Genomic DNA, 72,089 nt, shown 5'->3' on the forward strand with positions numbered 1-72,089 from the left:
ATTGTTATTGGCGTTCAGGAAGGAAGTGTTTGAAAGACCTAAATACTCACACATTACAAATAGGAAATACTTCTGTTTTGTAATACCTAAGAAATAATGTGTGATAGAAATATTTTTTGGATAAACAGATACACAGATGGACAAATAAATGCATTTGTTTGTGGGTACCATTTTTCATGGATTTAGGAAATTGATGTTCACTTGGTTTTGTCGAAGTCTGCATACATGATAGGTAGCAATACACAGTTAGAAGTTTAGTTTCGCATTATGGCCCCTGTGAATTTTTTAAATATGAAAGTTTTTGTACAATAAAATTGAAGAATAATATAGCCTTCTTAGTGGGTTTATATGAACATTTAGATTGTTTTTAACATGTTTTATAGGCCATTTATATGATTGACAGTCCGTATTTTCCTATCCGTACCGTTCATAGGTCCATACATTATTGTAGTGTTTATCAACAAAGATTTTGCGCTCGATCTTTTCAATTCAATTTTAGGGAAAAACGAGCAGATAAGCATATGATTTTTTTTGGGACCACTTGATAGATATAAACCTATGGATTCAGGAAAGGTATTCCTGTAATTGATTGAAATTTTCCTTTAGACCAAATTTTGGAGACTTTTGTGACATGTTCACCCCCCTTTTTTACTATATTTTGTATCTAAGAAATGCAGATTGTTGCCATGGTTACATCCAAGAGGGATTATATTTCACCCTTATGACCATTAGAAATCAAATCTATGGAGGATTCTCTTTCTATAAGTATATACATGCATAACAGACATATAAAGCCTTCTTTGTTAGACAGGAGGGGAAAGAGGGTGTTTAAAAATTATGAGTGTCAATTTTAAGTTTTTTTCCTAACTGTGTATTGCTACTTTATGGCATTTGACAAAGCAAAGAATTGCTTTTTTTTAGACAAATCATACCACAAATCTATTGATAACTAGGTTATAGATACAATTCTGAGGGAGAAACAACCTTTAGAATGACAATATATGTTAGTTTTGTTGTTTATTGTCCTTAGCAACCAATATAGACATTTTGACACAAAGACTTGGTTCCGTCATAAATTGAAACTTTATTGGCTACCCCTTGGAAAAGAAGATTGCGCGTTATGTAGAAACCTTAGAAGGGAACGCTTTATATTTTTTCATGCGACTAAATCAAATTTATTATTTTAGCAAGTATAAAGTCACAATTTAGCATGAATTAAGCCTAAAATTTTTCCCGCTATTATAAATGAATTCAGTATTAATTTTACTAAATTTTAACCAAGGCTTTGGTATGGTAATACACAACAAAATTGACATTCTAGAGCTTTAAAATAGCTTTAACTTGCAAAATTTGTCTACTGTTAAGGTTAATTTAAGTTTTTAAACAAGAAAAGACAGGCTTAGAAGGTATAGTTTTAGAAATTTGACTAAAAAAGGAGAAAATGCACTTTGACATGGCATGTTTCATAAAATCACATTTTTGTTGCATTTCAGTGTCAACTGCTAACCTTCATAAAATATTTATTTCTGAACCGATTTTCAAAACTAGCAGGCCAATTTGCTCGTTTTAGCTAGTAGAAAACAGAAATCCATTTAAAGTGGAATTGGGGAAAAAAATGTTAATCCTTAAGGTAGCAATACACAGTTAGAAGTTTAGTTTCGCATTATGGCCCCTGTGAATTTTTTAAATATGAAAGTTTTTGTACAATAAAAATGATTTTTAGATAATTGAAGAATAATATAGCCTTCTTAGTGGGTTTATATGAACATTAAGATTGTTTTTAACATGTTTTATAGGCCATTTATATGATTGACAGTCCGTATTTTCCTATCCGTACCGTTCATAGGTCCATACATTATTGTAGTGTTTATCAAACAAAGATTTTGCGCTCGATCTTTTCAATTCAATTTTATGGAAAAACGAGCAGATAAGCATATGATTTTTTTGGGACCACTTGATAGATATAAACCTATGGATTCAGGAAAGGTATTCCTGTAATTGATTGAAATTTTCCTTTAGACCAAATTTTGGAGACTTTTGTGACATGTTCACCCCCCCTTTTTTGCTATATTTTGTATCTAAGAAATGCAGATTGTTGCCATGGTTACATCCAAGAGGGATTATATTTCACCCGTATGACCATTAGAAATCAAATCTATGGAGGATTCTCTTTCTATAAGTATATACATGCATAACAGACATATAAAGCCTTCTTTGTTAGACAGGAGGGGAAAGAGGGTGTTTAAAAATTATGAGTGTCAATTTTAAGTTTTTTTCCTAACTGTGTATTGCTACTTTATGGCATTTGACAAAGCAAAGAATTGCTTTTTTTTAGACAAATCATACCACAAATCTATTGATAACTAGGTTATAGATACAATTCTGAGGGAGAAACAACCTTTAGAATGACAATATATGTTAGTTTTGTTGTTTATTGTCCTTAGCAACCAATATAGACATTTTGACACAAAGACTTGGTTCCGTCATAAATTGAAACTTTATTGGCTACCCCTTGGAAAAGAAGATTGCGCGTTATGTAGAAACCTTAGAAGGGAAGTTCGCTTTATATTTTTTCATGCGACTAAATCAAATTTATTATTTTAGCAAGTATAAAGTCACAATTTAGCATGAATTAAGCCTAAAATTTTTCCCGCTATTATAAATGAATTCAGTATTAATTTTACTAAATTTTAACCAAGGCTTTGGTATGGTAATACACAACAAAATTGACATTCTACAGCTTTAAAATAGCTTTAACTTGTAAAATTTGTCTACTCTTAAGGTTAATTTAAGTTTTTAAACAAGAAAAGACAGGCTTAGAAGGTATAGTTTTAGAAATTTGACTAAAAAAGGAGAAAATGCACTTTGACATGGCATGTTTCATAAAATCACATTTTTGTTGCATTTCAGTGTCAACTGCTAACCTTCATAAAATATTTATTTCTGAACCGATTTTCAAAACTAGCAGGCCAATTTGCTCGTTTTAGCTAGTAGAAAACAGAAATCCATTTAAAGTGGAATTGGGGAAAAAAATGTTAATCCTTAAGGTAGCAATACACAGTTAGAAGTTTAGTTTCGCATTATGGCCCCTGTGAATTTTTTAAATATGAAAGTTTTTGTACAATAAAAATGATTTTTAGATAATTGAAGAATAATATAGCCTTCTTAGTGGGTTTATATGAACATTAAGATTGTTTTAACATGTTTTATAGGCCATTTATATGATTGACAGTCCGTATTTTCCTATCCGTACCGTTCATAGGTCCATACATTATTGTAGTGTTTATCAACAAAGATTTTGCGCTCGATCTTTTCAATTCAATTTTATGGAAAAACGAGCAGATAAGCATATGATTTTTTTGGGACCACTTGATAGATATAAACCTATGGATTCAGGAAAGGTATTCCTGTAATTGATTGAAATTTTCCTTTAGACCAAATTTTGGAGACTTTTGTGACATGTTCACCCCCCTTTTTTGCTATATTTTGTATCTAAGAAATGCAGATTGTTGCCATGGTTACATCCAAGAGGGATTATATTTCACCCTTATGACTATTAGAAATTAAATCTATGGAGGATTCTCTTTCTATAAGTATATACATGCATAACACACATATAAAGCCTTCTTTGTTAGACAGGAGGGGAAAGAGGGTGTTTAAAAATTATGAGTGTCAATCTTAAGTTTTTTTCCTAACTGTGTATTACTACCATAGCCTATAGGAAATTTGTGATTCTTTGAAAATTTCATTTCTTGGTTTGACTATACTTGTTTACCAAAGAAATCGAAAAAATATTGTATTTAAAGAATAAGAATGAATCTACAGTACATAAGTTTAGTATGATTCATTACCTGATATGACAATTTCAACAGCATAATCAAAATCTGCTACTTCAATTGACTTCTGCTTTTCTCTGGCTGTAGGTAAAGCTGCTTCGTTACAGATGTTAGCAATGTCAGCACCTAAAAATGATTATTATATCGAAAATAAAGATATACAGATGTGTTTTATAATTTGAAGAAAAACAGGAAATATCTTGGCCAAAAGGAAAATTGAGGAAATCCCTCCCCTCTCCATTAAAAAAAATCCATTCAACAACATCACAGCAATGTAACATTATCATTCCAGGTTTATTGTAGACTTGAAAATCATGATCAGTAATGATATCGTACATTTGTTTTTTTTTATTTCTTTAAATGAAAGATTGAAATCAGCCCGGTCTATTCTCCTTTACACATTAATAGGGAACAAAGATTTCTATGGAAATAACACTGACTTTAGAATGTGAATATAAATTTTTCATCAAGTACATTGTTTTTTTGGTGATCTATTATTCTAATTTCTTACATGTTCAAAAACAATTGCTCAAGTTATACGTAAGGTTAGAACACATGATTAACATATTTCTAGTTAACTCACCAGTCATTCTAGGGGTCAATTGAGCAAGTTTGTATGCCATAGATTCTTCTGAGGTCTCGGACAGTTTAAGATTCTTTAAGTATATATCAAACATTTCCTTCCTTTCAATTAGAGTAGGGAAATCTATTAAAATCTGTCTATCAAAACTACCTTACTTAACTTAACTCTCAAAATTGAGAATTTAAATGTAGAATATGTCAAAGAGACAACAAGCAGACCAAAGAGCGGAAACCAGTCTTGTTTTTGTCCTGTTTTTGTTACATAAGTTTGCAGGCTTTTTATACAATGTCACCTAGGGTTGTTCCAGAAATACTATCTACATACATCCCCCCAGGACAGCACATTTTTTTTTACCCCAAACTCCCACAAAAGTAAAATCAATCTGAAAAACACTCTCTATGCATTATGGTATTTCAAATACAACCACCCACGTGAAATGTAGGTGGGGGACATAGTATTTTTTGGAACAGCCCTTAGCTTGAGATCTAGAGTTGTCTTATTGGTACTCATACCACATCTTCTTACTTATATTGATAAAACTAGCAGAAAAAGCCTACATTGTCTAATACATCTGATATGTTTGTTGATGCCAACATAATAACTCCCTCAACTGTTCCAATGCCATCCATTTCTACTAACAGCTGATTCAGTGTATGCTTTTCCTCAGAGTCACCTCCTTCAGATGATCTGTAAAGGCAGATAATAGTGTCTGTAAATTATATTGTACTACATTGAAAATAGTCCCACATTGTAAATCAAAACTATTTATATAGTAGTGCAATTCTGTTCTTGTTACAAGCATTCAATTTATATCAATTGGAAGGAAATTAACTCCCCACTTATTTTAGAGCCAAGTTGAGGCTTTTGGAAATGACAACTTTTAAGGGCTTCTGCATTCAATTTTATTTTACATTTATCAAAAACAAACATGAAATAATGAATCAATATATAGTTGGTGGTTTACAACACATTGTTGTAACTAATTTCCACCAGAATGGACAACATTTTTTGTAAAAAAAGCATATTCCAATACCATATATAGTACAGTGTTCTAGGATTTTAATACATTTGTAACTTTCCATGGGAAAGTTGTTTTAAAAATTGACTTTCCCACAAGTTTAATGAACTTTCCCTTAATTTTATACTGTTATAAAAATGTTTTCATAATTTTGTAAGTACTTTTATTGCATGTTTATACATGTAGTTCAATTTGAAAATATGAACTCTTTTACTTCATTTGAAATTAATTAGTTTGTCTACAAGCTTGTGATATTTCAATTTCATGTTCATCTAGATATATACAAAACATTTGATGGAATATATTAATTTTAGTTTGACATATGTCTATTTGTGACATAAGATCAGTAATTAAAATGTATTGGCACAAAAAAAGTGATAATTACAAGCAGAAAATCAACAATTTGAGATCCGGATATTAAATCATTTACTGTTTGCATTCTTTGCATCTACATAGACTTGAAATTGCAGATTTCTTTTGCTTAACAATCAAGAGTATTTATGACTGTGATTGCAAAACATGTGTGCATGTTTCTCTCCCCTAGACTTTAAAACCCCTGCATTTTTTACACCAACAAAAACGATCCTGCTTTGAGGCTTTGATCTGGGAACAGTATATCCAAATTAGTTCCTGATTTGATTGAAATAAAAGAATACAATTGTTTCATTGACCGTTTGATCTGCATGAATAGGGAGTTTCTGTAATTTAATTTTACTTGCCCACGGACAACAAAGGTTTGAATTTCCACTTTCCCTTGACGAAAATCAACTTGCCACGGATGACGGGAAATGGGAAATAGCTCTTCCCTATTTACTCAAAAATAAGGTCAATGTCAAAGGTCAATTTGACGTTCTAGATTTTGACCTTTGCTAAAAATTCATACTGGTTCTTTATTAAACAGTCAAGACTTTTGCGTTTGGTTGTATACATTTCATCATTTATCAGGTCAATGGAAATGACGGTATGTTAACCGAAAGCAGGCTATTTCAGACTTCTCCTATGAAAAAATACCTATAAATCTTATTTTCTTTATATCAGTTTGAAGTAATAGTACTGCAACTGACATCGAAAAAGACGCTTAGTTAACGAGTTTAATGGTCCGGAATAACACACGGCTGCAAATTGTTTTAAATGATAGAATAATATCTATATTTTAATTTCCGTCGGGTCGTAAAAAGTTTCTATGGTCACATTTTTGTATTTTATCCCTTTAATGGGGGTACCCCTCAATTTACGGTTTTGGGTAGTTACCTTAAAATCCAAAAATATATTTTTTGGTTAAATTTCCCGCTATTTTCGTAAATATTTTCTATGCACATATCATCAAGGATCATCGGAATGATGAAGACATAAATATTATACCATCTCCAAGTAAAACTTTCAAACTTAAAGTTGGCTGTTTTTTAGATAGAAATTTAACGCGTTTTTCTTTGAAAACGAGAAAACATATGATTCAAAAACAGTATTTGACATTTGAGAGGACACAAAATATTATTGCGATACTGCATGCAAATTTTGTTGGGTAAATTCTAAACAATTTTGTCAAAAACTCAAAAATAAAAACATCATTTGTACCTTTTTTAATTACGGAAATTTCCTATCCGTCAATCAGCTCCACCATTTATTTTTTCATTCACAATCAATTTGATAGTTTCGATGTGATTATGTAGATTTTGTAGGAGAAGTTAATTCATTTTTGAGTGATTTGAATATATATAGTAGTTCTTTCGTGTATTTTCTGTAAATAAGTTATATTTTTGTTAATAAAATTTTGACTTTATATAAAAGTTAACCAAATCCTTCGGATAAGAGGTTTTTCCGGATAATGACTATAGTTGACATTGTGTGAAAATACATTGTATGTCAATGTTTAACCTCAGAGCAATTAATATGCATGCAAGTGGTCGGGGGAAAAGTACTATTGAAGTTTTGCAGAGATTTGGTGTGTGACAAGGTAATACTAAAACCAACTTCTCTTGATATTCTGCTTTCCGTGGGCGAATCATCAGACTTGCACCAGAAGGCAAAATTGGTGCGTCTTTAAATTAAATTGATTGATTGATTGTTGGTTGCTTAAAGTCCAGTGGCAAATATTTCATGCATGTTCAGGACGAGAACAAGCTAACAATAAAAACAATAGGTAGGTTTTGTCATTATAGAGGCCATTCGGGATGATGATCGGGAAAATTTAGACTGCCACTGGAAAATGATGGGATATTGGATTGGGACAGAAATTTTCCATTGTAACATGCCATATACGGACCCCTTAAAGAGTTGATGCAAAGGTTTTTAACGTGCAAAGAACGTGACACTCCCTTTACACGAGGCAGCGGATTTAACGTCCCCATTCTGACCGGACGTGACTGCGAACTTGATACATCACGCACAGCCAAACGGACGCCCAACTTCGTTTTACTGCCGGTCGGGGAAAGACCAAGTGACCATATTTCGTTTCCCCAGTCACCCTTGGGGAACTTTAAATTAGAAACAACAGAAATCCATATATGTGATCAAACTGATCGACATGTAACCTCACAACCTGACACTTTTATACGATCTCGCGCTCAGTTTCTTCCTTGTAGTTTGGATATGAAAACAGGGTTTTTGTGTAAAAGAAAAACCTTTAAAAAAACCCAGAAAACTACGCAAAACTGAGTCCTCTAAACGTGTTAACAGTCTTTTAAGTTGTGCTTATTAATGTGAGTAATCATTTATCCATGCATAACCAAGTACTTATTGAAGTCAACACCTGTGCAATTAAGTAAAATAGTCACTGAAAAAATAGAATTTGAACTTGCTGTAAGTTTATTAATAACGATTGTTAGTGATGTGATTTGTTTTTCCATAAGAAAAAGCCTTTCTCATGTAGCACATCCTCTATATATACCGATCAATTTTACCCAAGATTGTCTCTGATGCTTACCAAACTGCCAAACTCCAGAACTAACTAGATATTGTGACACCTTACAATTCAGACACAGTGGGGCCAAGGGATATGAATTATAGAGTTTAGCTCTGAACTCAATTTAGGGGATGCCATATCTGCTGCAGGAAAATTGAAGTCTATGTTAAGATTTTCAGAATTACACCAAGGTGTGTCTGAAAATATCAAGGATACATGAAAAGAAGAACAATTACTTCATCCTGCCACCAGTGGTCTTATGAGCTATGTCCTCGTTTTGGTATTTCTATGGAAATGATGCCCGCATAGCTTGTTAATAGATATAGGAAGATGTGGTATGAGTGCCAATGATACAACACACCATCCAAGTCACAATTTATAAAAGTAAACCATTATAGGTCACGGTCCGGTCTTCAACACAGAGCCTAGGCTCAAAAGTTCATTTGATAGTTAATCGATGAAAAATAACACAAAGGCGCTTCTGAACCGTATATTGTCCCTAAAGATAACAAAAATTCGTAAATGTATGGCTATTACAAAATCAATCGTTTCTGTAGCAACATTCGCCCCTTTACATTTGGGACTGGCAGTGCAGATACATCATGCATATGCATATGGGAATATGGGTCACGAACATTGATCGAAACTTTGTACTCACATTTCTTTTGTGTTTCCTATGCAAAGGGAAGACTATATCTGACGAGTTTGACCAAATCATGACGGTATTTACGCTCCAGATAGCATTTGTACTAAAAAAAACTTTGTTTGCTTTGAACAAACTCTGTCCTGCGCCGAACTTGTTCTTACAAAAAAGGGAAGTGTCTTGTAATGCTAATACGCGTACTGAATCCGCATATGATGACTAAGAGATTGATTCATGTCCTTATTTTATGAATACTTGAGCTATTGTGTGTCGCTTTTAAAAGTTATATAAGGATCATGACTGAATTTGAATTATAACATTAGAAAATTGGCATTGCATTGTATAATTTTTCATCCTTCCCTTAAAAAATCAATGAATTAACTTTTTTACCACGATTATCCTACTAAAAAAATGTTCATGCACCAAACTGACTTTGTTTTACACTCAATTTTTTTTAAACCTCGCATTCGCCTCGGGTGACTTTAGTATATTTTGTGTTATTACTGCTCTGTCCAGACTTTACAAATACACAATATGTATTTATCTATAACTAGATACTAATTTTCACAAAAGACAAAACCTTTAAGATGCAAAATTAAAAACACTGTTTCAGCGCTTGAATTTTGTTTTTTTCAAAGATAGAAAAAATATTGAAATAATTTGATAAACTGGCGTTTTATACTTTAGAAAATAATTCTGTAATATACTATAGTGAAATACTATACACAATATTAAAGTTTATGGATGTGAAAAGGTCAAGGCCACTTCTCCTTTTGCTATGTCTTAAATGGAAAAAAATCAGAAGGTTCCAAATCAACGCCATTTTGTAATGGCAGCTCTTCATATAATTAGTAAAATTTGTCGTTTTAACATCGTTTATAGCATATGCTCATGATTGAATCGTTTTTGTAGCATTTTATTGAATAAATATCAGAATATTTCTCCTTTTTGTTCTTGTGTTTGAAATATTGATATTTTTAGGTCTGACCTTTGACCTCAATTTCACAAAATTGTGACCACTCTGGATTTTTACGACCCAACTTTTCTTATTGTACACGTTGTCCTCTTTCCATCGATATATAATTTAGGTGTGTGTTCTTCCGGACCATTAAAGTTTTAAAAAATGAACTCTGGTTGCAGTACTATAACAAATTACAATGTACATCAACCAGGAGGGACATTTTCCAACACCGTTTTTTTTTTAAATTTCATTCTTATTATCGAGGTGGAAAGACCTTCAATTGTTCTCTGAAGAATTGTTTTTTTAATCATTATAATTATTATTCAATTATTATTATTATTAATTTCTATTTTTTTTTGGTTACACATACAGACAACAATTGAAAAGAGTACTTGTGTAATTTGTTGTTGTCTGTATTATACTCTGTTTCCACATATTTCAATCGTATTTTCATTTATAACAAGGAGGCCATTATACATCCATAAAGCAATGTTAAGAAGAACGTCGGCATTGTTTTTTGCTTCTTGATTTTCTAGAAAATAGTTTTCTTGTACAACCTGATTTAGGTTTTGTAAGGAGTTCTGACATTGTATGTCATTTTTCATACGATATTTACAAAGAAAATTCAGGAAATGTGCATATGCCGGAAATGAAAACCGACCTGATATGTGCTTCACTTTCCTTTGTAGTTCATCTGGTACTAAATTAGAATTATGAACAAAAGGCACATCATCTAGAAACATTATTTTAAACAGTTGAACAAGGACTAAGTATTCAGCGACTTGGAATGAACATCTTATATATTCATGACGCGGGAGAGTTTTTCGGGTGTAAATTTTGATATAGAATATCTGATGATGTGTAAAGCTTTACTGTATTGTTTTGTCTTATAGAAAAATGAAGCTAATATTAACCATCCGAATAAAGCGTCATGATAGATGCTCTGCAGCAGAGTACTTAGACAGGAATTGTATTGCTTGTATCGGTATTGATTACCACTTATTGCAAATGTCAGCGGAATGGACTGGCCATATCCTGTACCACACATGGACATGTAATATATATAGAAGTACTTTATTGACGGTTTTTTCCAACTAACTATCTGCTGTATTTCTTTATTAAACATTTTCCAGTATAATGCTCCAAAAATATAAGGAGACATGTTAACATTTGCTATAGCCAATGAAGAGGAATTAAGGGTTTTTTCAACTGCATTTACATAGTTTATTACATGGTACCCCGTTCCATATGAAGATTCCACATTGATTTCTGAAAGTTATATGTCTGATTTGAAAAAGATGCATCGCCAACCACTTCTATATAATGTATACAGTCTCTCTAGGAGTATTTCACGAGCGCGTCCCTCTATTTTATTCTCAAACATGTTGTTCTCTGGAATGAAGTAATGCAAGCAAACTTAATACTCAACACAATAAATCAGTCTGCTAAAACAATGTATGAAACAAGGTATAAGATTATCCGGTGTCCATTCGGATTTTGGTAGTTCTTCTGATATCCAGAAGATAATTGTTTTTAGGAAATATGAACATAACAAATCTTTACATTCAGGGTAATTAGCTATTACATGTTTCAACCGAATTTTTAAGAGTACATAACATAAAATTTGAGTGTGTTTTAATGAATATATAACCGGGAGTTTTCCGTGTTATAGTTATTCAAAGACGGAATACCAATACTTTAAACTTTATTAGCAAGGTCCGGACAGTACCAGACCTAAGACCTAAACTGACTACAAAATAACATACAAAAGCATATATAAAAAACAGTTACTATAGAAAAGGATTAGTGTCCAACGGATTAACTTGTCATGGACTGGTCAGAGTGATTTCCATCACGACAAACATATATTTAACAATAGAATTAATTAGACACAAAGAAATGTAAAAGGTTTGATAAAAGGATTAATAAATTGTCACTATAGCACTTAAAATATATTGTCTGAACTTGATTTATATCTAAGTCCTAATTGTCCAAATCTTCCTGGTTATATTCGCCACTACTCCACCTAAACTCGGTCTCCGAGTTGGCCGAATGAATTTTGTTATCGTCGTGGGTATCCTCCTCCACGCCGATGATGTTGCTGCGAATTGCCACGCGAGCAAATTGCAAGGGTCGAACGCACACCTCGGTTTGAATGTTTTATATCTAGATGTTGAATCTCGTGTCTACTGTTTACGTTCTCTTCCCTCAGTCTCTGAAATTCGCCTTCCATATCATTTAAGATGCGATTGTAGTGCATGTCAGTATTTTTAAACTCCATTGTTAAGCGTTGTCTGGCGTTGGTTAAATTTAGGTTTTCCTCTTTCAAACGCACTATTTCCTTCTCAAAATTTTCAGTTCTACTTGCATGTTCGGCTAACTCATGTTCGATCTTTTGAATTGTCCGGCCATGTTCTAAACGTTCCAAATTTACTTTGTCCAAATTGTTCCTTAATATCACATTATCTTTCACTACGGTATCCAATTTTGAATTTTCACACTTGAGTATACTGATTTCTTTGATGAAGTTTCGGTTAGACTCTTCCAACTTGTTTAGGTGTTGTTTCACGGATTCGTCCTGTACGGAGCACGCAAATGAAGAGATTTCCTTGTCCTCAAGTCCTTGAAACGGAAATTGAGACATTTGTTTCTTCTCAATAAACGTTCTCATTCGATCGCTGTCTCTTTGGATTTTGGATTTCGACTTTTTCTTCGGTTTTCGGATTTCACATGACTTAACGTGAAAATTGCACATACGGGCAAAATGTCCATGATGTCTGCACTTGTAACAATAAGCGTTAACTGCATAACACTGATGGTAGGTGAAAACGTTCAATGTCTTACCGCAATATTTGCACAGAAAGTCCAAACAGGTATCTGCTTTTCTCAACGGAAACGGATGTCCATTTCTGCAAGGCTGGAAATTCCAGGATCCTTCCATATTGTTGCTTCTGAAGTTATTTATTTGCTAGTTTGGGGGAACTAGCTCGGATCGTGCCGCGGGTACCTCAACCAATATATAACCGGGCGTTTTCCGTGTTATAGTGATGCAAAGACGGAATACCAATACTTTAAACTTTATTAGCAAGGTCCGGACAGTACCAGACCTAAGACCTAAACTGACTACAAAATAACATACAAAAGCATATATAAAAAACAGTTACTATAGAAAAGGATTAGTGTCCAACGGATTAACTTGTCATGGACTGGTCAGAGTGATTTCCATCACGACAAACATATATTTAACAATAGAATTAATTAGACACAAAGAAATGTAAAAGGTTTGATAAAAGGATTAATAAATTGTCACTATAGCACTTAAAATATATTGTCTGAACTTGATTTATATCTAAGTCCTAATTGTCCAAATCTTCCTGGTTATAAATATATTAAAAGTTTTTCTCCAACCGAAAAAGATATTCGTCATTCTATATTTTCTTTTAGTGATCCCTTAACCCCGACTGGGACAAAAGGAACCCCATGTTTTATAATACTTTGTTTCAGATCATTTCCCGGCCACTCTTTATTTGATCGTCTTGTCCACTCCATTGCCGGTTATATTCAAAATTTTACAGTGAAAGCATAATGCTAAGTCAACTGTTCCATCCTTGTCAGATACACATGGCCCATGAATTTTAGTACATTTACCAAACAAGAAGTTTCGTTTGAAAAATTCACTCGATAAATAATAGTTACCATTTATTTCGCAACATGCACGATTAAAGCACCGACCGCAATGAAATAGTTGCAACTTAGTAAAACCAGGCTTAACATCGTCTGTTTCCATTGTAAAATATTTTTGATCGAATTTAAATCGGGTGTAACATTTCCAAACACCTCAGTAAAATGTAGTACATACATCATATCTAAATCGCTACCTTTCATCTCAATCCCTTCTCCATAACTTCCACTGGTGATATCGGTCGAAAACTCGGTACATTTGTACTTGATACATTGTCCCGGATAGTATTCAGCAATCTTATTATTTTCAGATGATTTTCTGTTCCAACTATGTTATGACACAAATAACGATACAGTGCCATTGAAGACTTTTTTGTAATTATTTGGTCTAAAACCAAAAGATAGAATTTAATGATTAAACTATCTTGGCAATAACATGCCGGTGACACAACGTTAGAATAGTCTATTTATCATGATTATTCAATAGGTGTTATTTTCTCTTGAAATATGTGAAATAACTAGAGAAAAAAAACGGCGGGAGCACTGCTAGAAGACTATTTGGTTTTTTTATTGTGATACACAGCGTGCGTTCGTGTTTAGTTTGACATTTCCTCCTCCATAGGAGTTCGAATGTTCAATTAGTAGCCTCTGTCTCTGTGTTTCACAAGTGGTTGTAGAAAAGAAGAAATAACTCAGAGAAGAAAAAAACAACCTAGAACACTGATGACTAAAACATTTTTCAGCTAATCTGTCGTATTGTTTTATTTTCGAAAGGTGCTAGTCAAGTTCTGTCTCTGTGTCTTACGGGTGCTCCAATAACAGAGGAAATAACTAAGAAAAGACAATCTTCAGTGGTGCGAGTTTGGTGCGAGTTTGTAGTATTTAATTTCGAGTGGTACGAGAACTCAGTCTGTCTCTGTGTAACACGAAGCGAAGAAAAACAGTAAAAGTAAGTAGAAAATTTTCTTTTTTTAGAATTCTTAGTACTATGTAATGTATTGCACGGAAGGAACTGAAACATAATCTATATCCTGCAAGAAGAAGCAGTCGTTTTCCGTGTTCTGTTTCCTCAAACACCCCGCCCCAGTTTTCCGTTTTGCAGATTTTTAGGCTTCATATGCACATTTCTGGATGACAAACTACTTTAGACGACTACGTATCATTTATATAGAAATGAATTCCTATTATGGAATTTAACCAAATATCAGCTTCTTACTTAAAATTCATTTGTTTTAAAATAAGTTTTTCATCAAAATATAAATTGTCGCTCGGGGTTTCCGATTTTGCATCTCAAGGGGTAGAGGCTTTTGATAAAAATCGAATATTTTTGCATATAGATCGGTCTTTATCTGATAAATTTAAGTTCAAACACATCTACTATATTTGATAATATATAACTAATTTGAAAAATTCACTCGATAAATAATAGTTACCATTTATTTCGCAACATGCACGATTAAAGCACCGACCGCAATGAAATATTTGCAACTTAGTAAAACCAGGCTTAAAATCGTCTGTTTCCATTGTAAAATATTTTTGATCGAATTTAAATCGGGTGTAACATTTCCAAACACCTCAGTAAAATGTAGTACATACATCATATCTAAATCGCTACCTTTCATCTCAATCCCTTCTCCATAACTTCCACTGGTGATATCGGTCGAAAACTCGGTACATTTGTACTTGATACATTGTCCCGGATAGTATTCAGCAATCTTATTATTTTCAGATGATTTTCTGTTCCAACTATGTTATGACACAAATAACGATACAGTGCCATTGAAGACTTTTTTGTAATTATTTGGTCTAAAACCAAAAGATAGAATTTAATGATTAAACTATCTTGGCAATAACATGCCGGTGACACAACGTTAGAATAGTCTATTTATCATGATTATTCAATAGGTGTTATTTTCTCTTGAAATATGTGAAATAACTAGAGAAAAAAAAAAACGGCGGGAGCACTGCTAGAAGACTATTTGGTTTTTTTATTGTGATACACAGCGTGCGTTCGTGTTTAGTTTGACATTTCCTCCTCCATAGGAGTTCGAATGTTCAATTAGTAGCCTCTGTCTCTGTGTTTCACAAGTGGTTGTAGAAAAGAAGAAATAACTCAGAGAAGAAAAAAACAACCTAGAACACTGATGACTAAAACATTTTTCAGCTAATCTGTCGTATTGTTTTATTTTCGAAAGGTGCTAGTCAAGTTCTGTCTCTGTGTCTTACGGGTGCTCCAATAACAGAGGAAATAACTAAGAAAAGACAATCTTCAGTGGTGCGAGTTTGGTGCGAGTTTGTAGTATTTAATTTCGAGTGGTACGAGAACTCAGTCTGTCTCTGTGTAACACGAAGCGAAGAAAAACAGTAAAAGTAAGTAGAAAATTTTCTTTTTTTAGAATTCTTAGTACTATGTAATGTATTGCACGGAAGGAACTGAAACATAATCTATATCCTGCAAGAAGAAGCAGTCGTTTTCCGTGTTCTGTTTCCTCAAACACCCCGCCCCAGTTTTCCGTTTTGCAGATTTTTAGGCTTCATATGCACATTTCTGGATGACAAACTACTTTAGACGACTACGTATCATTTATATAGAAATGAATTCCTATTATGGAATTTAACCAAATATCAGCTTCTTACTTAAAATTCATTTGTTTTAAAATAAGTTTTTCATCAAAATATAAATTGTCGCTCGGGGTTTCCGATTTTGCATCTCAAGGGGTAGAGGCTTTTGATAAAAATAGAATATTTTTACATATAAATCGATCTTTATCTAATACCTTTTCGTTCAAACACATCTTCTATACTATGATTACACATTACAAACTGAAGGTACTTTATTTTGCCTGTTTTAGTCTTATAAAACATGTGTTTTTTATTTCATAAAAAGTAAAAAATGACTCAAAATATTTGTAAAGCTGGAAAATGATTTCTTTTCCTTTTCAGTTACTATCATTGTTAGAAAAAAGTCACGACTGTGGCTCAATTCAAGACACATGTAGGAAAATTACAGAGCAGACATCCATAATAGATTTGCCCGAAGCCACCAACAGTCAAAGTTTATAACCAGCTTCCTTTCAAAACTCGTGAACGCCACTAAAAGCACTCACTCCAAAACGAGCTCGATTACTCTCTCAAATGGAACACTCACCGGCATCTTTAACATAAAATGATAATACAGCTTCAAGGAGACCTGAAGACGATGACACTACTATTCTTAACAATTTCAAAACAGAGATCCAAAATCTTAAAAAACTTAATCTGGCTGCTGATTCCTATCTTTTATCCAAATGGTAAAAAAAAAATTTCCTTTAGACAATATTTCTCTCACAATAATTCTTTTCTGTGAGACGGTCAGATTTTTATTAAAAAGAATAACATCAGAAATGTGGTTTCTAGAAACAACAAAGAGGTTTTGGAAAACTAACTACAGACTTTTTCACGGTAAATTTTCATATTTTATGAAGAACAAAAAATATCATTTGATGTAAAGGATGCCGGTAAGTGTTTCATTTGAGAGCGTTATCGAGTTCGTTTTTGAGTGAGTGCTTTTTGTGGTGTGTACGAGTGCTTTTGAAAGGAAACTGGTGATGACTGACTTCGATGAAGTTTGACTGTTGCCTGATGGCTCCGAGCAAATCTTTTATGGATGTCTGCTTTGAGAATTTCCTCCATGTTTCTGTGCATTGAGCCATAGCCGTGACTTTTTCTGACCATGATAGTAACTGAAAAGGAAAAGAAATCATATTCCGGCTTGAAAACAAAATATTTTGAGTATTTTTTTTTTTTACTTTTCATGAAATCAAAATCACATGTTTTATAAGACTACAAAACAGGCTAAACGAAGTACCTTTAGTTAGTTATATATTATCAAATATAGTAGATGTGTTTGAACTTAAATTTATCAGATAAAGACCGATCTATATGCAAAAATATTCTATTTTTATCAAAAGCCTCTACCCCTTCACATTTTTTTTATTATTTTGCCCATTATATTCGGACATAAGACAAGAACTGATAAAATCATTTGGAAGCCTTAAACTAACGCTGCCAATGGACACCGAATTTCAGATCTATTAAATAGCTCCAATACGATTTCAAATGAAGATAATATTTTTAAGTTTCTCATGGTACAAAGGTTAAATGTTAAATCTAAAAGGTTTACTAATTCACACAATAAACCTGTTAAAGCATTTCGTCTTATCAGTTGCATTTTTCTTTACTTTTCAGTTCATTATGTAACACAACTGACATTATCAATATTTTTATTATTTAGCAGAGCATGTAGTTTTGATTTATTTGTGTATAATGTATTTTATTTATCAAGGAGACGGCTTAATATAAGCACTTGTTGCTTGTTTTTGAATCGTATTAGTGTATGTGTTCATAATTATACTTGAATTATTCATGATAAAATATTGTTTACACCAAATTCAAGGAGATTCGAGATTTTTTTTTGACGATTTGAGACCAAAATAATGTAAATGCTGAATAAGAGGTAAAAAAAGCGAGTCAGCCTTTTCCCGCCATTTGAAAAAAAATCAACTATCTCAAAAAGGAGTTAAATACCCTATTAATATATTTAACTTAATTTGTTTCTTAACTAAATCAATTCTCTTCTGACTTACTCAATTTAAAATCTTGAGGTTTTTTTAATGCACCTGAGTACATCCGTTCAATTTGGGAAATCAAAAACATTTCAAATCCGCTATTTTAGTATTTATTACATACATATACATGTAAGACAACTCATTGAGACTTTTTTTGCTTCTTTTTATTGTGAATATGTCCTTTTTTTCTTGAATCGGTGCATTAAATGTCTATGTTTTTTTAATAATTGTGTTTGCCATAACCAATAAAAGAACAAAACTGTTTTATATTTATTTTTTTCAGTGGTCATAATAAATTCCAAATGAAAAAAAATATAGAAAGTATCTAAAGATTATCAAGTTGAACCAATATAAAAAAAAAAAAAAAAAAAAAAAAATATATTCACAATTTGTTATAATCATATCAGTGTTTTCGTGACAGAAAGATCACATTGAGTAGTGCGGGAGGTTGTGTGTTTAATCAATGAAACTGTATTGTCCTGCTTCCTCGCTAAGTATGTAAAGTCAAAAGCAATGGCTGATCGGCTTTTAGTCAGAATAATATGTTCCGACCAGATGACACAAGTATTATTTTGTATTGATTGTCACCTTGTGAATTTGCAAATAAAAAACACAACTCTGTGTATATAAGTAGGGTTTGTTTTTATAACTCTTTAACGTCTTCTATTCGTGAATATACATGCAATATTTGCCGCTGGACATTAACCATAGCTAATCGAGAATTCGGTTAAATTGTATAAATGAGCCAGTTTAGTTGCCAAATATTAAAACCAGTTTATTAATATAGTTTTATTGTATAATTTGTTGTTATTGAATAAATGTAGATCAGGAAAGGTTATATACATGTACAATGTGTGTGTGTGAAAACAAAATTATTTTTTAAATTAGCGCAAATGTCATACGCCCCTTCCATAACGGTGAAGCAAATTACGATATTGTCTGTAAAGTTTTCTGAGGGAAGACTTCAACTTTAATACCTCCAATAACTTCTAAAAGTACAACTTTGTTTTCTTTTTCTCAAATATATCTTTTCTTTGGAAAAAAAAAGACCAGGAATCCAGTATTATTTGAATTGTGTGGCACTTCAGTATTTTTTCTTATCATAATTATGATAGTCTAAATCTTATAAAAGGCCGCAAGATTTCATATCAATCTGAGACTATAGCTAGTATCAAGTGCACTGATGTTGCGGGGAAATATCACCCCTTCCTTCATAGTCGTTCAAATAAATTATCATTTTCAACTTTATTTCAGAATTTTTTTTTTGTAAATTCCGCTCTAAAACACAACCATTAACGGATATGGTTTAACCTTTACACAATACCTCTCCCCCTTTTTTCAGAAAAAAAAACTGTATAATTTTGTCAAGAATTCGGAACAAGGCTTGCACATTTTTTTCTGCATCTCACCAATACACTCTCCTCATTGTGATGTCAATTTCATTCAAAAGTGAGAAGAGCCTCTGAAAATAAATGAAATTTATAAAATTGTAGAATTTTCAATAAAAAATACCAATGAAATTTAAATTGAATAATAGTCAAAACATAGAATGACCTACTCCAGAATTGTAATTAACACACCTGTTAGATCAATTAACAAGACTAAAACAACATTCAAATTGCTTATGTCTGCTCTAAACAATACCAATTACTTGCTAAGTAAAATACTTAAAAACTCGTTAAGTACTTGTCTTTCGTTTTCTCACCTTTTATAATTTGACATTTGAAATATTATAAATACTGCAGAATTTTTAAATATTTTATCATTCGTTCTTATTGAATTGAAATAGAAAAAAATTAAGGATATACACTAAAGTTAGTTTAAAAAAAAATAATTTCGCAAAGAATTTTAATTCTTTTACCATGTAAGTACTAGACTTAGTTTAATTTATTTTATGACAAATAATTATTTCACATGAATATTTCAAATTGAATGCATCATAGAGTCTAAGACTTGGCTGAATATTTTAAAAGACGTAATCAGAACTGCAACCCCATCCATTTTCAGCAAACACTTGTCTAGTTATTTCTTCGACGTGCTGAACCTTGGCAAATTCCAAAGTGTTAATTCAAAGTTACTGCACATTGCCGTTTATTTAAATCGTCCACATTTCTCCGATAAAAAGGTTTTTTTTTTTTTACAACGGTCACTTTCCGTTAGACAGTTAAAATGGTTACGCGCAGTAATTTTTTTTAAAGTGTTAATTATAATAATAAAGTAAAACAATAAGCTTTGCTGATTAATGTACAATAGACATTAAGTCTCGATCATATTTGTGCATCAAAGTTTGTTTAAATTAAAATTAAGGATTTGTATAGTAAGAATACAAATCCTTGATACAATAGTGACTATCTTGATCATTTTCTTGGGATGATTTTTTTTTATTAGCAGTTCAATATTCAAATTCTGATGTCCCTCTTTCCCTCTAAAAAAATACCCCAGAATAATATCATCTGTAGATTTCGGAGATCCAATCACTAAATTCATTTTTTAATTTATTATAATCGAAACCGATTATTGCAGATAACTGTCTTTTATGATATATCTTGTATATACAAATTTCCAAACCCTATGGTTAAAATATTTAAAAGATTAGATTTACAGCCATCTTTGATGAATCATCTTTGAATGTACAGCCTGTAGACGTCAATTAAGCGATTTACCGTTCGTTTACAATATTTTACAATATAATCCGCCTGTACGACAATGGAATATACAATATAATTAGTCATAATTACATCTAATAAAGGTATTACAAATGTGAAGATGTAATTGGGATTTGTTTTCCGCTGAGAATATAAATAGTTGGCAATTACAACATTGGTTATTTTCTGTCTGACATCTGCCAATACTACATGTACTAATACTGTCTGGTCACAATCAAAATGTTCGAAAAAAGTAAGTTTATTTATCAAAATGGATAAGCCTTGCAAAATTATTTTTTTCGGATATGCATAGTTGTTTGTACTATATCATTCATACACCTAATCATGAACAGACCATACAGCATGGGTTTTCGTTCATTTTTGGAAGTTGTTCGTAACCTGAATATAATATGCACTCTGATGGTTAGTTGTCTCGTTTGCAATCATACCACATTTCCTTTTTTAACTGCTTTGAAGTAATCATATATGGTTAAACAAGTTTAATTTTTATACATGTACATTTTGTGATTTTGTCCACCTACAGCGTTTCTTAAATTTAAAATGTGTGTGCACATTTCTGCACTTTCCGGACACACGCTCGTAACTTACTCAGTATAGAAAACCAAAGATATGTCAAAGGGTTTGAGAGCGAAAAAAAAATCCTTATTAGTGTCCAAGGCTAGAAACATGGGGGGAAAGCTCGGCATGTATAGAAATTCCATTTGCATCTCGTGCTAACATGTTTAACATAGTATTTTTATCTTCATACAATTATTTGTCAATCATTCCAGGAAATGTACAAATGAACAAACATCCGTAAATATAACAAAACTTATTTCATTGCTTTTTCTTTTTTTTTCAGTAACAAACTTGAAGATGGATTGTTCAACCGGAGATAACTGCCATAAAGTTCTCAAAACTCCAGACTTTATAAAAAGTTTGTTCGACGAAGATTCAGGACTTGGTATGGACTTTGCTGACTTTGACGACTCACCAACACTTAGTTTTCTCAAACTGGATTTATGCTCAAAGAGAAAGAGAGCCGATAAATTAAACACTTGTAGTGACTATAACACCCCTGTATCTTACAGTAAGAGAAGGGTCATCAGATCCAAAAAACTTTTATTGAAAAAATCTTTGTCGTTTGATGCACAAGTTCTCGGTAGTAAAGACTTGTCTGCTGACGACATCAAGCGCCACGCCTTCAAAACAGAAGACGTCTTAGTTCAAGCTGCCGTACTCACTGGAGATGGAAAGAAAGAATGTTGTTTACAAACTGTTCAAGGACACTGTCATGACCTAAGATACATAACTCCAGCCACCATCAATGATGTTTTAAACGGGAAATACAACGATACAATTGGAAGCTTTCGTATAATAGACAGTAGATATTCCTATGAGTTTGAAGGTGGTCACATACCAGGCGCTGAAAATATACATAATAAAGACGATATTTTAGAACTGTTAAAACATCCTAATACTTCCCGTTCAGATGGAAAGCGTGACATAATTATTTTCCATTGTGAGTTTTCTTCCGAGAGAGGACCAAAAATGTGCCGCTTTCTTCGTAATAATGACAGAGAACTTAACGCTGAAAATTATCCTTCCTTGTATTTTCCTGAACTTTATATTCTAAAGGGAGGATACAAAGAGTTTTATGAAAGTTATAAGACACTGTGCACTCCTATGGATTACGTTCCAATGTTAAGCAAAGATCATAAAGATGATTTACGTCATTTCCGGTCCAAATCTAAATCATGGTATGCTGGCCAAAAACGAGTGAGATCATCTTCCGGTCGTCTGTTTTATTGATATAAAATCAAAAGTGCTAAAACTGTATTTATTTGTACTAATTGTATATACAATGTACCATTAAATTATATCATATTTTATTATTGTACGTGATCATATTATGTATTCGTTATTAAGTCGATAGTAGATTAATTGGGATAGAAAAACATTTTTGATTGAAAGAGCACATTGATTATGATAGGATTTTTCTTTCAATTCAATTTTACATTTGGTTTATGATTTTTTATTTCTCCTGTTGCCGTTCTTCTTTTTTTTAAATTTAAGTCAGAATTGTTGTCTATAGTGTATCCATCCGACTCATGGAAATTTAGGTAAAATGATACAACACGTATTCAATTTAAACATACCAAAAGTTAAATGTTCAAGTTTGAACTGTCTTGCATACATTTCTGCATGATTTACTGACTTGAATGTTTATATACATGTTTTTCTCAAGAAAATCAATGAAATATTTGCAACTGATTTATTGTTGAGTGATTAAAAAAGAAAAGCGAAATTTCATCTATGAATGGAAATCAGTTCATTATTTTTTCAAGATTTCTGAAAAAGGAGTAGGTCCAGTAAGACCCCTTTTTGGCCCCAAAATATAGCAGTTTTACAAAATTGTTAAAATGTAAACTTTAAGTTATTTATTGAACATAGATATGGGCTGTTTTTGGCAATACAATGCACATATATCGGGTACTAGCACCATTAAGTCATGCTAAATTACTGAAATCTTCACAATTCTAGCAATTTAGTTAAATTTTAGACAGTTTCCGTGTTAAACGAAAGTGGTCGCATTCGTGTTCATCCTAAATATAGAAATGTCAGTTGTATTTGATGATACATTTGTAATACATAATTTCGTCAGATGAACCTGAAATTTGAGGCCAAAATCGGTCCTTACCAGACCTACTCCTTTGATTAAAACTGTCAAAACAAAACCAACCATGATAGTTTACTCAGAAAATATTTTAAGTAGATACAATGTATAAAGATAAAATGTCAATTATTGATAAAATTGAAATCTGAGTAATTTTCTAGATAGTTTAAACATATCTAATTTAACCTAATAGGTAAATATCGGTTATTCTTCCTAAACATTGCTGATGATATCGTAATTAATATATTTTATACAGTACTACCGTAATACGAAACCGTCATAATATAAAAAAAAAAAAAAACCCACAGAAAACTAAAAACGAGAATGTTGCTATTATTCTAAATATAAAAACTAAACAAAAAATGCTGCGTTTTTTTTTTCACGATCGAATTCATTCTTTAACCCTTTTCTATATTTCCTTACTATAGCAAATCGAATCCTCTTATACATTATAGATTGACGATATACTTAAAAAAAAACGATAAGATTTCGATTATCTATTCTATGAATAAAGAAAGAGACCGATTTCATTGATTTGCAACTCCGCAGGAACAATACAAGTAACATATTTGTGATATTACGTACATGTTTATGTAATGTTTTGTACAACCTTTTTTTCAACAGAAAAAGCAATATTTTAAAGAAAATGTCACAATTCGGACACCGTTAATGATCCTTGTCTTATAGGCTTTCGCGCATGTTTAGTGTCCGAACTGCCCACTAAATTAAAAACAACTTCCTGCTTCAACACAAACCAATTTGTACCGCGATTTCGCGGGCATCTTTTCCTTGAAGTATCTGTATCATTTTTTGTGGAAAACGAATATTAGAAGCATGCAGTTTTGCTGTGTGTTTGTTATTTTATATTGACAAGATGTGTAGGAGAAGGTTGAGATATCACAAAACAAGTTTAACCTCGCAGCATTTTCGAGTATGTAGCAGGTCCAAATCCTCTGGACTTTGTCAGTGTTGTTAGTCTTATTTTTTTCTTCTTCTTCTTCAATTGTAAGTCATTGCTATGTTATGGAGTTTCGTGTGACTATAAAGACGTGATGTGATTGCCAATGAGACAACTCTTCACATAAGGCCAAAATAACACTAAATTAACAACCATAGGTTGCTATACGGCCTTCAACAAATAGCAAACCCCTACCGTGTGGTCAGCTATTAAAGGTCCCGAAATTGAACCACTGAATAACAGGCTCCTTGCTTTGGACAGGGTTTAAACAAGTTAGAGGGATCTCAGTCCTCCTCTAACCTGGGAAGTTGTGTAAGAGAAAACTCTTTAGTGGCCTTTGGCTGTTTTCCGAACTTTGGTCTGGTTGTTGTCTCTTTGACACATTCCACATTTCCTTTCTCAATTTTAATAAACCCACAAACAAGCCACACTATAGCCTGGATTGTGTTAAAAATTAAGAAAAAACATGACTTTTTGTGGTCATTTATTGCAAATAATATTTACGCCTCAAATTATTTTAAGTTTGGATTTTTAGTGATGTCTGAGGCTGAATACACTGACTATAATTAAGAAGATATGATATGAATACCAACTAGACAACTGTCCATCCAAGTAACAAAAAATAAAAAATAAACAACTATTTTATATATGGTGCACGCATTATGTAGCTAAAGAACCCAAAAGGTATGCCGGAAAAAATAACAACTGTCATGCAAGTTATATCTTATGTCTCACAGTTCAATACTTAATCGACCTCCTATTTAGTTCTTTTGCAGATACATTTGTATGCCTTTTTATTTTTAAAAAAGTATTTGAAAAATGATATGAGATTTCCGGTAACATACATCGAATGATTTAATGACAAAAGAGTAGCAAGTATGTTAAAATGGTATATAAAAACGTCGAAATTCTTTTTTTTTTTTTTTACAGCGGATGGCCGTGAGGGCATTCCGGTGTATTGCTATCGCATAGATTTCCATTTAAGGAATGACTGTAATATTTTTTCTGTCTATGAAGAAATAACATAAAAAATTTGGTGCACACTGAATAACACACATCCGCTGTAAAAAAAGAATTTTGACGTTTGTATATACCATTTTAACATACTTTCTACTCTTTTGTCATTAAATCATTCGATGTATATTTTCGAAAAAACGTTGATGACGTCACGGTCACATGACTAAATTATGTCTATAGGCTGATAACAAAAATAATGTCAGCCAATCAGAAGACGCGTTACATCCAAAATTAGATTATTATGTAATATTCGTTTTGGTTTTTTTACTGATCTATAAACATGATAACTATGCGGATATTAACGAGTGCTAAATATCATTCCTTATCGTTTGTTACAAATACATCTCTTCAAGTAATACTGATAAAAATATGTTTGTTTAGAACATAAATTAATAATATGAAAATGTTTTGTCGTTAGATATATACTATAGTGATATTTTTAATTAATTAAAAATATATAATTGGCGACTAGAGATAAAAGAAATAGACTTTATACTGTTCGAATTATTTCGGTTCTTTACATACAGCTAATGATACAACTTGTTATGAATTTTGTAACATAACAATGCATTCTGATTGGTTCCTTTATATACTTGTGATTTAAAGAATTTTAAGTTTTTCATTCTGCCGTCGATAGCCGAAAACAGGAATTTTTGCCTAGTTATAATGGGATTTCTATGATTTTATTTGATGAATTCTCAAACCCTGATCAATTGTTTTCGGTTGATGCATGTTTGACAGGATGTGGCGGATGGATGGACGGAAGATACTTTCACTGTTCATTTCCGGAGTTTATTTTAGATCAAAACTTGCATATAAATTTATTAGAGATGTTGACGATTGTAGTAGCCTTGAAATTATGGGGAAAACATTTCACAAATTTAAAGGTGATTATTTATTGCGATAATATGGTATCAGTACGTGTTTTGAATACAGGCGCCACCAGAAATGAGTTCCTGCAGTCGTGTTTGAGGGAAGTTTGTTGGATTGCAGCTGTAAATAATTTTGAGTTAAAAGCTAAACATATTTCAGGGTGCGATAACCGTTTACCAGATCTTTTGTCTAGATGGTATTTAGATTATAAATTTCAGTTAGACTTTTACGAGAGGACAAAAGGCATGTCCCTATTTAGAGATTTGATTTCTAAAGAATTGTTTCAGTTTGAACATATTTGGTAATTGTTTATTCGTGTATTTGTAGATTTGCAAGTACTAAGACGAGATATGTTTGTGACTAGGATTTCGGCTTTCGCGAAAGGTACTTTGGTTAATTTTAAAACGCAGTGGAGAGCTTATTTATTGTTTTGTAATTACTTTCATTTAGAACCGTTTGAAATTGATTCTGAATTATTATGCACTTATTCCGAGTTTCTCAGTAGAAGTTTCAGATCAGCTCAATCTATTCGCAATTATTTAAACGGAGTTAAAGTTCTTTTCCTGTTGTTAGGATTACATGTGGATGTTTTTTCGTCTTACGAATTGAAGTTGACTATGAAAGGGTTAGATAGGAAATTAAAACATTTACCTAAACAGGCATTTCCTATTACTTTAGAAATTTTAGGAAAAATTTGTGAACATTTGAATTTGAATACGCCGCTAGATGCGACATATTGGTGTTTATTTCTTTTTGCTTTATTACTTTTAAGCAGGAAGTCTAATTTAGTTCCAGTATCAACCAAGAAATTTGACAAAAATAAACAGCTGTGCAGAGGTGATGTTACAGTCTTTCCGTCTCTTATAATAATTGCATTCAAATGGACAAAAACAATTCAGTTGGGTAATCGTATTTTAAGGATACCTTTGCTTGCATATCCTCTATCTAAATTTTGCCCAGTAAATGCATATAAAAGGATGTGTTCTTTAAATCCTTGCACGTCAGATGATGCCGCTTTTTCTTATAAAAAAAAGGGGAAATGCATACCAATTACTTATAACCAGTTTCAGAATAAACTGAGAGAATTACTTTGTAAAATTGGGTTAAATCCAAATTTATTTTCTTCCCATAGTTTCCGAAGAGGTGGAGCAACGTTGGCATCGAAAGCAGGGGTTTCTCCTAGTTCTATCCAATTGATGGGTGATTGGAAAACCAATAATTATTGCTATACTAAATATATTGTCAGTTCTTTGTCTGATAAAATCAATGTAGCGGAACAAATTAAAGACTTTGTTTTAAAATAAATGTTGCTCTTTATAGATTTTAGGTCTACTCTGGTGTGCGATTCCATAGCCAAGCATGTTAAAACTATTAGAAGGTGTCACTTGCAAGCCTTTCCTGGAGCAAATATTTGGGACATGATCAATTTGCTTAATTGTGGAACAATTCAGGTAAATTATGATATAATTCTGATGCATGTAGGAACCAACAATGTTGGTACCTATGAGATTGCTGATTTTGATATAGGCTATAATGTGCTTATCTCTACAATTGAGAAATTAGTTAAGCCACATACTGTCATAGTTATGTCAGCAATTATTCCACGCTTACTTGATTTTCAGAATACAAGTTATTTTGTCACTACTATTAATTTTAGATTAAGAAGTTTATGCTTTAAACGTGGTGTTCAGTTTGTAGCTACTTATAAACCTTTTTTTAAAGTTTGGGATGCCAGTTTGTGAACTTTATTCACCCATCTGTAAGTTACATTTGAATTATTTTGGTAATTTAAAATTGACAAATTTTTTTGTTCAAGTATTGTCTCATTGTTAAACAAGAGGATGTTAAGTCTCATCTTGTTACTGTTAAACAGAAGGAGCAATCTTATTCTGTGCCGTTTTTGTCTAATTGTGCTTACAGTAGTGGGTGATTGTATATATCCTTAAGGGAACATTTTGTTTTCTGGCCAATCTTGTCAGAAAGATCTGACCATTCATGTCAGTGGTATTGTTTGATATCTAACCATTCATGTCGGTATTATTATATGTATTTGTTAGAAATATCTGACCAATCATGTCAGTGATATTTTTTGATTTCTGACCATTCATGTCAGTGATATTTTGTGATTTCTGACCATTCATGTCAGTATTTTCATTATTTTTGCTTGTAACTTAAATAGCTTTTTAATTTTGTTTAATATCAATCAATGTGCTTCAGTTACAGTAACTGTTTGGCCGTTGGGGTTTTGGTGCTGAACATTGATTGGATTAACTTTAACGTCTATTATTGTTTTTTCATATGAAATTGTAATAATTTGCCAAAATTAAATGTTTTATTTTAATTCGTTTTAATTCCTACTGAGCATTTATTTAGTATTGCTTTGCATCCAGTCGTCTCATATCTTTAATATATCTGCGTCTATTTACTTCGAAAGAGCAAATTGTGCTATTTTTAATTAATTAAAAATATATAATTGGCGACTAGAGATAAAAGAAATAGACTTTATACTGTTCGAATTATTTCGGTTCTTTACATACAGCTAATGATACAACTTGTTATGAATTTTATAACATAACAATGCATTCTGATTGGTTCCTTTATATACTTGTGATTTAAAGAATTTTAAGTTTTTCATTCTGCCGTCGATAGCCGAAAACTAACCCTCCCATTATTTATCCCACCCAATATTTATAATCAGTAGTTTCAGTCTCATTTTCTGTGGAAGTTTTATTTTTCAGTGTATGTTCCTTGCCGGTGTTACAGTGGATATACGAATTTACAATATAATCGACTGATTAAAGGACAATAAAGGAGCAATAGAGTTTATAACCGATAATTTGGATACGGATTAATTCACAATGGTGTAGATGTCAGATTTATCGTTGCCCGCTGAATACAGACGTGCGGTCAAAGTGTTGTTGATGAATGGTGGTGCTGAACATTGATTGGATTAACTTTAACGTCTATTTTTGTTTTTTCATATGAAATTGTAATAATTTGCCAAAATTAAATGTTTTATTTTAATTCGTTTTAATTCCTACTGAGCATTTATTTAGTATTGCTTTGCATCCAGTCGTCTCATATCTTTAATATTATCTGCGTCTATTTACTTCGAAAGAGCAAATTTAAGTAAAATTCGTTGATAATATATATGCACACGTACCGAAAAATTGTCAAATCATACGAACGAATGTGTCAAAGAACGTTTTGCGACACTCACGGTAAGGACAGGTAATTATGCATGGAAGATCGTCTTTTTGCGGGAAATATGAATGTCTACTCATATCCAATCTTTTAGAAAAATTGAATTTCTAAAGAAGAGTGTCCACTATGCACTTGCACTGCACTATTATTACAAAAGTAGAATAAAATGATATACAAATGGATAAAAAAAATATGTATACATGTAACTGTTATATGAATAATATACATGTATAACAACAATCCAGTGTATACTGATTTGTATCACTACAATATATAATAGCTATTACGGAGAGGTTGAAATTACTGTCATTTATTCATCATCCAGGCAAGAACTTGTCTCATAAAAAAGTCTGTACATTAACCTTAGTTTCAGTTATAGAGGTGATATATTTTTCTGTGACAAGTGCATTTGGGCATCTACAAGAGCTTGCGGTCATCCGATGTTCAGTACTTCAGTATTTTGATTATATTACTAATTTCAGTGAATCTTCTATGAAATTTGGACTTGTTTTTTGTGTGTGTGTTTTTCTTTATTTTAAGTTTTGCCTTCCAGCAAAAAATTACTGGAATACACTGATTGATACTCGTCTTTATGAAACTAGTTGATTCAGAAGTAGCTTCGTTCAATTTGTCTTAATTGCTGAGACAGCAAAATTTAAACACAGTTCACATATGTATGATACAACATTTGGGAAACTGAACTTTTACTGATCCATGATATTAACTGGTATTCAAAACGGATTGCAATCTCCCTTAGAGTACACGAAGTTACCCTGAGATTGTGTATACAATCATAGTTACTTAACTTATATATAATCCTTGCTACATCAAGCACAAAACCCAACAAATTCATGAACAAATTTATAACTTTGTGTCTAATAAAGAGAAGGCGATTTTATAAAAGAGAATGAATATTGGTAGTTGTCTTGCAGATCGTTTCTTTCTTTTCCTAAGTCAACAATATCACGGAAGACCTCGTGGAACAGTTTGTGAAAATTATTGCATAGGTACACGTTTGCAACTATACAGTTTTCCCTATGACAAGACAACACTTGTCTGAAGTGTTTTAACACGCCCCTAATAACGACTTGAGTAATATCTAGACTTATTGACTTATTGACTTGTTAATGTCTGTGTCATTTGGTCTTTTGTGGATAGTTGTCTCATTGACAATCATACCACATCTTCTTTTTTATATTATCAAATTGATTGTCCAAAAGAACATCAGTGGGAGTTATCAATAACAAACAACATTTGTAAAATGTTTTCATAAAAGGAAATAGTGACTGTCGTTTATTCGTTGCCCAAGTCTTCTCTGAAATTTTAACTGCAGAATCAGGTATAAAGTGTATCAAAACCATTATCAAAACATTACCTTCAATAACTGCTTATCTTTTAAATTGATTACTATGTTTTCCAGCTTGGAGGTTTCGTCTTTTGAGTTACGTTAATCATATTGATTGCCGGGCAAATAAGTGAGACTAAGTAACCAGTCGATGTCTTTTTTCTTTCTAGTAAGCAACTTTATTCTAGTACTTTATAGTTTTTATTTATAAATTTGGCAGTACTTTTATCCAGTTTTTCCTGTCAGGGGCTTTTTATAGCCGACTAGACAATATGGATGTTTCTCATTATCGAAGGCCATAATTAAGGTTGCCTATAAATCAATTTGCTTACATCCACTTCATTCGAACCTTGTTGAATAGTCTTCTCATTGTAAATCATAGCACATCTCCTTAATTTTAATATTACTATAAGATACTTAAGAAAAACTATTAATTTTTCAATTTTTATTTTTTTTGTTTTTATATATTGCAATGCCGTTTCTATTTCATCTTGTCAAGGTTTCATCAGTTTTGAGTCAAGAAAACATCGGGATCACTGTAATAAAAAAAAAAATAAGATCAGTTTTTCATGAATTTAATACTGTCTCAATAGAGAATACTATTTTGGGTCTGAAAAACATTAATTTCTTTTTTTAATTTAATTAAAAAGATAACAACGAATAAAAAAAAAAAAAAAAAAAAAAATATATCCCTTTGTCTATGATGACCAAGACAATCAAATATATATAAATAGCATAAATAATTCAAATTCACAAATGGACAAAATCAGCAACTGTTAAATTTTGATTTAAAAAACAATCTTACATCACACTTTAAAAGTGTAAGTTAGTAATCATTATGTTTTATTACAGCTATTTTTCTTACCTTCGTTTTTTCACAAATGTAGCCCATACCATTACTATTATAGCATGGAGCATCGTTCCATCTAAAATTTGCATATTTCCAAAAGTGAGCACAATGCTCTACACCTCCACTATTGCTTGGTTCATAACCATTCCAATGGGAATATCGCAGTTTAGACGAGTCATTGGTCCATCTCCATTTCCCGTCTTTAAAGTCTTGCGCACCCATCCAATAGCCAGCGGGATGCTGAACCGCTTCTGTTAAAATATTGTTGTCAATTAAACAAAATGATGGTGTTTTGTTTGTGTTATAAATTGTAAAATACAGAAATATCTTATTTTGCATTTCATCATTGTTAATTTCTATGTAATAAATATTATATATGTTATGTAATTTTAAAAACAAGTCAATAAGGGACAGCTAAATTGGTCACAAGTCCATACAGACCGCACCACAGCGAAAAGAAAGACGACGAAATGACAAACCTAACTAAGTTACTTTCTGGCGCAATAAATAATGCAATTACTTACTTCTCAGCACGTTTACAACCCATGTATCTTCAGCAGAATCTGTTATCTGTGCTAGATACCCACCCAGCTGCATGTATGCATATTTTCTAGAAGGCATGACAAGCAAAATATTAACAAATAAAAGTGATAACAGGCACAAATGAATTGTTGTTAAAAACTAATGTGATATTATTTTTAATATTCACAATGACAAAAATTCACGACAAAGTTAATAAAAAAAAATGAAAACTTTGTTTTATAGATGATTCAAAATATAAAATGATGTAATTCACATGCAGTATGTACTTTCATATTTTGCTTTAACACAATACGAATTTCATTTTCTGTTGTTTTGACAAAAATCCAAAAGTTATCATCGAACAATTATAACATTGGCAAAAAAAAGTTTTAAACGATTTATTTTGAACTTCAGTACAAGACAGCACAGAATAAAACGGGAAAAGAGAGTACTTGACAGGAATTAAACAGTATACACTTGCTGTTTTTAATAATAATAATAACAAAAAAACAACCTCAGCTCTATTCCACGTTTTGGTGTCAGGTGAAGTATAATAGCAATGATTCTTGTACTCCTTCCATCCCGATGGACACCCAGCAGATTTCCCTGTGGAAATATCAATTGCTTTAGTATAAATTTGTAATTATTAAATCAATTATATAGAAACACTGCTGTATAAAAGCACAAATTACAGTCTGACTAGATGAAGTGTTCTAATAGTCTGACTGTAATTTGTGCTTTTATACAGCAGTGTTTCTATATATATTGATTGATAAGAATACGTTAATCCGTGCAAATCTAAATGTTAAAAAAAATCATGTTTCATTGGAGATAAATGACACATTAAAATGATACAATAAATATACCCTTGAAAATATAGTAGTTATCAAAACTCTTAGCAGTAGTACTAACAGCTTTTTTGCAGATTTTTTAATCATTCGATTTCAAGGAAGATCTATCTCATTTCGTAATTGCAATTGTCTTTACTACAGCTACTGAACTAACACTAGGTCACATTTTCATTCTTTCCTACCCAATAGAAAATCAAGAAGTCTGAGAAATAATGTTAGGTATAATGCATAACAGAGTAAGTTATTTAGGACCTTACCTTTCAAACTGTTTTTCAAAGTATTTAAAGTTGACTCTATACTTGATATAAGTGAAATTTCCTTCTGTCCATAACAAGTTTCTGATCTAATCACAGAAACGCATCCAAAAAGGACAAATAAGGCAAACATAACCATCCTGTTAATTACTAGGAGACTACAGAAAGGGAAAAAAAGTTATAATTATTCACCTTTTTCAGATTTTGTCTTCTTGTTTATATCACATTATAGAGCTATAATTTTGTTTTCACAAGATTGTGTGGGCATATCAAATCTATATGTACATACAAATGTATGTATATATACCTAATGTGCTACATGTTAAAAAAAAACCATTATCATTAACAGCTCACATGAAACATAAAATTAAATTATTACATGGTTTCAAAAATATTATTAATAGCAAAAGGCACTTAATGATAGGAAAACACACATACCTTGTTCTTGTTGATTTTTTTTTTGTGTTTGCTGAAGCGAGGTTGGTGCATCATTGCGTAGCAACTTAATTTATATCATTAAAAGGTAATACGAGAAATATAATCTGTACATGTTTTCCTCAAACCTTTTGATATGTTTCAGTATCATATTACGGAAGAAATACAATATGCTGCAATTGAGATCTTGCGCAATATTGTTGAAAAAAACCACTTTATATTATTGAAATTAAGCGTAATAACATTTAAGGAATGACTGTAATATTTTTTCTGTCTATGAAGAAATAACATAAAAAATTTGGTGCACACTGAATAACGCGGGTAGCGGGTTATTTAACAGTGTGCACCACATTTTTTTTAATGTTATTTCGAATAGACAAAACAAATGTTACAGTCATTTCTTATAATTTAATTCTAAATTCCATTTTAAACCGTAGAAAACCATGAAAAACGTTGATGACGTCACGATCACATGACTAAATTGTATCTATGGGCTGATAACAAAATAACGTCAGCCAATCAGAAGACGTGTTACATCCAAAATTAAATTATTTTACTCAAACGTTGTTTTCACGTTGTTATATTTGATATTGTACGATACCCACTACTCCGTCTAGGAAATAACAATTTCCCCCAAAACAACATGTATGGAAAAAAGTAGCCAAAGCCTTAATATAAGACATTTACTTTATGGGTCTCAAAGTGTATATTTCCCCTGATTAAAAGCATGTGTCTTATTAGTTATCGCACATACTGGACGGGTGCTAATACATGCATGGGCGTCAGCTCACTATATACATTGTGAATGTTGTTGTCAAATGCCTGAAATCAAAGACAAAATAATATACGTATATATCTACACGTATATTCTATTACAATTGCATATACATGCATACTAGTGTTGTAAAGTCACATAGAGAATGATGTATGTTTTAAATTGTTTTTCTATATAAATCAACAATAAATTATGCGCATATAAAAAATATCAACAATAAATGTGTAAATATATGAATTAGACATATCCACCACTGGCACTCGTCTCAGAATATTTCCCCCTGAATACCGGTTTATAAATGTATATAGGAATTTCTTTCTGAGACGAGTGCCTGTGATATCCACAATATACTCAAATACATCAGCAATGTGCGCGTAGACATAAATAAATTAACACAAAACCAGGAAACACTACACACGTTGATATTACATATACGTGTATGTTTCCCGCCAATTACGTAAAGGCCGCTCAAAGACGATTCACTCTTTTCGGTCCTCATTTGTTTAACTAGTTTATTTTGAATTTTCAACATAAACTATTATCCTGCATTTTTGTTTAGGCAAAGTTGATCATCCTGCATTTTGTATACTCCTATACTTAGGACGGCGGTTAGGACATACTAGCTAAGATAATCCTAAGATAGCTTCGATGTCGGTCCTAACTTCATCCTAAATTCTGTCCTAAGAAATTCTTAGGACCGATCTTAGGACAGTTTCGAAAAACTGGCCCCGGGTTTGTAACAACATGAGCAACACGACGGATGCCAAATGTGGAGCAGGATATGCTTACCCTTCCGGAGCATCTGAGATCACTCAAACTGGGATTCGTGTTGCCTAGTCTTTAGTTTTCTATGTTTTGTCATGTGCACTAATATTTGTCTGTTTGTCTTTTTCATTTTAGCCATGGCGTTGTCAGTTTATTTCCGATCTTTGAGTTTGACTGTCCCTCTGGTATCTTTTGCCCCTCTTTTAAACTTGGAATTGATAATAAATAGCAAATACATTTTATTTATTGTAAATGGATGTTCATAGTAAACATAAAAATAATTGAAATTAATAATAAAAAATAAAACGGTTTTTGAAAATAAGGGGAGGGTAAAACAAAATGCAATGTCCTCAAGTACTTATGACTGCTGATACCTTTCTTGAAATTATCCAGTGAAATTATTTAGTCAAAGTCGTTTTTCAAACATTTATCCTACAGCAATTTACAGCATACGTTCGACCACGCTCTAAATGCCCGCAATTTCGCAGGTGTTCTAGAATTGCGAGATTACGAAAGCAAGATGGAGACGGATAAAAATCGATCCTGAGATAAGTTGTATTTTTGGAATGAATTTCTTGAGATAATTTAATAACTTCAGAATATAACATTTGTGATTGTGATGCGGGACTGTCCGCCCAAAGTAAGCTTTGCCTAGCTTAAGGATTTATTAGTGTTTTTTTTAAACTTTGAAACTTATTAGATCATTAGGTAAAACCCCGAGAGACTTTTTACTTTTCCAACTATTTACCAGCGCCCGGGTCTTTTGTTATGGCAGATGAATTATACTCAAACTTCAACGGTTTAATTTTTGAGGCTCTACACGAGTGGTTAAAATGGAATCTCAAAATACATCTGATATACTCAATCAGAGTAGAGATGTTCTATACGGTGAACAAAATAAAACTGTTTCATTAGAAAATTTATACAAATTAATGCTTGATATGACAATAGACTGACATCAGTTGAAAAAGGAATGAGCGGGACAAGTCAATCAAATAAATCGAACATTAAAAACAGAGTAGATTACCGTGAAGAGGAACACTGTGGGGATTATGAAATTAGTTTAGTGTTAAAGGAAAATATTCACTGAATCGATTCATATAAGGTAGGGATTTTTAGCATTAAGTTGAAGGGTAGAAAAAGCGTCCGAAGCGGAGACTGTCGTGACCTAAAAAAAATTTCGTTAGCCACCTTCTTCTATATATATGGATAGTCGAACTTCCTATGGATAGAAACAAGTGCCTGTGATAAAAAGTATATAAAACGACAAAAATACTAAAAAAGTTACAAGTAAATAAAAGTATCAAAAATTATCTAGGATAACAGATATCCTTTATCAGTATCGTGTAAGATGAATCTGATCAATATAGTCTGATTCCAATAAGAGTTAGTATTCTGATTACGTATATACATATACATATACGTATATATATATAACTCGTCTATATATATATATATATATATATATATATAGATTCTTACATTGATACCAGTGGATTATCGGATTTATCCAATCGAGATAGTTAAATTATCAATTTTAAAGTTCGAGCCGCCTCGGCGAGTACTTTAAAATTTATAATTTAACTATCGAGATTGGATAAACCCGATAATCCACGAGTAACTATGTAAGAATCTGTTTCTCTAATGATTAAAAAGACATTTTCTTTTTTTGTTTACCGAAAATCCCCTTCGAGTGCCTTTCACATTGCACGAAGTTGTCAATTTCATTAACACCTGTTATCATATTTTGGTTCATCCAGTCAGCCAAAAAGGTCATGACCCTTAAAATCAACCAATGATCTTCTGAGATCACCAGCAACCACACGTTGATTAACTTTTTTTATACAATGGGTTCGAAAAGGGATAAATTTCCATAGAATTAAAGAAATATATATATATATATATATATATATATATAAATATACGTATGTTTGTGACTATCTATTTCAATTTGAAGATCATAGACACTGTTTCTAGTTTTTCATTGGGCAATTTTGACCCGAATATTGTTAATAGATAGGTAAACACATGATTTGTTTGTTTGAAAAAGTATATACTTTGTCATATTGTTGTTATGCAGTTTCATGCCTCAAGATGTGATAAGTTTTTCTTAATGATATTACTCCACCAAATAAATGATAGAGGCATGTGAAATTAACTAAATTCTTAAATTTTAAATTGCTTATTTTAAAAGATTTGATAGACTCAGATTCTTTATAAAACCAAGTTTTTGGTACAAAGAAAGACATTTGTATATATATTTACATATATATCAAATTATGCGCATGAAATGTTTGTACAAAACTAGCAATTTTTCTTTATATATCTTTGTTATTTCCAAATCATACATAATTATATTAATTCATACATCATTCATTTTCCGTATCACTTAATCAATGTCTAAAAATTTCTTTCTAAGTGTGATAACTGCAAGCCACCATCTTTTAGGATGTTGTCTCTCAAACATTTATTCACGCGATTGTTGTGGTCAAAAATGGCAAAAGGAGAACATTTGACTAATAGTTTTTCAACTGAACTCTTGCTTTGTTGACATCCTTTCTTTTAGAAACTCTCTTGTAAATATTTGTTACTACGACAAAAAATTTTGGCGCGTCAAAACTAATAATAATAACCAATGGAATCAAAAATAGAGCGACACCTACATAACCTACGGATACAGCAGACGGCCTGTCATCACGTGCACATATGCGTTTTCTGATAGTAGAAGATATGTTTTTCGAGTCGATGGTTAAGTTGTTTTTCAGTTCATCCAACACTTCCTTCATAAGTTCTTTAAGATCAGCCCTTGTTAGATTCAGCTCTTTCAAATGTCCCCATTTATAAGCTAAATAAAAATAGAAATCTTGTTAATTAATAAATTGATTTTGGGATAGTTGGAATAATAGTTAACAATCGTAGGTCATGCATTCGATCAAATGTACACTATTATAATCTTCTTTCATTCATTCAAGCATCTGCTATAACATAAATTTATCAGGTAGAAATTTTCGTAACGTTTTGGTGCACCAATACGAAAGCTGTATGGTTATTTTCCCGTGAATTTTGTTTCGAAGGAACAAATAATGACAATATAAGTTACAATTAGCTTTTCAACGGTTTCGGTACTTATACAACTTCGGATTTCAAATGTTTGGCTTTGAGCGTTCCTGATGAAGGTAAATCCAGAAAAAGCGCTTCGGACACAAGAAATTATTAAACGTCTTGTTTTCAATTTTTTACGTCACTAGGTCGATATCTCTGCTGGTGGACTATCAGTCCCCGAGGGTATCATCAGCTCAGTAGTCAGTACTTTGGTACTGACATGATTTAACAAACTTTATTAAATTTGCCCGTTTATAAATTTTGAAATTATCTAGAAACTAAGGTTTCAAGTTAACAAACTTTACTAAATTTGCCCATTTATAAATTTTGAAATAATCTAGAAACTAAGGTTTCAAGTCCCTCATGCAAAGTTGGCTTTAGATGAATTTGGCTATTTGTTTTAGGTAATTTTGACACAAAGCTCTTCAACGGTTTCGGTACTTATACATCTTCGGATTTCAAATGTTTTGCTTTGAGCGTTCCTAATGAAGGTAAATCCAGAAAAGCGCATCGGACGCAAACAATTATTAAACGTGTTATTTTCAATTTTTTACACAGTTTACAAATGCCGTAATACAAGAATGCATTGGGTCAATGTAGTTCATATCGGGTGAGGCGAAATAAAATCCAATATGAATTTTATTCAACTGATAAATTCCGTACAACACTTGTTATATAATCAGTTTGTAATGTCCCCTTGTTTTCTTCGACCTTTTGTATAAGAGCTTTAAATCTCTTTACTTGTCATATTTAAAGCTATAGAAGAGTAGAAATAGAAAACAGTACTACAATATATAAAGTTGACGTAAGAAATTACAGATTGAGTTTCAGCTCCGTTACACATGAAAAATTGCAACATATGTTTTCATATGTTTTTCATGTGTTTTTCATATGTTCAAAAACATATGTCAAACGTATGTTGAGAACCACTCATGAAAAACATATGTTTTTTACTACATGAGAAACATATGTTTAACATATGATAAACACATGTTTTTAAAAAATCATATGATAAACATATGTTAAACATATGTTTTTCATGCCATCAAATCATATGATTTCATATGAGGATCTCAACATATGTTTTTCATATGTTGTTTTTTTTTTCTAATTTGATACTCATAATGATAGAAATATGAATTTCATGTGAGAGTAAATATGAAATTACATATCTATTCAATAGAAAGCATACTTTTAAAGTACAAGTTAAGTTTTAGACACTGTATATAGCATGCCATGTACTTGAACAACACATGGAAAATATGAGATATAATTTCTAAAGCACTGACAATCATTTTAACTGTCAGACATTATGGCGACCTTGAAATTTCTTGAAAGCTGACTTTCATTTGACTTACTCATAGCCATGTCCAAGCAACTTTTGAGAAGCAAAATTTCTCACAAAATCATTATCAACAGAATTATAATCAAGCATGCAAGAAATACATCTAGCTGTCTATGTACCTTGAACTTGTAAGTCGAATAACAAAACGATTAATAAGGTTGAAAGAAATTATAAATTCTATAAACTGGTCCATCATAGCTTGCTAATAAGTTGGTTTTTACTCCCATTTCAAGGCCATAGAATTACTAATAATCACTTGAGTTGTATCATTGGCAATCATCTGTACCAGTTATCTTATATAACTCTACACTTCGTATTGAGGACTGTATCTTGAACTATATTGTGACTTGGATAGAGAGTTGTCTCATTGACACTCATAGCACATCTTCTTATATGTCCTAAATGTGAATATCTAATATCACTATCAAATGTCAATTCTAATTAAAAACATACAAATTTATGTATTAACAAATGTATTTATTTATTTTTATTTCAGTATCTTTTTGGCTATGTTCCTTCTTTCATCATGTTCATTCTTTATAATTCATTCCTGAACTCCATCTCATTGTTTCTTCTTTACTACATCTCATTACCTATAATGTAAAATAGAAAATGTAAAAAAATATACTTATGTGAATGCTTTTAATTAAATGAATGAAAAACTCTGTTTATTTTTGTATCTTTAGTTGCTAACATTCAGTCGTTTTGACCTGATGAATAGTTGTCTCATTGGCAATGATACTACATATTTTCCTCTTTTTTTAAATAATGAAAACTAACTCTATTCATGCATGTGTACTACACATTACCTGTGTATATAATATGTATTGCATTTGGACCTAAATGGCGACCAATTTAACCAGATACTCCACAGGGTGCAGCTTTATACGACTGCAGAGGTCGAACCCTGAAGGTTGAGGCAAGTATGGACACAACATTCAAGCTGAATACAGCTCTGAATTTGGATTGTGATTAAACAGTTGACACATCATAGGTTTCTGACACAGAATAAATGTGGTCTAATGAACTTTTTTTTTTTTTTTTTGCTTTTGAGCAATTTACTTTGCTGTTGAATATTAATCCTCTCAAAGAAAAAATATTTGAAGAAATTTTCTTTTTAAATTCTGAAATCTAAAATGACCCCCACCCCAATTTTTTTTCCACGTCCCCCTTTCTCTTATTCCAAAAATGATCTCAATTCAAAATTCTAATGGAGTTTGCAACAATAACTACTCATTTAAATACATCATAAAATATTAAAATATAAAATGTCATTTAATGAATGGCTATTATTTATTTTGAATTTATTGAACCATAAAACTAATTTTTGACTCTTCACATTGAATAATCCGCGAAGCGGATTATGTAAAATGTCAAGAGTCAAAAATTAGTTTTATGGTTCAATAAAATCAAAATAAGTTATTGCCATTCATTATAAATAAATTTCTATCAAAAATAAGGCTCAACGAACTTTTTATATTATATATATTAACAATAACAACGTACACACATATGTTGGCGTATGAATACACAACGCCAGAGTGGGCGTGTCTCCATCAAAATTGACAACATTGAAAATAAAACTAATAATTTTAACCAATCCGAAGACAGTAAATACACCAAATTTATTTATACAGTCATGGTTAGAATTAATAGTAACTTCTAAAAAAATAAATAGGGAATGTGTCCAAAAGGACACAGATGATGCCCCTGCTAGCATATAACGTTATAAAGGGACATAACTCAAGAACTGTAAAAGTGAAGTTGCCAAAAATTAAACTTAAACTGAGTTTAGAGGTAATAAGCACACATTTCATTAAATTTAGTTGAGACAAACTTAAGTTAAGAGAACAGAAACTTAAAAATTCTTCCATTTTTCCACTTGTAAAGGGGCATAACCCTAGAATGGTAATCAGAGTGCTTGTAATCACTGAATGGTGAAGATTGCTTTTATTTATCAGTTGGTAGTTAAGTGAATATTGCATTGTATATATTGTACATTTTATATAGCCGACAATGTGATACCAATATAAGAACGCAAATATTTATAAATACGGGGACCAAATTAAAAAAAAATTAATACAGGGTTTGATTCAGCATATTAAAGAACCCCAAGAATTCAAGAATAAAACCCCATTGAAATTGGTCTAGAAATAAGCAACTTATACAAAGTATTTGAGAAGTATTGTTTTTGGCCCCTAATTCATAAACAGTTTGTGCCATAACCATGATAACCCCCAAAATCAATCCCAACCTTCTTTTTTTTTTGGTATGGAACCTTCAAGTCCTTGTGGTACAATTTCAGAAAGATCCATACACTTATACACAAGTAATTGTCTGGAACCTAGGAAAATACTTATTTTGACCCCTTTTGGGCTCCTTGTTCCTAAACTGTTGGTACCATAACCCCAAAATCAATACCAATCTTCCTTTTGTGGGTTCAAACCTTGTATTTAAATTTCATAGAGATAGAGATCCATTTACTTAAACTAAAGTTATTGTACGGAAACTATGTCCAGTGGCATATATTTTATGTATTCAAAACAAGAACAAAAAATTTGTCAATTCATAATATATACATTGTATAGGCCAGTCTGACTAGGTAGGTTTGTAATATACAATGTAAATGCTGATTAATTGAACTTCTGAGTGTGTGTGTATGGAGCAGGAGGGGATCAGGGTAAGGATGCCTTGAAGCATACTTGCAGGGGTTTAAAAATCCACTAGTCCGACGCCCAGGACTACAGCGTTTGGGCCTCGGGCAACCAAAACTTGTAACTTAATATGCCCGACGGAATAGAAACAAAAAATTCTTGGCGTTTTCAAAATAGAAAGTGGAAAATCCCCTCATCACCATTCTACATGTTCTATCTTAGCGATTATCTTCATTGATATTCAAATGAATTCGATTTTAAAGAAATAAAATTTCTAACAAATACTATTTCAGTTTAGAGACTCATGCCCAGTTTGTAGTCAATTTATAGCCCACAATTAGCTTACCCGTGATGTATACGTTTTATATATAAATATTACTGTACTTCCTTTATAAAACAATTATAAAAGACACAAACTATGGATGGTGATATTTATTCACATAAATATTTGAGGTCATTTGATTTATTTTAATAAAGAGAATTTTTAAAACTGAAAACAAATATGAGCATTTCATAATTCTTTTTAATACACAAACGTAATGATGTATTTGATAAAAATCACCCCAATCCTTTTATATACCAATATACTATAGCAGTGGTCAAGAGTTGTACCATATCGGGATTTGGTCAACTCATTATTACAGAATAGTCAAGGAATATTCAATTATCACATGTATCAACGAATTGAATATATTTGCTAATGGGATATTTTTTTGCTGACATAGTTTTGATTATCCAATTAGCTAAAACTTACTGTACAACGGATAAAAATTGTAAAGTTTATAGAATTCATTGTATTTTGCAGCAAACTTTGAATTTGTAAGTCATACTCGGGCCAGCAGGTCAGTTTTGTTGGGCTAGCAGCTCTTCCAACAGGGCTAGTAAAATCCTGCTACCAATAAGCCCTGGTCTAGTGAGCTATAACAAAATTTCTTAACCCCCGACTTGACATTGGAAAGAGAGAAAAATAAGCAAGTGTACATGTACAATTATACTTTAGAACAGAGTGCATCAAATTATTTATATTTACTGCAATTCTGGAGATGAACATACTTTGATATCAGTTCTTTTTGCAGGACATTCACACCTACATGTACAGTACATGTTCACCAGTGGTTTTAATACTGTACTTTCCATTCTTTTGGTAACAAGCTAAAATTGAATAAAATCTAAATTATTTAATCAAGAAGTCCATGAAGTCCAGACAAAAACTAGATGTAGTAATTAGTATGAACATATTGAACTGATGCTCACTATTTTATACCTTTACAGAACTATATGTACTTTTACTTTTGAGTGAATGCAAAGAACATGTAAGCAAACAACAGAAAGAAGATCAACAGCTTAGCTAATAAATATATGCACAGTATGAACTTTCTGGTTTTAATTTATCTATTCTACTGTATACAGTTAAAAAAATCATTCTAGGCATTAATTACTGTCAGATGTTTATTAGATTTTGTTTCGCTGTTTTAAGTTAATAGGCCAACATGTTAAAATACACCATTTTGATATAGGAAAGACTAAACTCGTGAACATTAGAGCTGGTAGAAGTTTCTATAATTTTGATATTATTTGTCTCACTGGTAGTACACTACACTGTAAAAATCTTTTTGAGAAAAGGCAGGTGCGATTTTTTTAATTTGAATTTAATGCACTACGAAAGAACTGTGTTCTCGGGCCTGTTGTCATTTGTGTTATAATTTGTACTTCAGGCATTTAACAAACAGAACAACCTTTCAATGTACATGTATCTTGCCAATGTCAATGTGTGAATAAATTCACTGTCAAAAAACATGTCTTGTGTGAGTTTTTGTTAGATGCATTTCTTTTTTGTATACTGTATATAGATCTGGTGAGTTAAGCCCTTTTCACATCAATATACATGTACCAGGTTAAGTGGGTTTGGCACCACAAACTGCTAGCTATATAGTCTAGCCCCCAATAGCCCCATCACATCCTTCAATTAGTATGTGCCTGTCCCATGTCAGAAGCCTGTAATTCAGTTTGAATTGTTTTACAAATTTTTCGTTTTCATTTAGGGTCTTTTTATATACCAGACTACTGTAAATTCAGAAATTGTTGTGAGGTTTTTATTAGCATGATTATTGCTAAAAATTTGTAAGGATTCCGTGGAACCCAGTGTCTCGCCTACTTTTGCTGTAAATTGCAAGATCAACAAAAATGAGGGAAAAAATCAATAAAAATATTCTGCTTGATACCATATTTGGATTGTAGGAAGCTTCTGTCCAAGTTTGGTAAAAAATCCGGAATAGTTTATGAATCTAATAAATGTTTTAAAAACTTTAACTGCAGACTGGATGTAATGTTAACTGGAAGAAAAACTAAGTCCATTTATAAGTAAAATACAGATACACAGGTACAAAATATTAACAAAATTTCCTTCTAGATACTAGCTTTTGATCATAAACAAGCTTCTGTCTTAGTTTGGTACAAATAAAAAATAGTATAAGAAAGTTATTAAAATTTTTAAAAATTTAACCAGAGTGAATGTGTTGTTTCCTGGCAGAAAAAAAGTCCATTTAAAGTAAAATATGGAAAAAATGGATTTGTCATTTTACAAAATTTACTTCTGGATACTATCTTATGATCATAAACAAGCTTCTGTCCAAGTTTCGTACAAACCATGGATAGTTTAAGAGAGTTATTAAAATTTAAAAAACTACAACCACAGAGTGATGTAATATTTTCCCGCAGAAAAACTAAGTGCATTTATAAGTAAAATACGGAAAAAATTGAATTTTATTTTCACAAAATTTACTTCTGGATACTATCTTATGATGATAAATAAGCTTCTGTCCAAGTTTGATAGAAATCCAGGATAGTTTAAGAAAGTTATTTAAATTTTAAAAACATTAACCACAGAGTGTATGTAATGTTTTCCCGCAGAAAAACTAAGTCCATTTATCATGTTTATAGGTAAAATACGGAAAAAAATGGAATTTTATTTTCACAAAATTTACTTCTGGATACTATCTTATGATCATAAACAAGCTTCTGTCAAGTTTGGTAGAAATCCAGTATGGTTTAAGAAAGTTAATAAAATTTCAAAAACTTTAACCACAAGAGTGAATGTTGACGCCGCCGCTGACGACACCGACGGAATGTAGGATTGCTTAGTCTTGCCTTTTTCGAAAGGCTTGACAAAAATGGGACAGAGTTTAGTTGTAAAGGCAATAATTTAAACTCGCATTTTGAAAATTTTTTTATGAATTTAACAGGATTTTTCTCAAAATCCTAAAAATTAAACTTGCATTTAAGTCTTAAATGATAAAATCAGAGGCGGATTTAGGTGGGGGCCAGGGCCCCCTTTTTCTGGGAAAAATTTGGTTGGCTATATAGGGATCAGTGAATCATGGCTGGAGCAGGCCCCCTCTTAGGCAGTCAGTGGGCCCTCACTTATGAAAATTTCTGGATCTGCCACTGAAAATGGCAATGGTGGCAATAATAAATCCACACAATATTTCAGAATTTACAGTATATATGGTATAATGTACATGTATGGGCTTTGCTCATTGTTGAAGGATGTATGGTGACCTATAGTTGTTAACTTTGAAGTCATTTGATCTCTGATGGAGAGTTGTCTTTTCTCATTAGTGTAAACAATTTTTTTTTTTAAATAATTAGGTAATTTAAACATTACAATATAAGACACTTTTATTAGTATTAGGATTGGAAAACAAGTGAATTTTCACTTTTACAAATTCCTCTCTTTTCTTATTGGCAATCATACTACATTTTCTTATTTTAATATTTACATTACCTTTCATCTTCTTGAGCGGTCCACTTCCTCAGTACAACAAGGGGGTCCTAAAAGCATGATTTTGAGTTGGCTAAAAAACCTATAAGATATATTATGATACAATTAACAGTTTTCTTTGCAATTATCTGGCAAATCACTAAAAATATTAAGCATATACGAGTAGTTAAATAAATGTATTCTCTAATAAATACATACATTTCCCCAGTTGACAAGGCAAAACTAAGGAGGGGGCCGCAATATTGAATTGATTGGATCAACAAAGGTTCGATTTACTACAATGTTGTCATTAATAGAACAACACCTTCTCCAATTCACTGTTTTACAGTGATTTTATCCAAATTTGAATCGAAGAGGCAACTTATTAACCTCCAATTTGTCAGTTTTCATTTGCATGAAGTCATATTTAGCCATGACGTCTTTGCGCGAAAATCATTCATGAAGTTTCGCAGATTTTTTTTGTATGTTAAATTTATACATTTTTTCAAACTCCATCGTATTATATCTTTTTGTTATGAATTAGAATCGGAATACCAGTACTGTAGTTGAAGAGTTGTCACCGTCAATTGTGGATTTGACGGTTGCAAATGCAGTTTTACTGGTGACAGTCACATTTTTTTAAAAATCTGGGTAGATAAGTTTTCATTTTTTAAAGTAGGGCAGGGCAAGTTGGCAGACCTTTATAACATATATATATAATTTTTAAAATCCCACCTGCGCTTTCTCAATGAAATTTTTACAGTGTGCTGTACTACTTTTGGGACAAATTATATCAAAATTATAGAAAACTTCATCATCTCTAACTCAAAATATGGACAATTTTATATATAGGGCGTCTTGAAATCTTTTGACAGCTTCCGAGGTGCTAATTTTTAACCTTTTTCAGCTGGACCAAACTCTACTTTCCTAAAAAACAATTAGCGACCCAAATTTTTTTACACTATAATTTCACCCCCTTTCTTGCAATTTGAGGCATTAAACATGGAGAAATAGTTTTGGAAGGGGAATAAAAATTAATGGCAAGTAACCCACTGTCAACACTAGGGACTATATTCGTGAATAACGAAAATCAAGGGACGACAATTGCGGTCTCGGACCTTATGCATCTTTATTGACAACATATACCATGTATACAGTAAAAAAAAAGAATATGAACTTGTGATACACACAGAAACGTTAACGAAAGAAATTAGCAGTGCCTTTTCCTATCATAAAAAAGTGCCCTGCCCTCCACTGGCACCCTGCCCCTTTTGATTTCTAGCTGGAGCACTGTATATTGATGTTGTATTCATTTAGATTTTTCCGTAGTAAGGTGAGTTGCCACTGTCATGACTGTTGGCAGGAGTATAATTAGGGATTGAAGTATGAGCATAAAAGCATAAAAGATTTATTTAAAGTCAGTTATACATATAACAATACAACATAGTTAAGCTATGTAGAGCCATAGGCGGATCCAGGGGGGGGGGGCCCTGGGGGGCCCGGGCCCCCCCTTTCATGGGAAAAATTTGGTTGATTATATAGGAAATCACTGAAGCATGACTGGAGCGGGCCCCCCCTTAGGTCAACCACAGGGCCCCCCCTTATGAAAAGTTCTGGATCCGCCACTGAGAGCTTTTATCCGACATATAAGCTGTCGGATAAAAGCTGAAGTTCAAATTATATTTATTTCAAGGGTTTAGGGGGGGGGGGGGCTATGATGGAAATGTTATCCTGCATTGTCGTTACTTTTTTTTTAGGGGGGGGGGGGGGGGTCCTGGCTTTTAGATTTTTACTCAAAACTCGTCCTCGATATTTCAATTTCATCCAACCACTCCCTTTTCTCCCATACAATTCAAATGGTAGATGAATGAGACTGAGCTCCCTAAAAAAGAGTGGAGCAATTTAAAAAACAGGCCGTGTTGTTAAAAAAAGTGAGGCGTTTGGCGTTTTACCAGTGCCAGTGGGGGCGAGCTTACTTGCTTCCGTTTTTGTCAATTTTTGACTGATTTTCGGGGTTTACATGCATGACGTGGATAAAGTGACTATATATTTTTTCATGAAAGTATAAAACTAGTCTAACATCGTCCTAAAAATGTGCATGATTATATAAATTTTACCTTTCATTGGACAAGTACAAAAAAGTTATCCGGATACACTTTTGTTGCGATGACTTTTTTAAATGTATGTTTCGTTCTCCGGTTTCTTCCAGTTAATCGGTAATGTAACCCATTTCAGTATATCTGTTTACAATAGCTTTTTTAACCATCTGTTTGAAAAACCAAAGTTTTTTGTGTCAACGTCTGACCATTTCAAACATCAGCAGACGAGCGTCCTTCCGCGTCATATCTGTATCTGTATCTGTATTAGGAAATCCCTCCTTCAAAGGAGCACTTCACAATGAATATATATGTCTATACACACTTAGTTTGAAAATATAAAAAATATAAATATAAATGTACGCCCCGTGGGGTGTACGTTGGCTACAGTCTTTGACTCTTGCTCTTGCTAGACGGTAAGGTCTTTAAGAGTTCGTTTCTCTTGGCATGTAACGCATAGCATAATTTTCTGGATATGTATTCTACCATAAAACAATATTACACAAAAACGACCACGGTGAAAAGATTTCCGGTTTTCCGTATTCGAGGATCCAAGCTTTCGTACATTTACGTATAATATCATATCATTTATGTGAGAGTTAACTTAGTCTGGAATCGAGAATGGGGAATTCGCCGTTTCAGAATCTAATGCATCCTGGGTAATATTTTCAAAAGCGTACACCAAAGCGTTTTGATTGGTTTAAAACGTTATAAACAATGGTAATTCAACCAATGACGTAACGTTATTTTCACTTTGGGGTACGAACAATGAAATTACCCATGATGCTTTAGATTCTGAAACGGCGAATTAAATAAGGACAAAAAACCAACAAAGTTAGTTAAAAAGCAAAAATATAGAATAAAGAATCATTATTCTCAGAGCATATATAGTGTCTCTGGAAGAATCATGAGAATAAAGAAAAACTAAATAACAGATATTCAATCAATTATCTATTATTTATAACTCATTCACATTTTGTTCCATTCATTATTAAAAAACTGTGCTGAAGGGGGCATGATAGAGACATACAAATTATTGACCGGGTTATATGACACTAGAGTCACAAGTGGTCTGCTAGAGATGCACAACACAACAAACACAACAAGAGGCCACTCGAAGAAACTTATGAAACAACGAAGTCGTCTGGATCTCAGGAAGTACTTTTTCACCAACAGAGTAGTAGATATATGGAACAGCCTCCCTGAAGAAGTTATTTCAGCAAAAACTTTAAACACTTTCAAAAACAGATTAGATAAATTTTGGGCCAACCAACCATTAATGTATGCTTTCGAAGCAGAATACGAAATTCTATCCGGAAGTGAGAAACGAACAATTAAATATAACGATGAAGTAGAGCAGAATATATTGGTGCAACAGTGCCAGCGTTCTGAAGATCCATAGGTATCCATAGGTATGATGGTGAAGTTTGGAAAATTGACAAACGAGAATTATTCTAAATCAGAGAATAATTAAATGTAACTGTTAGACACTCAGTTAGAGTGTAATAAATAAAATATCATGTACATATATTTTACAAAATGAGGTCACAGAAAACACAGATTTTTGTTATTACTAATAAGAGTCTGCAATTTGAGTATCACTGTCAGTGGCGGTTCCAGAGGGTGGGGGCAAAAAAGGGGGGCGTAGAGGGGCATACGCCCCCTTTGCTTGGACATTTTTTTCTGTAAACTGATTAATCAGACAAGACTTCGAGAACTTTGCCATTTCCCGTGTATTTTTTTTCATACGACAATTCTTTACCTTAAATAATGTTTTTTGCTGGTATTTACTGATTATGTTAAAGTCGTGTGATTCGCTACAGTGGAGTTGACCAGTTCGCCGTAAAAACGTCACTCAGTCATTTTGAAATTCAAATTACAGAAACACATGGATAAAAAAGCGACACAGGATTGAGCAAGAATGTATTGCCTTCTATTTCACAATTCCACGAGACAGAAACGTATATACCCTATCAAGTTACACTTTCATATGCTTGAGTTGAATTGTGTAGATTTCATGTTGTTATTTCTTGGACACATTCACCATGTCTAATCATACATATTACAATGGTGTCTTGTTTAATCAATATATAAAAAAAACAATCCTTCTTTTCTGGTTTTTGTGTCACCTTGAATCAAAAAGCAGGACTAAGGAATACTGTTTCTGACGTAGGCACATCTCATTTCCAATGAGCTTTTCTCATCACTTGGCATCAGGCGGTGTAAACTTTTTACATTTTGAACTTCTTCTGGAGAACCACTGAATGGAATCAAACCAAACATAGCATAAATGTTCCTTATGAGGTGCTGACGAAGTGCTGTTACTTTGTAGCCATCATCCAAAATGGCCACCAGCAGGGGACTTACTTTAACATAGGACCCTATGGGAAATACATACAAATGACTTCTTTTAGAAAATAATAGTATTGAAACTCATCATTTCAATGAAGATAACTTGGTCCAAGCCCCTTCAGTCATGGTCTATTGACTTTGAAGTTTTCTATAGCTTACATGTTAAAGTTTCTGATGAATTGGTTTACGAGGGATCACCTAATGTATGGTAAGTCTATGGTATTTGACATGTTATTATATAAGCGTCTGCACATCTCATTTCTGTGGAGATTTTTTAATACAACCCCTATGCGTTGTTGATTGACTTTATTGACTTTGCAATATTTTCATAACTTAAGTTTATGATTATATTGTGACTGAAACAAGTACTTTTAAGTTAATAATATTAAGTATGCATTTTCCTTAGCATTGGCATATATCATTTCTTTAAAGATTCATGCATTATCTTATGCATTTGTTGTAATATCATAGTTATACATAGGCAAAACATATGTATGTTTACACATTTATTCAACATCTTCGATCTAAGATCACTAATGAGATTTGTGAACCATGCAAAACTATCAGGGTTTATCACTAATATATGGTGTTAGATTATAGATTAATATGCTGAATCTGGGAGTATAATAGGCTAAATATGCTCTTCAAATACCACAAAAATACCTTTTTCACGTAATTTTCAACATAAAGAAAAACATATGTTTATCATATGATTCATAAAAAACATATGTTTTTCATAAGATTTTCAACAGCTGTTTTTCATATGTTTCGTGAAAAACATATGTTTTTCATAAGATTTATGAAACATATGTTTTTCATATGAATATGTTTTTCATATGTTTCAAAACAGACAGAAAACATATGTTTTAAAACATATGATTATCATATGTTAAACAAAACATATGAAAAACATATAAAAATCATATGTTTTTCATATGTTTTATAAAACATATGAAAATCATATGTTGCAATTTTTCCTGTGTACAGTTGACCTACTTTTTACCGTGGTTTTGGTCATAAGAAAGCGAAAATGTATTAAATACAAAACGTTTTCTGCATTTCTTCTGTAATACAAAGATCAATAACTGAGATACTATGAAACACGTCATTTCATGAAAAATTACAGATCGAGTTAGATTTTTGATTCTGTTTAACGTGTTTTAGCGAAGTTTTTGCGCTTGTTGGAAATCTCAGTAATCCATACATTTTTATGTAATATTATATTCATGAATCAATAGATAACTAAAGCAGCTTGTCCGTATATTATCATGATTAAAAAAGTTGAAGATCAGATTAGTACTATTTCCAGTTAAATGAATTTTTCTAAAGCTGTTGTTTTACAACATGAATGACTACTTAATTGGATGTATGATCATAGGGTAGGGTAAGTTACTGTTTAAACATATTCTGGCTTAACTTAAAATAAAATGTAAACTCCCTTCTACATCAGTAGCAACTTAATGCTTGTCTCATATAAGTGTAATACACAACATACACATTTCAACATTAAAACAAACAAATCGTTTGTAGATATGTGTGTAGGGTTTATAACTACTGGTTAACAATATTTGAAAAAAGATTAGTTTGACCTTCAGATTGTATTAAACACCGCTCTTGGGATCCTTAATTTTGTAAAGTTAGACAGTTTCATTAGAAGCTTACACTTCTGATTTTGAGTATAATGAAGCTTCATACCTGGACATCTACCTAGATTGCAGACTTTATATTTGACGTGGCTGCCAACACAATTAGTAAAAACAGGTCTTGGTGTCGTAGAATTGCGCCATCTTTTTAACACTTTTTGGCCATCGTTACATGTTGTAGAACACGGGCCAAAAGTTTCCCAGGTACTCCAATTATCTTTAATATATTTCAAACAGTCATTTTCATCTTTTTTTAATGTAATATATATATATGTATTCCTCAATGCTTTATGAAAAATCATCTAAACTTGTTAAAATCAAACTTTAAACTTATATGTACATTGCGAAACTAAATATAGGTGTCTTACTCATTGATTTAATTTGTTATATAGGAAAATAAGTATGAGATGAGATGCACATAAAATAGCATTCTATAGACATAAAAGATGAAATAAAACCGTTTTCATTTCGAATATATTTGAAAATAATCAAATTACAAAATTACCAAACATAAAAAATGAACCATAATTTAAGTGCTTTTTGCGATACTTCTCCTTTCAGTTGGCTAAAGAATAGTTTTTGACACCCTCTTTCTCCTCTTTTACCCTAGTTGATAACCATACATCCATTTGCAAATATAAGCAATTTGAAATTTGTCAGATTTGTTTGGGTAAAGTTACAAATAAATACTCTTATATTGACTACAGTTTGATAATACCAATACGGCAAGATTAATTTTTATTTTGAATAGGTTGAAGACATTAAATGGACAATAACAAATCAGAAGCGGAGGAAAACCGACAAAATGTAACTTCACTACAATAACTTGAAGCAGGATAAGAATGTTTTATCCGAAACGTTCGGTGATAATATATATAAACAATATTATATAAACATTCGCGTAAAGATTAGTTTGCCTACCGTGTGGAACGTATGAGTGCCAATGAGACAGCTCACCATCCAAGTCACAATTTATAAAAGTGACTTAATAAGTCAAGGTACGGTGTTCAACACTGTGCCTTGGTTCACACCGAACAGCAAGATATAAACGGCCCCAAATATATACTAGTGGAAAAAAAATTCTAACGGGAAAGTCAACGGTTTAATCAATATAAAAACAGTATACGACAACAAAAAAACCGACATCTATAAACGACAACTACTTAACATCAGTTTTTTTACTTAAGACAGGTGCTAACAATTTCAACAGAATGAATTAGTTATCAAAGGTACCAGGATCATAATTTAATACGCGAGACGCGCGTTTCGTTTATATCAGACTCATCAGTGACGCTCATATCAAAACAGTTTAAAAGCCAAATAAGTACAAAGTTTATGAGCATTGAGGACCCAAAAATCCTAAAAATTGTGTCAAATACGGCTTAGGTAATCTTATCTTTGGAGAAGAAAATCCTTATTTTTTTTTTGAGAAATTCAAAGTTTTGTAAACAGGAAATTGATAGAAATGACCATATAATTGATATTCATGTCAACACCGATGTGCTGAATACTGGGCTGGTCATACTTCAACGTTCTTATAGTGCAAAACCTTCTCCCTTATTCGAAACAATAGTATGACATCACAGAAAGACACACTATAAAATATCAATTGGAATGGCTTAACTCAATTAAAAACAACAACATAGTAACACAAATGAACATACACTGAACGACTTAATTTGACCTATGATACAATGTAAAAACAAAGTTAATAAAATTAAGGGATGAATGATAAAATTAAAAGAATTATACCGCTGTGTACCAAGTCAGAAAAATGACAGTTGTTATCCATTCGTTTGATATGTTAGAGCCTTTAATTTTCCTATTTTTTATGAACGTTCTGTACATATTTTTCTAAGGTGAAAAGAAAATCAAGTCTGACTGGAGATTATATATTCTTTTTAAAATAAACGAACCGATAAATCACCATAAAATTAGTAACGCATTTAATTAAACATTACAATTGAGAATGGAAATGTGGAATATGTCAAAGAGACAACAACCCGACCATTGAACAGACAACAGCAGACGGTCACCAATAGGTCTTTAATGCAGCGAGAATTTCCCGCACCCGTAGGTGTCCTTCAGCTGGCCCCTAAACAAATATATATATACAAGTTCAATAATAATGAACGCCATACTAAACTCCAAATTATACACAAGAAACTGAATTAAAAAATAATACAAGACTAACAAAGGCCAGAAGCTCCTGACAAGGGACAGGCGCAAAAATGCGTCGGAATTAAACATGTTTATGAGATCCCAATTGTATTCATATACCTGAACATCCTGAATAGTTTACACATGGGAATGTAAAAAATTGCTCATATAACAGTCACTTTCCATGGAACGTTTGATTTTCTTGCCCACAATCATTTGTACATGATTCTTGTATTAGTTCAACACCTACAAATTAAGTAAAATAAAAACACAATTTGTTTCATCCACATAATGCACGTGTTTTAGGATGTACTTAGGTGAGGTGTTGGAAAAAATGTAAAATATTGGGACTCCTTGGTGTTTTCCCTTAAGATACAAGGTAATATATTTTGCCCCATAACACCTATTTATCTGTTATCTTAAGACATAAATAGCTCATAACAGGTCATTTGAAAAAATTAAAGCAGATTCTGGATTTCTTTCTTTTGATTTGTGAACTTAATAATACCAATGCAAATATAAGTTAAAGGTCGTAGTCAGACTTTTCCCGCCATAAGTTATTAATCAAGTACCTTGAAAAGAGGCTCCATGACCTATCAATATCTTTAGCTTATTTTGTTCCATAACTTTTCCAGCTTATAGTATCAATTTTGAATTTTGAAATTAATTGATTTTACCTTTGATCACCTAAGTGCATCCTTCAGAGTGTTTCGTATTAACAAATTTTAGTTGAAATTTTTTGATTAAATCATGAATTCTATTTATATATCAAATGAAAAGTGTATTAATATGAATATTAGTATTGTTTTAATGTATCTCTACATACTGTCTATCTTCTTTAGGGTGATATGAAATCTTGCTTGTTAGTGATTAATAAAGAGTATTCTTTATGTCATTGTTTTATTTTCTTGCAACACTGTTACGTTAAAATTTGAATATAAGCACAAGAACATGTAGTAATCCATAAGTTTAGGTTTTTTTCCGGCTGTTGTTCAGTTTGTTAATTATTAGTATTGAAGTATTCAGTCAACCTAAAGTTTCATTATTTTTTTACTATATTTTATGTTCTCTTTAACGCAGGCCGTTATTGTCAAAATAATCTTACACATCGATATAAAGTTTGGTTTGCGACAATTGTTAAGAGTCATTTACAGTATGGTAACCAATAATCATACACTTTAATATATGGTGTTGTCAGAAACTACATTAAAAGGCAATTAACTGTGTGAGAAGTAACTAATTATAAAACTCATTAATAGAGTGGTCAGCGCCTACCATACATTGCGATTTATAAAGTGGTCATCACCTACCTTCTTTGCAGTTTATAGAGTGGTCAGCTACTATTTTAAACTGTAATTTATAGAGTGGTCGGCACCTACCTAATATTAAGATTTATAGAGTAGTCAGTGACCATTTTACATAGTGGAATGAATGTGGTCAGTGACTACCTTACACCTCGATTTGTAGAGTGGTCAGCGACTATCCTTTTACATCAATCAACAGTGTGGTCAGCCCCTTCACTGCATTGCGAATTATAGAGTGGTAAGCGATTATTTTACACAGGGATTTATAGTATGGTTAGCTTTTACCTTACAAAGCTATATAAAGGGTAGTCATCGGCTATCTTACATACGAATAACTGCAATGGTTACCAACTATCTTGATTAACATCGATATACTGTTTTGTTTGAGACTTTCGTACAAATCGATTTAAAGTGTGGTCAGCGATATCTTTTCAGAGCGATAATGTTTTCGTGCAATTGACGGTGTAGTCAGTGACTATAATTATATTTCATTGCGATGTATTGAGTGATCAGTAAAATTGATAGATTACCTCTCACTATTTCTCACCGATAGCTAAGGTTTGGTCGGTGACTTTCTTACACTACGATTCAAAATGTGGTCATTGACTACTTTATACAGCGATTTAGAGAGTGATCAGTGACTATTTTACACAGTGATTAACAGTGTGATTATGGACTATCTTACATATCGGTCGATATTCAATGTGGTCAGAAACTAATTATATGCTAGTATACTGCGATTTGTAGTATCAACAGCAATTACTCTACACTGTAATTATTCGTGTGGTAGCGACCGTCTTACACAGTGATTTATAATGTGACCATTGACTATCTTCCTGCAATGTACAGTTTAGTCAACAACTGCTCAACATAACGATTGATAGTGTGGTCTGCGAAAATATTAAACTGCGATTTACAGTGTAACCAGCGAATATCTTACATTGAAATTCACTGTGTGACCAGTGACTATCTTTCTCTGCGATGTACAGTGCTCCCAGCGACTACCTTTCTCTGCAATTTACATTGTAACCAGTGGCTATCTTACTCCGTTATTTACAGCGACTATCTTGCACTGCGTTTTACAGTGTGACCAACGACTGCAAATTACAGTGTGATCAACGACTATTTTACAATACGATTTACAGTGTGACAAGCGACAAATTATCTTACACTGGGATGATCGAGGTTGTTATATGTTAAAAATGTATACGTACTTCGCTCAATAGTATATTGAATTAAGTTTTAATCTCTAAAATACTTACATTTCACTATTTGAGAATTGACAAACAATATAGAAAAAATAAAAACAACATTTCCTTCTATTCTAAATTCCATTCTGAATAATTGCATTTCTGCAGCATACTAAACCGCAACTGATAAAAAAGTTATTTAGTAAAATGTTATAGTTCGTTGGTTAGTTATTCTTATTTGTATATCAAATGATTCAAAGTTCAATGAATCTTACAATGAATAATACAATACAGTGTCCTTTTGAAATTATAAATGTTGAGTTTAGCATAAACATAAGCTTGTTTTTAAGGAAAGTCTACTGAAACATTAAAAGTATCCTTTATTAGAATGCAAGGTTTATATTGATTTAAACAATCCTACATCATGAGCTACTTTACAGTTTTTGGATTATTTATTCAATATGTCGGGTCTTTTCCGCCTTTTTCTCTAAAAACATAAAGTTTTACTTGATGACTTAATAACTTCCGTGTTCGTTTGATTTGATTTGAATAATGCACCTGCATCTTTATGTACTCTGTAATGAAAATAAACTTTTTAAATTTAATTTTCCATCGTATCTGATAATAATTATCTAGGAAATTACGCGTTGAACACCAGGTTTAATTATTACTAACAGGTTGATACTTTATACAGTTACTGTGTTTTGGAGAAGTCATATGTATATTGATTGACTTTTGACAAACTTATATTCACGGAGGCTGTTGGAAACCATAAAGTCAATTGAACAACATACCAATCGAAACAAAAACATAGTTATTGTTGTTTGATATATTCCGATAGAACGTTTTAATGACAAATATATATCATGCAAAACCAAACGATTAAATTAGTTTGGCATGATTTACTTTTGTCATTATGCTAGGTCTTACTCAAATTATTTCACTTGACTGGGCGGAGTCTAGCCGGTTCGCTCATAATAAACCAGTCCATCTTAACATAGGTGTTTTAGGATAAACTCATCAATAAAGTGTGCAATCATTGTTTTGTAAATTCATTTGATGACACTGATAGGTGATTAGAAATCAGTAATAATTATAACGGCAATCATCCTTATCACACCCATCTTCAAATAGACTGTCCTTATGCAAATTAAAACATAAACTCCGCCCGATCAGTTGAAATAACATTGGTAATATCATGTTGTCAGAAACACACTGAACCGTCCTAAACGTTAGCATGTTACTACGGGGCGCCGAATGGGACTATTGTGGTTTTGTACGGAGAAAAGTGACTTTTGTTCGACAATGAGTTCAGTATAACAAAATTGTAGCATACTACAAATTTAAAATTTTGTCATACAAAATTATCTTTCAGAGGACAAAAGTCACTTTTGTCATGACAAAATTCATTTTTGCTACACAGACTTGGATTTTGTTACCTAATTTGAAAATTATGCAACAAAAGTCAATTTTGTATGCAAATTAGTTTAGTTCGGATTCTGTGAACTAATTTGCATACAAAATTGACTTATGTTACACAAAATTGAATTCTGTCTCACAAAATTGAATCTTGTCTCAAACAAATGACTTTTGTGTTTTAATTTCCATATCAGTTAACAAAAGTCAATTTTGTATGCAAATAAGTTTATATTTGCATACCTTTTTGACAAAATTGACTTTTGTCATGAAAAAAATGAATTTTGTCATGACAAAAATGAATTTTGTCTACAAAAATGAATTTTGTCGTCACAAAATTGAAGTTTTTATAAAACAAGTCTGTGTCACATAGTTCTGTAAGACAAACATGATTTTGTTATGACAGAATTGAATTTTGTACAAAACCACAAGAGTCCTATTTGGCGCCCGTAGTAACTGTCCTTATCTAGTAATATAAGTGTAATATCTTTTGTTTTACCTTAATGAAAATTTGTCAATATGTTGATCTGCAAAACCAATCTCATATGATAGGGGAGGGTTAAGCGTGTATAAACATGATTAATTCTGCCATATTCTTTTTGCCTGTCGTAAGTTAGGAGTCTGTAGTACATTGGTTGTCGTTTCTCCTGTCAGTCTTATTTGTTTTTGTAAATGTGTGTGTTATCAAGTATGCTATCAGGTTTCTCAATTGAATTGTTTCATAATTTACATTCCAGGGTCTTTCATAACCGACTGTACAGTATGGAATTTCACATTGCAAAAGGTAGAACGGTTGCCTATAACTGCTATCATCTACTTCGTTTGAACTTTTGTTGATTATGGTTGTCTCCTAGTCGATAATATTACATCTTCTAATTTTTATATAATAGTTATCAAAGGTACCAGACTGATGATTTAATACACCAGACGCGCGTTTCGTCTTCTCAAGACTCAGCAATGACGCTCAGATAAAAATAGTTAGAAAACAAAACACTTACAAAATTTAAGAGCATTGATATCACAAAATTCCCAAAAGATGTGCCAAATACGGCTTAGGTTATCTATGGCTGGAATAAGAAAATCCTTAGTATTTCGAATAATTCATACTTTTGCAAATAGAAAATTTATAAAAATGACCATATAATTGATATTCATGTTAACATCGAAATGCTTACCACTGGGCTAGTGATACCCTCAGGGACGAACCGTCCTCCAGTCGTGGCATCGACCTAATGTTGTTAGTATGATATCTGATTAATATTTTAGTATGTACAATATAGTTTATTCATAAGTTTGAATTCAGCTATCAATTGTAAAATTCTCAATATTTGCACTACTTTAATCTTTTTTGCAATTTGATTGTACTTGCAGGTCAAATCCCGTCCAAGATTTTCTTACAACAACAGTATGTGTTGAATTTGTACTGTAACAGGAGGATTCAATTAAAGTACTGACAAATATGTTAAACTCTACAAAATTACTATTTTCTATGTAAAGGATGAACCAGTAGTCTGCACACAACTATTTGTTGATAGTCGCTGTCATTTGTTACTGTTGATGTTTACCAATATTGGTGTACATATTATGAAAGATTATTGGTATTTTGTTGTATTATTTCACTTTCCTGAAGTTTTTGTCAGCCTTTTATATATTCTAAGGGTTTACCCTTTTGAAGACAGTGCTGTGCAGTTGATTGAATCTTTGTTTTGGTGTTGGGTTTTTGATGGATATATGTATCACGAGTTATTTGACCATATTTAACTATATGTATAGCGTACAAACAGAGCTATATGTGTGGAACTGTAACTGTTAGATTCAAAGTCACTCTTAATCGATAAGTCAATTGATAAATATGTTGTAGTATATACTACATGTGGTATGAGTGCCAATGAGACAACTCTCAATCCAAGTAACACTTTAGAAAAGTAAACCATTATAGGTCAAAGTACGGCCTTCAACATGTATAATCTAAAGGGAGTCTGATATTGTTTATTTAATAAGTGTATATAGAGTTTTTTGTTTTCTGTTTAATACTAAGCGATGTTTAGTTTTAAGTGCATGTGTTTTTAAAATAAAAGTTGTGTAGATGTAAGTTCACTTTACAAGTGATCGTGTCCACACTTGCTTGTTTTAAATGTATGTGCAATTCACCCTCGGCAATTTAGGAAATTGAAAAGAAAAAGATAAAAATCTTAATTACTTCACATGCTGTGCGGATTGAACAATACTAATTGACAAACAACTTCTTCCTGTCAAGCTTGCAGTTTGAATTTTTTCTAATGGAATAACATAAGAAAAATAATTGAATAGCAAGGGATTAGTTGTACAGTTATAAGTATATAGCAAATACAATTTAAAATAAAACTTTTTTATCATCCTATTTTAATGACACGTTGTCTCATATGACAGGTTGATAATAGCAATTGGTAAAGGAAATGCACAGGAACAGAAGGATTACTGTAAAACTGTAGGAATTCGGAATTAAAATATCTATGTTTGAAATCAAAGTCTTTATTCACCATTGATTTTCTTCAAGATAATTTTACCTTGTCGATACATATTTCGTATCAACTTCATTATTAATACATGAGGGTCTTGGAATATATATTATGTGTACTGAGGTTGTTTATTATCTTAATAGTATATCTATTTTTGTCTTTTCGAATTTAACTTTTACTGTTTAGTCTTTTTTTGGTGTTATTCATTTGACGTGACTCTGTATTCATACATCCCGTCATTGTTTAATTATGCTTTTGTAAATTTTTATATTCTTGTCTTTCGTTTTAATGATATGCTTTGTCTATATGTCTTTTTGTGTCTTTTTGTTATGTATATATAACTTGGCTCTGTACTTATAAATCCCGTCATTCTGTTATTGTGCGTAGTAAAATTAAGTAATCTTGTCTTTCATTATTTCTAATGTGCTTTGTCTTTATGTCTTTTTGTGTTTCTTTGTTACATATGTTTTGTTTTTAAAGTGATTAAAATAATCACACAATGTTGACTGCTCTAACATATTTTTGACATTTTTACCTACTGTGTCTGTTTGTTTTGTTCCGATCGTTGTAAATATAATTAAAAACGAGCTTTTGATTTTGCTATTTGATAACGGACTGTTCGATTTGACTTTTCCTTGGAATTGGGTATTTTTGTTATTTTACTGTTTTCATATAATATGAAGCAATTGTTATTCAGTTATTGAAATGTATTTGTTGGATTACTGGCTTATATTTTAATGGGATATTACTTAGTTGGACTTAATTTATACACATATTAATTTTAGATATCATTGAAGTTACTGTAAATATTTTATTTCTATTTTTTAATAGCTTCACAAGCTGTATAGTTATGATATATCTACGTTACAGGGCTGGTGATTTTACAAGTTGATCAATATGCAAGATCATGATTCGCTTGTGACTTTGAAAATGTGTTTTCCTCATTACTGCACAAAACCCAAAACTTGTTTTATACAATTCATTTTAATTGTGGTAAATAATTATAAATGGATGTAGATTACTAATGAATTAGACAGCAACCCAAGCAGTCCGATGACACATAATGTACATTGTCGAAGACATATGCTGACTTACATTTGTTTATCACATGTCTTTGTCCTATTGTCTTACGGTTTATTATAACCAATACACTCTAAAAAATCACAATAAAACAGACAAATTTGAACAGTTAGAAATGGCATACCCTCTAGATAGATAAAGTAAAATGCATTTTGTATTTTATAAAAAGTAAAAGTAAAATCTTTCTTTTTTGGGCATTTATTTTATCACTGCAGATAATGTTAAACAAAAACAATTACATTACATATTGTCCGATCAATTACACTTTTTCCTGAATTACCAATAATTGTGTATGGCATTTATTGTCTACTATTGCCCATGTCCATCAATGAAACCTTAGAGGATGAATCTCAAACATAGTAATAAACAAATGAAAATGCCAAGCAAATGAAAAAAAAAGAATATATCTTTCTGAAACTTTAAATACATTTATTTTGTATTTACATAGTAGATAATATGCCTTAAAATATGTTTAACTACACAGACAGTGTAAACTTTGAGGTGCAAACACAGCCATGTTTGTAAATTTGTTTTGATGAACATAAAGAAATATGTTTCATTGTCAATTGTACCAATTATCTCCCTATTTCTATAAAAAAAATCTATGGATCCATGATATATGGCCCAAATAGTTAAAAAGAATTGCAAAATATGGAATGACCCAAAAACATGGGTGATGTTCCAAAAAAGTTGTGAAAAAATATACTAATTGCAATTACAGTCAACAACATTTTAATTCCTGTTTTTCATTTTGTCTTATATGCCTTGTCTGTGAATTTATGCCTTTTAGTGTTTCTTTGTTACGTAGTTGTTTGTTTTTATATTAATTAAGATAATAACACAGTGTTGACTGCTGTACCTCATTTGATTAAAACTTTCTATTCTTAAATTTTCTCTAAGTGATATACATTTTATAATTTGATAGAAAATAATAAATAATCGCTTGTAAATCCCACTTTCGTAATGAAGAATAAAGCAATGAAGTTTTATTTACTTATCAATTGTTTCTATTCATTTTATGTATGGAAAATATGTGTTTTACAGCAATTTTAATTGAAGTAGATCCTGAATATAAAATAGAACTGTCATCGCTTTTCACAGTTTTTGTTGTTCCGTTGTTTTCCTCTAAAAATTGAAGTGTTTCCCTCGGTTTTGGTTTGTAACCCGGATTTCCCCCCTCTCAACCGATTTACGACTTCTGGAAAGCGGTATATACTACTGTTGCCTTTATTTATTCCTTTCTTGAATATTAATATAAAGGAAAAGATATCCCATTCGAAAACATGAAGCCACACTTAATTCATTTTGTAGAATTATTCACAATGAGTTGGCCTATTAAAAAAATCGATTTCACAAATAGGAAAAAGATTCAATCCTTCTTTAGGAAAATAACTGCCAACACATTTTAGAATTGTACATGAAAACCGTAAGTTCATCAAACTTTGAACAATAAAAGTATTTATTCACTCATAGTTTGTCACATTTTTGTGGTCATAAACGGTTAAAGGATGCACCATTTAGTTAATCAGTTTCATAGTGTGCATTTGTTATTTGCGCTGACATCCTTGAACACACTCTTTTCAAAATCTTTGCTATCATGGCGAAAAACTTTGAAGCGTCAAAACAAATAATAATCATCAATGGGATCAACAGCAGAGCGACACCTATATAGCCTACAGATGCAGCAGACGGTCTGTCGTCACGTGCGGATATGTGTTTCCTGATAGAAGCAGATATGTTTTTCGGGTCGATGGTTAAGTTGCTCTTCATTTCATTCAGCTCTTCCTTCATCATTTCTTTAAGATCATTTTTTGTTAGGTTTCGTTCTTTCAAATGTCCCCATTTGTACACTAAATAAAAAAAAAAAAATATTTTGTAGATTATTTTAAGGCTGATAAAGATCGTAGTAAACATATAAAATAGAATAACAAGAGGAATGAACTCTAATCGGACAGACCCTAATCAAATAGCAAATTCAAAAGCTCAAACATATCAAACAAATATAAAGCAACTGTCATTTTCCTGTTTAGGTACAGACATTTTCTTATGTACATGTAGTAAATTGTGGAGTAACCCTATTTTAAAGCTATATAAGACATTCGCTTGTATGGCAGACAGAGTCGTCTCATTGACAATCATACCACATCTTCTTTTTTATATAATAGGTAAAAGTGTCAAAAATAAAGGATCACATGACAAAATCAAAAGTTCAGACACATCAAACGAATGGTAGACTAAAAAGTGAAAACAACACCTTTAATAATTTCATTTGTCCAGCGCGCTTTACCTTCATCAGGTACGCTCAAAGCCAAACATTTGAAATCCTAAGATGTATAAGTACCGAAACCATTGAAAAGCTATATGAAAAAAATACCTTAAATAAAAAGCCAAATTCATCAAAAGTCTAATGGAGTTGAAACCTTAGTTTTTTAATAATTTCAAAATTTATAAACGGACAATTTTCGAAAAGTTCGTAAATCATGTCAGTACCCAGGTACTGAGTTCTGAGCTTATGATACCCTCGGGAACTGATAGTCCAACAGCAGAGGTATCGACCCAGTGATGTAAAAAAGTGAAAACAACACGTTCCATAATTTCATGCGTCCGAAGCGTTTTTCTGGATTTACCTTCATCAGGAACGTCCAAAGCATTTGTTATATATACATAATAATATCACTTGGTACAGGGATTTCCTAATATTCATAATGAACAATATAATAATCTTCTAGCCTTCATTCAAACATATAATATATATATCATTAACATCTATTTGTTAGAGGGACAATATATTGGGGAATCCATACAAAAACGTTGGTACTCTTTGGAAAGGTAAGGGTAATACACCTGACAAAACAACTGATGGTGCAAATGAGGAGGAACTGATATATGCACGACTTGACAGGCAGGTAATATCACTTTTCACAAGCCATTGATTTCTTAAAGGAAGTTTTATGGTGCAAATAGGTACCAGGATTATAATTAGGTACGCCAGACGCATATTTCGTCTACATAAGACTCATCAGCGACGCTCATATCAAAATATTTATAAAGTCAAACAAATATAAAGTTGAAGAGCATTGAGGATTCAAAATTTCCAAAAGTTGTGCCAGATACGGTTAAGGTAATCTATGCCTCGGATAAGAAAATCCTTAGTTTTTTTGCAAAAAGTGCACGTGCATCACACTGTTAATTTCGAAAATCATGTCAGTTGAACAGAAAAAAATCCATAAAAAGAATCAAATCTAAATGAAACTATGTTTAATTTCAAATTAATCAGCTATTTAAGTTAATTGTTTACAATTTATGACAGTTGTTTAAACATGATATATAGATAAATCCAGAATTTACGCTAGATTACAACGAAATCATTAAGAAATTCAACCTTCCACCTTTCAGAAACGGGCATTAGATTTTATCGTTTAACGTCCTATGTGAGTATATATCTTTACGTACCGCAGTTTGTAAATGTATAGCGCAGTAAGAATTCCAATGTAGATATGATTTTTATGTTTTAAAAATACAATGCATTTTGTTCCCATTGAAATATGATTATTATGTTGAATACAATACATGAAGACAGACTAATCGACTTTGTTTATGACAAGACAAAATGCCAAATATTATCAAGAGACATACCTTCTAGAATAACAAGTTCAAAATTGACTTATTTTCGTGAACAATAAGTTATATGTGGCGTTCACATAAACGTTTACCCGACCGATTTTTTTCTATACTATAAACTTCGGTACAAAATGTTATAAGGGACTGATGTTAATTTTATTTTAAAATGCCACTTTAAAGAACTATTTAATTACCAAATAATGCTCATCCAATTATGAATGCCTTAATCTAGAGGATTCAGGTTCACGCAAGTGTTTATTTTCTTAAGTTTTGTTTATTGATAAGCTAGTTAAAGTTCAATAATAAGTTAATATTGAAATCAAGTTATTACTTAACTTTTACTTTATATAAAACTTTTACTTAGTTTTACAGTTTTAATATACCTGGACACTCTTTCATATTACAGTGAACGTTCGTAACATTTTCACCAGGACATTTATCTCCGTAAATTGTTGGTGCTGGATTATCGCAACGCCGGCGCCTTATTTGTGTCCCATTGCCACAAGTATTTGAGCAGTGACCATCATCCTCCCAACAACTCCATGATCCTTCAAGTATTTCAAGTTAAATATAAACAAGTGATGTTATCGTAGATGACAATCAAATGAACAAAGATTGGTTTTGCAAATGTGATATTTTTTTTATATTTTCTATTTTATTTACCTATTTTTCATTTTTTTTTATGGAACGTAGAATAGTTATAAAAATCGAAAAGTAAGGGGTTGTTCATATATATAAAGTCCACGTTGGTTTTACTTTCATGTATCAGTTATGATTATCTGTCCACAGAACATCACATTGTACAATTAAACTGATGAACAATAGAATGATTTATTATTTAACATAAGAATTATTTATATGTCAACCAAAACCCGTCAATTCTAAAAATTTACATTAAACCTACATATAGAAAAAGTTGTATTCCATTTTCAATTGGGAGACCTACAATAATTCTGATGACATAGACATATTTATTAGATATTGACACTAGCAATATTGATTACAATGTAGCTTCATACCTGAACATCCACGACTGATACATGATTCATTTTTGACGGAGTCACCATCACAATAAGTGGCATTTCTACCTGGTACTGGATTATCACACTTTCTTGTGTAAAGTTGAATGCATTTGTCATATGTTGAAAAACATTCACCAAAAGGGGTCCAGCTTCCCCATCCCCCTGAATTATATTAAATTAATATTTCTATTCTCACGAATATCAATATCCTGGTTATCAGTTTTTCATTTTAGTTACTTGCCAGTTCTCCATGTTCATGTATATATATTCTTATATAAGAAGTTCCTAATAGAGTTTGACATTTGTTACAGTTTAAGTATCTTCGCCAAAATTTCTTTAAAAACAATAATAGTTTTCAGTATGGAAAAATTGGTTGATAATTGAACCGAAACAAAAAAAGTATACATTTGAATAATGACCAGTTTTCCGAGTAAAAAGAACTACATACAGATATTTATGACAAATAAAAAAATAATGAGAATGTTTTTGTTTCCATCGTTTTACGATATGAACAAAAAACTGGCCAATCAAACTTTATCTCAATTCTTCCACTTTTTATCATTGATCTGGCTAGATAATAATTGCTTATGTCAATTAATGGATGTATTTAAATGTGCTTTGAAAAAATAAAAAGATGTACCAACTTTTTAATTCCTGTTCATTTCTAGAAATACATGTACATGTACCTGATAAGAGTGTTCAACAGAAGTTGGAAGTCACGTAACTGAAATAAACATGCTGAAGTTTAACTAGGATATTCGTATGAAAATTCGTTTTCACTCATTGTGTGATTTGTTTTATGATCACTCATTGTGTGATTTGTTTTATGATAAATTAGATGTGGTAAAGTAGACTGTGAATGAGACGATATGCACATTTATCAATCATAGACAAAATCATTTTGATGGGGATGATGTGGTATGTTTTTACGAATTCTTAAAAAAGAAATGGCAAATTAAATCGGTTGATCTATAATACCTTGCTACATATTGTTCTGAACAATTTCTCACTACTTTCTAAATATTTTTATCCTTAAATGTTGTACGAATGCTCTGCTTTGATTGATTTTCCATCATTTGAGGGGTATGGTCATACTATGTTTTATTAGGTAACATATATTATCCGGCTGAGCATTTGTCTTGCATGCTTTCTTCGCAGCATTAAAATTGCAGGCTTACTATACGTCTAGTGGGATGTAAACTTTTTGTTTAAAGCTTTTATTTCAGAAGGAAGAATACCTCGATTCTTCGTACCTTGTTTGCAGATACCTTATGTTATGAAATTTCAGTCTGTCATAATTCCATGGTCATTGACATAATTTTTCAAGTTCAGCGACTTCTTAATTTTCATATTTTTTTTGTCAAGTTAATTTCTCATTTATTGTGAGTAATAGGAAAACTATATTTGGTATCTATGTTCCTTGCAACATTTACATGTCCTACAGATGGGATTCACCTAACCTAATTTCATTAATCAATGATCAAAGTTAAAGTTACACGATTTGGTCTGTTTCTAAACTAACGATTGCACATGCAAGGTGTTCATATCTGTCTGGCAGGTTTTCATTTTCATGTTTTTTTGCATTGTTCAATGTTAATTTTTGTGTGTTTGTCTGTCTTTCAAATACTATTATAAATAGATCATCCATATTTGGTGAATGGAATAATTGTATTGTGTACATGTCTGTTAAGAAGGGTTTATCTGACCTTGACTTCATTGTCATAGACCTTTAAAAGTGTAAAATGTATTTGATTTATTTTCTATTAAACCTTCCATAACAGTCAACCAATCCCCGAGGGCGTCCGTGAATTGAAGGCATGATTTCAATTTCACCACTTGGAACTCTGATTGAATCGCTTCATTGGCAAGGAAATTATGATAGGAAATGTATGATCTGGAGCTTCGTAGAAATCAAGTGATAAAATAAGGACAGGATAATAGCCGGTCACTTCCAACCGAATCAACAATTCATCAGGATACAGCAGTATATATATACACATAACATACACTACGCCTAAACTTAAATATTGTATTTATCTACCTTTACATTCGGAATAGTCTCGGCAATTGATTGTAAATGTTCGCCAGGTTATCGAGGTTGAACCACACTTTCCAAAAAACGTTTGAAGTCCTTCACCACACTTATTTGAACAGATTTCTGCTGTAAGGTCACAAACGGTTATATTCGTATCTGCTGAATTAACTAAAATAAAAACAAATGTTATGGTTATAAGTTGAGAAATGTCAGCTTAATCATGTTTGAATATAAAATGTATCAAATAATAGATGTATTTATTTAAAAATTGTTTTTATGTATTTTATATCCTATATCCTATAAAGCTTATGTATGGTAATACAAACACTTGCTCCAATAGATGATAATGGATGGCTGCTTAATGTCGTACAGCAAAAAAAATATGCATATTTAATTGATGACGATAACATGTGAATCTAATAGTAATATTTACCCTGCTTTCTACAAGTTCGACACGTCGAGACTGATTTTGTAACGTACTAGTTCACAAGATAACAGTCCATAGGAAGACATGTCACTTCAAGCCGGTGTCGCAAATTCACGATTTTTACAACCATCTTTGGTAGGACCATTCCTGATCAACATTCAAGTTGGATTAAGATCCGGCGGCACGCAGCTGGAAAATTTAAACTTTTCAAAACATTTGTCAAAACAACTATCTTATCACGACAAAAAGATATTAATACGGAAACGTCCACAATCAGCCGTTTCCAGTCGAATTTGTCCCGATTATTCCGTTGTTTAATCCGATTATAATTCGATTTGTATAGTTCGCATGGTAAAAGATGCCAGAATGTGTCCCGACATCGTCCAGATTCTGCCGAATACGTTTCGACAGATATCAGACAGTAAACCGTCGCTGACGGAATATACCCGTTCGAAAACTGTTTCATATGATATTCCCTCTTATCGCGATATTCAGGATAAATTTCTCCTATTGTTTACGGAATGCACCTATCTATCGGGTGCTTTGCCGACCTCTTCAGACCATTCTCGACCCGAGTACGTAGTACGTTAATTCAAATGGTAATGTCGAAACAGACGAGTGGGAAATGAATCAAACAAAGTAAACTAAATTGTAAAATGAATCGCAGTAAGACAAAATTATGTAGCTACTGAACAATATTCTGGACCTAGAAACTATGACTAAAACCACATTGGACAACATCGGTTAAACAAGCTTTGTTTTTTCCCAGGCCAGTCAATAACTTAGATAAATAACCAATACATATGTATGAGCTTAAATAAGGTATCATATAATTACACACCCTTATCTAATAATTCAAAAAAAGATTAAAAATTGTTAAATACTGTTAATCGAAGGGCAGTTTGGTCAGCATACATCTTTAAAATAAAATAGTAGAGGACAGTGACTATCTTACACTGCGAATTACACTTCCGTCATCGACTACCTTACAACTGCAATTTACATTGTGGTTAGCGACTATTTTACATTGCAATTAATATTGTATTCAGCAACTATATTACATAGCAATTTGAATTGTGATCAGCGACGATTGACAGTGTGGTAATCAACTATCTAACAAAGCGATTTACAAGGTGGTATGTGACGATCTTGCACTGCGGTGTAAGTTGTGTTCATTGTCTTCCTGACAATGCACTTTAGATAATGGTCATCGAGTACCTTACACTGCGATTGACAGTGTGGTCATTAAGTTTTTAATACAGCAATTTATGGTAAGGACAGAGACTACCTTACACTGCGATTAACGTTGTGATCATCGGCTACCGTACACTGTGAATTACGGTGTTGACAGCAATTACTTTACACAGTAATATACCATGTGTTCAACATCTATCTTATACTGCAATATATGTCAGCAACTATCTAACGCATCAATTCACAGTTGAATCAGCTTCTTTCTAACAAAGAAACTTACCATGTGGTCAGCAGCTTTCTTTCATATCAATTTCCGGTATGGTTATCGACTACATTACACAGCGACTGACAGTGTAGTCATCGATTATCTTACACTGCGGTTTACAGTGTAGTCAACGAAAAAACCGAACACAGCGATTTGAAGTGTGGTCAACGAATACCGAACACTGCGATTAACAGTGTGGTCAACAAATACCAAACACTGCGATTTACAGTGTGGTGAACGAATACCTTTGGATTTTAGCTCTTCATCTTTTATATAAGCTTTGGATTTCAAACATTTTGGCCACGAGCATCACTGAAGAGACATGTATTGTCGAAATGCGCATCTGGTGCAAGAAAATTGGTACCGTTAATTTTATTACTACCACTGGGTCGATGCCTCTGCTGGTGGACTATTAGTCCCCGAGGGTATCACCACCCCAGTAGCCAGTACTTCGGTACTGGCATGAATATACGGATTGTTTGTGTTATTAAAATTTACTGTTACAAAATGATAGAAATTATTATAAATTAAGGAATGTATCTCCCTCATGCAAAGCTCTGGTTCCTTTCACGGATTTGGCTATACATTTTGGACCTTTTGGATTATAGCTCTTCATCTTTTATATAAGCTTTGGATTTCAAACATTTTGGCCACGAGCATCACTGAAGAGACATGTATTGTCGAAATGCGCATCTGGTGCAAGAAAACTGGTACCGTTAATTTTATTACACTTCGATTTACGGTGTGGTCAACGAATACACTGTGATTTACAGTGTGGTCAATAAATACCGAACACTGCGATTTACAGTGTGGTCAATGAATACCTTACACTGCTATGTACAGTGTGGTCAACGAATACCTTACTCTTCGATTTACAGTGTGGTCAACGAATACCTTACACTGCGATTTAAAGTGTTGTCAACGAATACCTTACACTTCGATTTACAGAGTGGTCAACGAATACCTTACATTGCGATTTAAAGTGTTGTCATCGAATACCTTACACTTCGATTTACAGTGTGATCAACGAACACCTTACACTGCGATTTAAAGTGTGGTCAACGAATACCTTGAACTGCGATTTACGGTGTGGTCAACGAAAACCGAACATCGCGATTTACAGTGTGGTCAACGAATACCGAACACTGCGATTTACAGTGTGGTCAACTAATACCGAACTCTGCGATTTATAGTGTGGTCAACGAATACCGAACACTGCAATTTACAGTGTGGTCAACAAATACCTTACTCTTCGATTACAGTGTGGTCACCGAATATCTTACACTTCAATTTACAGTGTGGTCAACGAATACCTTACACTCTGATTTACAGTGTGGTCAACGTACCTTATACTGCGATTTACAGTGTAGTCAACGAAAACCGAACACTGTGATTTACAGTGTAATCAACGAATACCGAACACTGCGATTTATAGTTTGGTCAACGAATAACTTACACTTCAATTTACAGGGAGGTCAACGAATACCTTACACTTCGATTTACAATGCAGTCAACGAATTTTT

The 72,089-nt window shown here is 32.1% G+C and overlaps 2 protein-coding genes and 2 long non-coding RNA genes across 4 annotated transcripts; 1 reads left to right on the forward strand and 3 right to left on the reverse strand.

Moving 5' to 3' along the window:
- Positions 1 to 21,752: 21,752 nt before the first annotated feature.
- On the forward strand, positions 21,753 to 22,694 carry LOC139524965 (M-phase inducer phosphatase 2-like). Its single transcript, XM_071320140.1, has one exon. It carries the CDS (start codon positions 21,753 to 21,755, stop codon positions 22,686 to 22,688), a length of 936 nt encoding a protein of 311 aa, XP_071176241.1. The 3' UTR covers positions 22,689 to 22,694.
- Positions 22,695 to 31,380: 8,686 nt separating this feature from the next.
- On the reverse strand, positions 31,381 to 32,455 carry LOC139523124 (perlucin-like protein). The gene is made up of 3 exons (XM_071316910.1): positions 32,325 to 32,455; positions 31,816 to 32,051; positions 31,381 to 31,486 (listed from the first exon to the last, which is right to left on the reverse strand). Exons 1-3 carry the CDS (start codon positions 32,419 to 32,421, stop codon positions 31,484 to 31,486), a joined length of 336 nt encoding a protein of 111 aa, XP_071173011.1. The 5' UTR covers positions 32,422 to 32,455; the 3' UTR covers positions 31,381 to 31,483.
- Positions 32,456 to 32,815: 360 nt separating this feature from the next.
- LOC139523126 (uncharacterized) lies at positions 32,816 to 33,924 on the reverse strand. Its single transcript, XR_011664562.1, has 3 exons — positions 33,866 to 33,924; positions 33,431 to 33,585; positions 32,816 to 32,928 (listed from the first exon to the last, which is right to left on the reverse strand). It is a non-coding gene; the product is annotated as an uncharacterized lncRNA (long non-coding RNA).
- A 6,381-nt stretch (positions 33,925 to 40,305) lies between these two features.
- LOC139523125 (uncharacterized) lies at positions 40,306 to 48,609 on the reverse strand. Its single transcript, XR_011664561.1, has 4 exons — positions 48,381 to 48,609; positions 46,288 to 46,366; positions 43,557 to 43,655; positions 40,306 to 40,442 (listed from the first exon to the last, which is right to left on the reverse strand). It is a non-coding gene; the product is annotated as an uncharacterized lncRNA (long non-coding RNA).
- Positions 48,610 to 72,089: the final 23,480 nt, after the last annotated feature.

The sequence above is a fragment of the Mytilus edulis genome, chromosome 5 (genome assembly GCF_963676685.1).
Source record: "Mytilus edulis chromosome 5, xbMytEdul2.2, whole genome shotgun sequence".
NCBI lineage: Eukaryota > Metazoa > Mollusca > Bivalvia > Mytilida > Mytilidae > Mytilus > Mytilus edulis.

What these genes read in the sequence shown, in the direction of transcription:
- LOC139524965 (XM_071320140.1), top strand. Translation starts at nt 21,753, where the DNA reads ATGGATTGTTCAACCGGAGATAACTGCCATAAAGTTCTCAAAACTCCA.
- LOC139523124 (XM_071316910.1), bottom strand. Translation starts at nt 32,421, where the DNA reads ATGCCTTCTAGAAAATATGCATACATGCAGCTGGGTGGGTATCTAGCA. An exon ending in GGTTGTAAACGTGCTGAGAA is followed by an intron (nt 32,052 to 32,324) that starts GTAAGTAATTGC and finishes ATATTTTAACAG; the next exon opens with AAGCGGTTCAGCATCCCGCT.